This window comes from Panthera pardus, unplaced genomic scaffold, assembly GCF_024362965.1.
Source record: "Panthera pardus isolate Hobbes unplaced genomic scaffold, ASM2436296v1 HiC_scaffold_2, whole genome shotgun sequence".
Lineage (NCBI taxonomy): Eukaryota > Metazoa > Chordata > Mammalia > Carnivora > Felidae > Panthera > Panthera pardus.
This window is the reverse complement of record NW_026526765.1, coordinates 126,663,519-126,726,414: the sequence shown is the minus strand read 5'-3', so window position 1 is coordinate 126,726,414 and position 62,896 is coordinate 126,663,519. Positions and strand designations below refer to the sequence as shown.

The 62,896-nt window shown below is 50.7% G+C and overlaps 1 protein-coding gene across 1 annotated transcript; it reads right to left on the bottom strand.

Annotated features, from left to right (window-relative positions):
* Window positions 1-6,457: 6,457 nt before the first annotated feature.
* TIFAB (TIFA inhibitor) lies at window positions 6,458-10,313 on the bottom strand. Its single transcript, XM_019421943.2, has 2 exons — window positions 10,133-10,313; window positions 6,458-7,503 (listed from the first exon to the last, which is right to left on the bottom strand). The coding sequence occupies exons 1-2, from the start codon at window positions 10,171-10,173 to the stop codon at window positions 6,900-6,902; spliced, it is 645 nt and encodes a 214-aa protein (XP_019277488.1). The 5' UTR covers window positions 10,174-10,313; the 3' UTR covers window positions 6,458-6,899.
* Between the last annotated feature and the right edge of the window lie 52,583 nt (window positions 10,314-62,896).

The window sequence follows — 62,896 nt, the reverse complement described above, 5'->3', positions numbered from 1 at the left end:
GTACCTGTCCTCTTGTGCCCTCCTCTTTCCTTTCTTACAGAGGCCAAAGGATATGTGGTTGGGGTGACGTGTGGGAGAGGGGGTCTGTGCTCGCCTGTTGCCTCCAGGAGGCCCCCAGGCAGGGGAGCCCTCTAGGCCACGCCCCCTTTCCTCTCCCTTTCTGGTGGCCCAGGCCCCCTTCTCCCTTTTTGCCCTCAGACCCTCCTTCTTTCTTCTCTCCTCTGCTTACCGGGGCAGGGGAGGGGGGGGCAGTCCACCCTGCAGACTGCATTCCCCAGGTTTGCTCACCAGCTGCCTTCTGCCTGCCTTCGGCCAATAAGAACCGCAAGGGGTGGGTGAGGGGAGCAGCCAGGATATGTCACCCTTTCTTTCAGCGCCTCACGCTGGGGAGAGAGTCTGGAGCGGCAGGTGTTATCTCCTCTTTGGCTCCAGCCTACCCCCCTCCCCCAGATGGCCTCTGACCCTAAGGTCCCAGCTTCTGCAGGGACAAGGCACATTCGTTCTAGCTCTGTGCCTGGCAATGCCTGCTCTGGTTGACTCTGCAGCCCCAGAGGTGGGAGCAACTTCTGCTCTTGCTGATTTCTGAGGTGCGTGGCCTGTTATGTTTTTGCAATGCTTACAGTGGTTTTTGTTTTCTTGACTGGATCCTGCTATGCACCCTCTCCTACCTCCCCCACCCCCTCCACCCCCCGCCGCTCCCTCCCCCCAGGCAAGGTGACCTAATAGGACCCATCGTGCAGAAAACTGCATATGAATGGAGGAATGATATCATGGTGTCCTGATCCCTCAGAGAAGAAATTACGGAAAGGAAACCCGTGGCTGGCTGCCTGACTGAGCTCTCCCTGGGAACCCCCCCGCCCCCCCCTCCCCGTCTCTGCTTTATTCTGAAGAGTCCCCACCCCCTACCCCCTGCCTCTGTGTCTTTAAAGGAAAGCAAGGCAGATGTCTCAGCTGGGGCTCCTTCCAGCAGTTTGAATGCTTGGCTCAGCGCCTGGACGTCGTGATGGTTTTGCTCCGGTACCTGCTCTGTGTAATTTCTCTGTTAGGTAACACAGAGGATAGGAGAAATAACAGAGTGGGGAAGAAAGCCCCCCTTCAGAACTCCAGACCCCATGGGTCCTTTCCCTCCTTCCAGGACTGTGATTTGAATTTTATTCAAATCTGCCCCTTCTCAGACTCCTTCCTGGTTCCCAAAGGTCTGGAGCTGGGCACTATAGCTGCCAGTGCCCCTTAAAAAGGTAGGCACTGTGGGGGAAATGGAGGCTATGTTCCCCTGGAAAGAAGAGGCAGAGACAGTAACAGTTCAGGGAAGGCTGGCATTATCGGGGGAGGGCACATTTTTGCGGAGCAAGCCCCATACCAAAAGACACTTTAAAGCCTTTTCAACTCACGTCCTTAAAGAAGAAAATAATTAAACTCTTCTGCTGGGGATCACCTGGCTTCCCACATCCCTTCACTTAGGATGTTTTGTTCCCACTGGAGCGTGTGATTGGAAAACAAAGGTAAATGAGAGCAATTTATTCCCGGATCATTTCTTCCCCCGGTGGGCTTAAAGCTGCCTCAGCCATAAAGAGTTTACAAACTCTAAAGAAAGATAATAACTTCCCTTCTCACGGCCCGGTCATAGGGAGGTAATGTATGTTTCCAATCAGCTGAGAATGTAATTCAAATGGTAGGTTTTATTTCACTTTAATCCGCCAGTGAGTTCACATTCAAGGTAAGAGGGATCACAGCCCTGCAATGTGAATAGAGTTCATTAACTTGGCATCTCCACTTAGAGGCGGAGGAGCTGGGTCTGTCTACTCCTCTCCCAGAGCCTTGCACAGGCTTGGGCCTCGTGTGCCGGCCAGCGACCAGAGCGCGCCGGAATGTGGGCAGGGCGGCCACAGCGACAGGAAGCTGGAGGGTCCAGTTTGGGGACCAGCTAACCCGATGGCAGCATCAGCATCACCAGGTGCCATGGGGTAGAAGCTGAGGAGGAGGAAATGAGCTCACACAGTAGATAGAGTAGATAGTCTCCCCTCCGCAGCCCAGTTTGGGGGTGGGGGAAGGTCCTGGAGGTGATGATGAACTGTCCACACTGCCTGTGGTTTACTTGCTTCTACACACATCTTTGCTGACAGCAGCCTAGCTACTCAGTGGGCTGTTAGGCAAAGAATCCATTCTTAGCTCTGTTGGAATCCTGTCTCAGCTCTATTTAGTCACAGGGAGACCTTGAACCAGCCACTTGACTATGTCTTGCTTTATACATTTATGAAGTGACTATCCATTTGAGGGAAAAGGGACATGTTTTCTTCATTGGTCTACTGTGAAGCTTTTTTTTAAAGTTTATTTATTTGTTTTGAGAGAGAGTGAGAGAGCACAAGCAGGGTAGGGGCAGAGAGGGACAGAGACAGAATCCCAAGCAGACTCCACGCTGTCAGCACAGAACCCGTTGCGGGGCTAGAACTCACGAACCATGAGATCATGACCCAAGCAGAAATCAAGAGTCAGACACTTAACCATCTGAGCCACTCAGGCGCCCCTGGCCTACAATGAAACGTTTAATGCCGCTCATTCTACAATGAAACTCACTCCTGCAGGGTAAGCGTTACCCTCTCCAGCCCTTTCTTTGGAAATACCGATGCCTTCAGCAGTGTGATGTCTTAGCTTCCCAAGCCACAGGGAATCCCTTGAAGCAACAGTTCTGGTCTGTGCAGGTGGGGTGTCGGTTTAGGGAGGCAGCGTGTTCCTAGCGAGTGTCTGGGGGAGGAGGTTCTGTGGAGGGTAGCCTCCATCATATGGGCTTGGAGCAGAGGTATCAAACCAGATCCAAGGAGATGTGGGGGGCAGGGGGCCCACACTCCATCCTGCCGGTCCAACTCAAGACTCCTAGTGATTGGAGCCCCTCCTAGGGTCTCCTGGAGGTAGCTATGTGCCTCTAGGAAGTGCTGAGAGCTGTCTCTCAGTCACATGGGGACCTGTCATATCTGTCGACCTTCCCCAGCAGTCATCTCACAGAATCTCAAAAATGCAGCATCCTGGCTGGCTTGGGCTGCAAAGGCTCAAGCCCCAGAGAGAAGCACAAGCTGTGTTCTGCCCCAGCTGGAGGATCTGGGCTCTCCTCACTGAGGCCTAGAGCTGGAAGAGACTTACTGTCTGCCCACGGCTTCCAGGCTCTGCTGCCCCAGTTGGCCGACCCATCTCTCCTCCTGCCACTACAAGCCTTGGCCATGCCCTCACCTGCCTCGCTCACGCCTTAACAACTCACCTTGCCCGTCTGTCTGTCCATCCATTCTCTGACCAGCTCCCTAACGGCCCCCTGGAACACAACAGCAAACCACCCATGGTCCTCATCTGTGTGGAGCCTAAGTCTCACAGGGAGACAGACACAGAAACTACGGCGACAGCATTGGGGTGTCCGGTGCCCTTCCTTGCCCCCGGCCACAGCCACGGTTGTGCTGTCCTGCCATCACATCTTCACCCTGCTTGCTCACGCCTCAGAGCCCTGCACATTTATGTGGAGTTCTCAGGTCTCCCTGGAAATGGGGCTCGGGAGGTTACGGTGTCCCACTTACAGACAGGTTGGGGAGAGTCCCATTCTTGGAAGAGCAGAGGAATGTGAAGGTTAAAATGTCTTAAAGGGCACAAGGGGTGATTTCTAGATTTCCGGACATGCCTTCAGAGAATCGTAGTGCTCTGGGGGTAACTGTTGTAGCCCTTTGTAGCAGACGTACGCATGTGTGTATACGCTGAATGTATGTGTCAACCGCATTCAATTCATTCCACCGAATTGGACAGTGAAAGCTTACTCTACTGAGTACCTACTATGCGCCAAGCACCACACTAGGTGCTTTATATGCACTGCTTCATTTTACCACCACCGCTGGCTGTCACTTTTCCCATTTTCCAGGAGAAGAAACAGAGGCACAGGGACATTCATTCACTTGTCCAAGGTCACAGAGCTAGTAACGGTGGAGTAGGAATTCCAACCCAGACAGCACCCGATTGCAGAGCCCCGGCTTGGAGCCGCCCCAGCGGGTGGGCGTAGCCCGTGTCCGCGCGTGCATGTGCACCCCCTCGCCTCCGTGCACTGCCCTGTGTGTGGGAGCTGAGAGAATGCAGAGGAGGTTTCTGGGAGGGTCTTTCCAACCTGCTCAGGCTGCCTGTGCAGGCCAAGTGTGCAAATGCGGGTGGGTGCAGGGACCCGGTGATTTAAATGGTTCTCTGGTCAAGAAAGATGGAATCTAGCACGGAGCGGAGCTTTGCTGCCCTGCAACCTGGTAGGAGGCAAGCGGTGAGTTTTCCAAGGAGAGTTTGTGAATCAGCAGAGTCCGAAACAACGAGCCGGACGTGTCTGGGCTCCCTCCTGCCTGGTGTCTGGCAGGCATCCTTCAGTCTGCTGCACACTTCATCCCCGGGCCCGGAGGGACTCCCAGACACTTCCCTCTGAATCTCCCACTCCTCATGGGGGAGGTAACTCGGTTCCTCTCATAGACCCCCCGCGACTAGGGTTTACTTTCTTCCGGGGGGGAGGGGACCCCTTGAGTGGTAGAGTTTTGTGCTGGAGCAGGGGAGCTGCTCCCTGGGACTCTGGGGTAGCGTGCCACCAGCCAGCTTCCTCTTTTCTGCCTTTGAAATTCAGGTGTGGTCTCCAGGTTGTGGCTTCCCTGCTCTGTATGTTCTGTATCTGCTCCCTTATACACAGTTTGGCGAACGTTTTGGTCTCCGGAGGGATCATCGCTGCATTTTGAACCTGTGCGTGAAATACAAAGGCAGCTCCAAAACAGTGGGCTTCATCAGACGGCCCAGCACATGGCTTCTGCTTGCCAGCCCCGACCGTGTGTCTCCCATCCAACAAACTCTAAATATCGGGCCTTCTGGTGCAAGGAACAGGTTCAAGCCCCCTCCTGACTGCCCACCAGGCCTGCAGCAAAGGCAAAATCCTTTATCAGGAAATCACAGACTGCAGGTGAGCCCTTGGGTACGGACCCATCACGTTCCCTCTGTCAGGTTTCATGATGGTGTCTAACCCTTCCTGAGTGCCTACTATGTGACAGATGCTTCACTATGAGCTCCTAAGACCGTCATAACATCACCAGTGAATGGTGACTGTTATCTTACCCACTTGCCGGAGGGAGAAATGGAGACCAAGAGCAGGCTAAGTCCCTGGCCCAACATCACACAGCCAGTAAGTGGCATGATATTGGGCAAGATACCTTTTCTAAGCCTCAATTTCCCCAGGTGTACAATGTGTTAACACCACTGTCCCTCTGAGTGTTTTGAGGATTCAGCTGGGCAAGGCACATAGCTCCTAGCAGAGGGCTAAGCACACGTAAGCACTCACCAGACACGGCCACTTAATGGTAGAACTAATGTTAACACCAGCCCGAAGAGAGAGAAAACACAATGTTTACAGCACCAAGAACAGGGGTGATCAAATAATTCAGTGATTAGTTCCTCAACAGGTGTCTTTCATGAGCCCAGGTAAACTCTCTGGGGGCAGGGACTTTGTCACCCTAGTTCACTGCGGGTTCCTGGGGCTTTGCATAGCATCTGGTGAAAGTTTGTTGAATAACTGAGTGAAGGACTGTTTGGGGGGCCCCCACATGCCATTCAAGCATTGGACAGCCCCTTCTTCTTACAGCCCTTGCCCTCCTCTGCCTTTTGCTGTAATCTGAGTGTACTTGTCCTATTCTCCATTAGAAGGGAAGCTTCCCAAGCCAGGACAGGCCTGGTTCCTGCCCACTGCTGTCTTCCCCATGGAGAGGATGCTCAGGGAGTGCCTGGCAGACCAGCTGAATCTTCTTGCCAGGCTCAGTGTCTCCAATATCCTAGAGCATGGTCTAAGATGATGATGGCCATCTGAGTTTGTAGGTCCCTCCCTTCACCGCACGGGTGAACATTGTTTCTCAATGATGCTTGCAAGCCCCCCCCTGGGGAGTTGGAATGGAGATGATGTGGAGAGTAGGTACTTGTGCTCAGCCCCTCTGTTCACTGAGAAGTTGTCCCACCCTTAACCTGCATGGCTTACTAACTAGTCCCTTATATTGGAAAGACCACCCCACCCCCATTGGTATATGACCCACTTTGAGTAAAATTACCGTTGAGCTGAATTTTACCACAACCTCTTCCCCCCACCCTCACGGACTTAGTCCTGAAAGATTTCTCTGCTCTGGGAAGCCACCTTTCCCTGGAGATCTTGCCCTCCCATCAGCCAAGGCTTTGATCCAGAAATAACAGAGGGAGGGAGTGTGAGGATGACCGTGTGACAGTGAGTTTCCCGGCAGGCCCAGCCCCCAGCTCCCCGCCCCCAGGAAACCCTGAGCTCTGCCCACATCCTTTCCAGAAATGTGAGCCCCCACCTTTCCAATTTCCTCTTACACCTCTTCTGTATTTCCCGCCCCTGCCTCTGCGTGACAACGTGGCGTGCACGCACCCCGTCTGGCGATCAGGGAATCCTACTGGGCATGCCAGCTTAATGAAATACTTACAGTTTATTAAACACAGGCTTCCCTAAGCCCTGAGTGCCTGTGGGTATTAGAAAGCCCAAGGTAACCCCGAGCTACCACGAACGTAATTGGTACATGTGTCCATGCATTCCTCGTGCAACCTCAGACTCCAGCTCTTAAGCGGCTCACGAAATTAGCCACATAAAGTAACTCCTAGGCAGACAGGCCGGGGGAAATGTGGGGAAAGGCTGAGAGAGGCTCTCAGAAGCCCTCAGGGCCTCTAACGTATGCGAAGTTCCCGTTCCTTTACGTAGCTGTAACCATGGAGGGTGCTCCCCCAGCCCAGGCTGTTCGCGTTTGCAGAATCTGTTCATTATTACCAGGCCCGTCTTGCTTGTCAGCCTCACATGATGTAGCTACAACAGTTCAAGTTCTATTTCAGGTAAGCCTTGCTCTGGGCCGCTGGGGCTAGCAGAGCATACTTTCTGAGGGCTCCTTCTGGAGCTGTGTTTCTGTTCCTCCTCCAGGGCTTGGATGGGAAGGGCCGTGGAGAAGCCCCGGGTGATCTGGAGCTCGCTGCCCCGAACTTGGGGGCGGCTGCTCCTGGGGTTTGCTTTCCCATTCATCAGTCTCCTCAGCCTGGGGCCTGTGAATCAGGGGCGAGGAGCTGAGATGGAAGCAGCAGACAAAGGCCTCTAGGGAGGTGCCTCGCTCTATGCGGACCACCATCTGGATGCCGGAGAAGGCAACCCTGTTGACCACGCTCAGTGGAACCTGCTCCAGGAACCTCAGAGTCAGCCCGTTGACCCACACACAGCCTTTGCGGCTCAGGGCCTTCAGGCAGAAGGCCAGGGGAGTGCCACCCTTCTCCCGGTAGGGCTCCAGCGACAGGTGTCTGCGGGAGAGGCACGGGAGCCGCAGCTGGAGGTGGGCGTCCGGGCCCCGCCCCACCAGCAGCGGGTTGGTGTCATGCTGCAGCTTTGGTGGGACGTTGGCAAAGGTGTCTGGGTCCTGCGTGGGGTGGTACAGGCTCACATGCAGGACCGTGAGAGGCTTCTCTGTGGATGGGAGCCTGGGAAGGATGGAACACAGACAGAGAAGTGTGGTTGGAGCCTGACACCTCTGTGACTCCCTGAACCTAGACATGCTTGCCCGGCTCAGGGGCCCTGGACCCCCTCCAGCCCAACAGAGCGGAGCACGGAGTGTGGACATGGTCATCCTGCTCAAGCCAGGATAACACCGAGGCTCAAGCTGGTGTGGAAGTTCAGCCCCAATGGTTCTTTTTTTTTTTTAATTTTTTTTAACGTTTATTCATTTTTGAGAGACAGAGACAGAGTGCGAGTGGGGGAGAGGCAGAGAGAGGGGGAGACACAGAATCCCAAGCAGGCTCCAGGCTCTGAGCTGTCAGCACAGACCCCGACATGGGGCTCGAACCCGTGCATCATGAGATCGTGACCTGAGCTGAAGTCGGACGCTTAACCGACTGAGCCACCCAGGCGCCCCTCAGCCCCACTGGTTCTAATCTCAGTGTCACCTTGATCATATTCTGTGAGTGGGCCTTACCACCCATCCACTCTGAGCTTTAGTTTTCTTTTCCGTACTGTCAGTATGCCCCTCCTTGTTTTTGTAAGGTATATGGGATACCAGCTTCTGCGGTGTGGTTATAGTGGTGGCCTACTGACATCTGGAGACAATCTGGCCCTGTTTTGAGGGGAGGGAAGAACAGACAGACAGGATACACCTTCCTCCTATTCAACCGTCACACAAAAATACCCTTGCTGGGCCCTTGTTTGAGCCAGGCACTGAGCAGCTGCTGGCAATGAGCACAGGCAATAGGAGAACAAGAACTTGATTTCCAGAACACCCAGCTGGGGGAGGAGACAGGTGCCTCTAGCATCAGGAATTATGGAGAGAGACAGAACAGGGAAGCCCAGCTGGCTCCTGGGGGAACCAGAAAGGCTCCCTGGAGACCCAGAGGATGAAGAAAAACAGCTAGCATGTTTCAAGTTGCTTCTATGGGCCTGGCCCCATGCCAAGTGTATTTTGGGCATGCATGTCTCATTATATGGGCAGAGGACAGATCCTGATGGAGAAGGTGGAGAGCCATGAGAGATGTCACTCAAGAACCAACAGGGGCTCACGGCATCTGGATGGCTCAGTTGGTTGGGCACCTGACTTCGGCTCAGGTCACAACCTCACAGTTTGTGAGTTCGAGCCCCGTATCAGGCTCGCTCTGCTGCTGTCAGCACAGAGCCCTCTTCAGATGCTCTGCCTCCCCTCCCGCTCCCCAAGTCATGCTCTCTCTCTCTCTCTCTCTCTCTCTCTCTCTCTCAAAAATTAAAAAAAAAAAAAGAACTGACAGGGGCTGTGTGGAGGCCAAGTAACAAGGCGGCCACAGTGTGAATCGCACACATCCTTTGTTCCAGCAACTCCATCTCTGATCATTTGTCCTTTAGAATGTCACTGGCACATGCAGTAAGGCTACTTACAATAGTCGGCTTTGCTCCTGCATGCATTTGAGGAATATAAACTCTCTGGCACATCCCCCAACCCCATATGGCCCAGAACCTGCCAGAGCCCTCACTGGGAACCAGGGGATGAGTGGGTTTGAATAACTAATTGTACACTTTCTCGGCACCAGACTTTGCTTACAGGTTTTTCTCTGCTAAGAATGTATCCTCCATCCCAAACCCTGACCAAATACCACTCCTCTTTAAAGCCCCGGTTCCAATGTGGCGTCTTCTAATGTAGCTCTTTTCCTGTCTCTGCCCTCTGACCCTTTCCGGACACCGCCATTCAGTCCATCTTCTCATTACACGTCAGAATTATGTGGGTACTCGTCCTGTCTTCCCTGAGCCCTCCTGCTCTGTCTCTGAGACTTCCCAGGGGCAGGCTGTGGTCTGAGCCACCCTGTTGCCCAGTGTCCCATTGCCCTGTACAAACAGGGCCTGGCCACATGTGTCTGGGGGCACATTTGACAAATGGCTCAATGAAGAGACGCGCACACATGAAAATCATGTGAAACCAAGTTTAGGTACGCAGCAAATGTGAGCCTAGAGCTCAAGGGCTGTGTTGGGGGGGGGGGGGGGGGCTGGAATCCTGTCACAGGTGGTCTGAATCTGGGGCCCTCCACCCCTTCTGCATTTTGGGTGAAGTAGGTTCATGGTGAAGACCTTCCCCTCTGGCCCCTCAGGCCCCTCCCTTTTCCCTAAAGCACAGATATACACATGTCTCCATCCACAACCCCCTCTGACCCCAGCCTGCAGGAGACCTCCTGACTACAAAAGACAAGCTGGGCCCAGAATGGCCAAGCGGGATATCCAAGTCCTCAGGCCAGGCCAGAAACTCAGAGTTCACTTCTAGGACCCGATCTCACATCCCAGGGACCCTGAGAAAATCCCTCAGAAATGAGGGTTCACCGCTGCTCGTGAGACATTACTCTCTGCTCCACTGTGCACTCCAGAGCCGACAGAAATCCCCCAGCAGCGCAGAGCCCCGGAAGAGGGGCTCACATCTCCAGGACCCTCCAGTTGTTCTGGGGAAGCAGAACCCAGCCCTACCAATGCCGTCTCTGGGAGGAGACAGCAGAAAGACACTGAGATACGTGCCTGGTGAGTAGCCAGCAGGGGCTCTGCTCCCCACCTCCCCCCGCCGCCCCAGGCCATCTCCCCTGGCTGTACGTCAAGTCCCCCTCCACCTACCTTACCGCCAGGGGCACCTCTGGCTGTGACTCGGCAGCCATGAGCTCTCAGGAGCAAATGGGTTCCTGCCAGGGCAGGTCTGGCTTGGCACTTAAGGCTGCGGTTTGGGGATGTGATACGTCAGAGCATTCATCAGTTTTGCTGCTTTCTTCCTTTTTCCCGTTAGGAAGGAAAATGTACGTGTGATTTCCCATTGCAGAAGTGCAACCCTAGCGCTGAGTGGTTGAGAAACCGCAGCCTGGGATCCTTGCTAGCCCTGGCCCCTGGGGGGTGGGGTTCCCCGCTGGGCTTCAGTACACTGCCTGGGTCTGCAGCCTGTCCCCAGGCACCCCGGGAGCTGTGTCCAGGGCACCCGTCACTGGTGCTGCTACTCTTCTCTGCTGCCAACCGCGGGGGTGTGTGGGTGTGTGGGGTGAAGGCCTCCCGGGCTTGTTAGAAAGGAGAGGCTTTTTGAACAGAGAGCCAATGAGGGGAGCCCCCACTTATGTGGGAGAGTGCGAGGAGAGCGTTACAGATGGGCCGGCGGTAGCCAAGAGGGCTGTGGGTGACAGAGCAGTCCACTCAATATCTCGGGAGGGGCAGGGCCTCAGCGGATGGGGGTGAGGGCTGCTCATGGTGGGCGGCCTGTCTCACAGGACAGCAGAAAGGCCATCTTCTATGCTCACCCCTCCTGGGGTCTGCTGGCCTTCCAGAGCAGCATGGCCTTCCTCAGCAGACTGAGATAGATGCTTGCCCAGCACTGGGAGCCCCGGCCATCCTGGAAGTGACCCAGTGTCCACCAGTGTATTCATACTGCCTTCACTGTACCCACCAAGCTGGCAAGAGACAGGTGCCCATGGTATACAGGGGGTAACGGGGGCCCTAAGAGAGGCAGTGCCTGGCCCAAGGCCCCAGAATAGGTCAGCATATAATCCTTTCTCTTTTTCCCATCAAACCTGGGCTATCCTGGGGATTCTTGGGGGGTATCCAGGTGGGTGGTACAGCCCGCTGGTCTCCCGATCTGCCTCACTGTCCCCAACCCACAGCTTACTCTCCCCTCGAGAATGACCCTTGTAGCCCCTGAGAACTCAGCAGGCCACACTGTGGGGGCCAAGCCCCTCTGGGCACTATTCAGTGCTTCGTCTGCTTTATCTCTCCTGAGCATTTAGACTCTAGTTGGTTGCTTAGTAACTAAGAAGGAAAATAGGAAAATCTCGAAATGGTCATCTGTCCCCATGTGTCCCAGCCAATGTGACACAAGCACGAGGGCTCCCCCAGGAAACCAGGTCCTCCGGAGATGGGAACTGCCCCTGGGGGGGGGGGGGAACCAACCGTTAACTCCAGGCTGCCTCCCTGGAGGCATCTTCTTCACTAGCTCTCTAAGCTCCAGCATGCACAGAGCTGGGCAGGTGTGTGTGTGGGAGGCCTGTCCCCATGGGGATCCGCACAGAATATCAGCATTCCTGTCAGGAACCCAGGGCAGTGGGCAATAGGCAGAATCCGGGCAGGGGCTTTGCTAACTCTTGCTCTGTGACCTTGGGCAAGTCCTATCCCCTCTCTGGGTCTTAGTTTTCCTTCCTTGGGGATGGGACACCGCCTTCCCGTTGTACCCTGCGACCATGTCTCCGTGAGAGAAGGGCTCTGTCCACACTTCCAGCCCTGGCATGGGAGAGTAGGTGAGCAGAAGAGATGTGTTCATGGCCCCCTGTGCCCTCAGGACCTTGGTTGAGAGCATTCCCTAGCAAGAGAACTGAAACAGCCAGGAAATCCATCAGTACGAGGAAGTCTTGCCTGTGCTGTGTCTTCTGAAGGAGAATAGGAAGTCCTGTTCGTCACTGGCTGGCAGTCTCCTGAGGGGACAGCGAGAGCAGGGGGAGAGCAAGTGCTGGCTTCTCTCTACTTGGCCCCCTTGGCCAGGATGGCCTTCTCTAGTTGGTGTTGGGACCCCGAGGAGTGTACCTCAGTGAGCAAATGTCTCTGTTGTGTGCTCCTGGGAAAACTCAGGGACAGAACAACAGTTTCCAGGGCTTTCTACAGTGGCAGGCAGGCGAGAGTTCTGGGGTCACACAGGCTCTGGTGTGAGGCTTGGTTCCTTCTTATAGCAGGTGTGTGTGTGACCCCAGACAAGTTACTTGGCCTCTCTGAACCTGATTTCTGCTCTGTGAAATAAGGACAGTTTGTTGTGTGAGGGCTAAATGAGATAGGCGCCAAGTGCCCAAGACATGGTTCAAAGCTGGTACGTGAGGGCTGCTCGTGGTAGAAGCCTTAACAGCAGAAGACCGCGAAGATGCACCTTGTGAGAGACGCTGGAGGGGCAGACTAACAGCCTGCACAAACCCCAAATTCTTAGAAGGCCAGGTTTTGCTTTAAAATTTCTTTTTTGATGTTTATTTATTTTTGAGGCCGAGAGAGACAGAGCATGAACGGGGGAGGGTCAGAGAGAGGGAGACACAGAATCGGAAGCACGCTCCAGGCTCAGAGCTGCCAGCACAGAGCCCGACGCGGGGCTCGAACTCACAGACCGCGAGATCGTGGCCTGAGTCGAAGTCGGACGCTTGACCGTCTGAGCCACCCAGGCGCCCCGACCCAGGTTTTGCTTTAAAGGAACGTAATTTCGGAGTGCAATACCTAATTTGCATGCATTTAACATAAATTCCATTTTCAATGATAATGAAGTTAAAAGGGCATGCTCCAGGAAGACTCTCCAAGTTATGGCCTGGGGCATGTGGCCCTAACACAGGAGGACAAGGTTACGTATTTGACAGATGAGGCAGCTGAAGCCCACAGCAATTAGTCAACTAGCCCCAGGGTCTCATATCTGAGAAGCGGCAGAACCAGGACTTGGACCCATTCCATGGCACTCTTGGGCCTGATCGTGAAGCTGCTGGGCCTCCAAGGTGGTATTCTCTGGAGTCCAGCTGTCCTGCCTTCTGCAAACGTGCTCCTGCCGCCTGGCTGGCAGTGCGCTCGGGAGAGAGGGGCCGGCTTCCAGCAGCCGGCCAAACTGTGCAGAGGCCACTCTATTGATGTCCCGGTGGCCTGTGACCACTAGGTGGCAGCACCCACAAACCTAGTGGCCTGCTCTCTGAGGGGGAAGGAGAGAATGGGCAAAGCATGGGGAGTCATTCACCAGAGGACCTCAAAACTCATTGTGCGTGCGTGGAGATAAAGCAGGAAGCCAGCGCAGGAGGCCACGTGGAGCAGTGGTCACAAGCACGGGTGCTGGGCCAGACAGGCTCAGAAGGGTAAGTAAACTGCCCACGGACACAGACTTAGTGCACAGCAAGAATGGGTGAGAAGCCGGGTCGGCTCCGGTAAAATGGAGTACCGCGGGTGCCCTCCAGGGAGGGGGGACAGCAGGAGAGGAAATACATGCAATGCGCAGAGCCTAGGCCAGGACCTCATGCAGGGGAAGTGGACTATGGCCGCAGTTACCATGTCTGTTATGATTGTTACCATGTACCTACTGTTACTCTGATCTTGCCTGATTGCTCCCTGCCCCCACTGAGCTCTCCCGTAAGACAAAGAGCACCTGTAACTCATAGAGATAGGTGCTGTGAGGGGGGGTGGGCACAGAACCACGAACCTCCAGGAGGAGCATCTAACCTGCCAGGGGTGGGGGACACCTGGGAAGGCCTCCTGGAGGAGGGGACGCTTGTGCCCACTCTGTAGGGTGGGATGTGGGACGGTGCCTGATGGAGGAAGGTGGGAGACCATACCCAGTTTCCAGAGATGCGTCTGCCTCCCCCTGCCCCATGCTCTTGGTTAATAAGAAGGCTAACCACCAGGTGATGGTTGGTTAATGAGAGGGCTCACTGAATGAGTGACCAGGGTTTGTCCAGCGCTACCGGTCTCTTGGCCTGAGCCCCGGTGGGAAGCAGATGGTTATCGGGGTTGCCCTGATTGCTCATTCCCTCTGTGTTCACTCCCAGAGTGCCGGCTGGGCCCCTTGCAGAGGCTGGGCGGGCCGGCAGACCTGGGTGGCCTCCTCCTGCCGAGAGCCAGAGACAGTGGGAAGGCCCTCAGGAACTGCCACCATTGCCACCCAGACCCTCCCCCCCCCCCATTCCAGGGGCCACTACCAAGCCTGATTTTACTGATTTCACGATTGTGCTAAATGCTTAATATGTATCCATTTTACTTATTGTTAAATCCCATAATAAGGAGTTACCTAAGAGCTAAATCCTGGAGCCCTGACCAGTGCCCAGAACAGGCCTGGGGATGGGGTGCCTGGGATTTCTGAGGCCTTCTTGGCTCTTACCTTGGGGTGGGGTGTTCAGGACACATGGAGCTGGTGCCTGTAGGCCCACCAGTTACCTTACAGTTTGACCTATTTTTTCCCCACGGAACTAAGAGCCAGTCCTTAGGTTGCCTGGGGAGCAAGGGCTCAGGGAAGGAGGAGGCATCCTGGCTCTTAGCCAGCATGCACTCCCTCCACCTCCACCCACTGGATCCAAAGCAACAAGGGTCCAAAAGGCAGAGAGAGAGCCAGCCTTGGCTTTCCTGTGGACATAATTTGGGGCAAGTCACTTTTCCTTTCTGGGCCTCAGTGTCCTCATCTGTAGAATGGGGATCATCATGCCTGCTCTATAGCCACCGTCTTCATTTAACACTTTATGAGGGGTCAGCTTTCACTTGGTTGAAAGGACTTGCCTATGGCTGCTTTTCTGTTTCCATCAAGAACCCATATTGAAGAAATACAGCTTGGTCTTATTTAGAGGATGCATCTGGCTAGGAAAGATGGCCTCAAACACAGCATAACACACATCAAACATGGCCTTTTTGTTTTTAATTAAGTGAGGTAAAAGCCTAGCATAAATACTTTTAACTAAAGTTTAGGAATAAAGTGTATTTTGAAATTAGCGTGTCTTCAAAGGCAGACTTTTAACATACCATGGGGGAAAAAAACTGTGGGAATTTAGGTGGTTTCTGGCGCCTAGAAACACTCCATGCAGATCTGATAGCAACCCAGGAGGGAGAAGAAAAAGAAAACTCTCCCTCTGCAAACAGTTACCTGCCTTTACATTGTGGTGAAGTGTACAATATATAAAAGTTACCACCTCAACCATTTTAAATGTGCAATTCACAGTGGTACGTGTATTCACATTGCTGTGTACCTAATCTTAGAACCTTTTCATCTTGCAGAACTGCAACTCTAAACTCGTTACAAAACTCCCCCTCTTTCCAGCCCCTGGCAACTGCCATTGTGTTTCTTTCCATGACTACTCTAGAGACCTCATATAAGTGGGATTGTACAGTAATTGTCCGTTTGTCACTGGTTTATTTCGCGTAACACGATGTCTTTAAGGTTCATCTGTTGCATCCACGCGACTTCTGAAACAGAATGCTATGGGCACCAGTGACAGTTGCAACAAAGTTTATTACAATGAGAGGCAAGGCCGACCGATCGGGACCAACACTCTTGATAAGAGTGTGGCCTTGAACAGCCGGGGTACAGAGTTTTTAAAGCCGATCACATCGTTTTATCATTATCTGGGAACAGAACAGAGAAACAGTTCCCAGATGAGTTAGAAACAGTTGCCAGATGAGTCAGAAACAGTTATCGAATGAGGTGATTATTTTAGACTTTCTGCCACTAAGTTGCAACCAGTGGATCTCCTTGCCCTTGTCTCTGATGCTCTTTTTTGAGGTTTTGTTTCCTTCATTGGTAAAGCCTGATTCACAAGAGTATGAAGTATGATTTACAAGAGTAAAAGCAAGGTTGTTATCTTTTGACCTTCAGTGTCAGAACAAAGTTGTTATCTTTCAAGCTAAGCGTTAGCCCTACAGTACAATTTAACCCTTACACATCCATGTTGTAGCCTGTGTCAGAATTGCATCGCTTTTTAAGGCTGAACGATACTCCATTGTATCACTCCACCGAATACACCACATTTTGTTTATCCATCCATTTGTCAATGGATACTTGGGTTTCTCCCACCTTTTGGCTATTGTGAATAATGCAACTCTGCACATGGTGTACAAATACCTGTTTGATTCCTTGCTTTCAATTCTTTTGGAAATATACTCGGAAGTGGAACTCCTGGATCATCCGGTGATTTTATGTTTAATGTTTTGAGCAACCACCATGGCGGCCATAGTGGCTGCACCAGTGTACGTTCCCCCCAACAATGCACAAGGGTTTCGACTCCTCCGTATCGTTGCCAACATTTGTTATTTTCTGTTTTGTAAAAAATAGTAGCCATCCCAATGAATGTGAGGTGATAGCTCATTGAGGTTTTGATGTGCGTTTCCCTAATGATTACTGATATTGAGTATCTTTTCATGTGCTGTTGGTCATTTGAAGTGAACATCTTCTTTAAAGAAATGTCTACTGGGGCGCCTGGGTGGCTCAGTCGGTTAAGTGTCTGACTTCAACTCAGGTCACGATCTCGAGGTCCGTGAGTTCCAGCCCTGCATCGGGCTCTGGGCTGGTGGCTCAGAGCCTGGAGCCTGCTTCCAATTCTGTGTCTCCCTCTCTCTCTGCCCCTCCCCCGTTCATGCTCTGTCTCTGTCTCAAAAATAAATAAAACGTTAAAAAAAATTTAAAAAAAAATAAAGAAATGTCTACTTAGGTCTTTTGCCCATTTTTAAATTGAGTTATTTTTTCCTATTATTGTAGGCATTGTTTTCTTTCTTTCTTTTTTTGAGAGAGAGAGAAAGAGAGAGAGAGAGAGCGCGCAAGCAGGGGAAAGTGGCAGAGGGAGAGACAGAGGGAGAATCCTAAGCAGGCTTCACCCTCAGTGTAGAGCCTGACGTGGAGCTCGATCCCACAACCCTGGGATCATGACCTGAGCCAAATTCAAGAGTCAGACGCTCACCGGACTGCACCACCCAGACTCCCCCTGTACACTTTCTTTATATATTCTGGATATTAACCCTTATCAGATATAGGATTTACAAATACTCTCTCCCATCCCATAGGTTACCATTTCTCTCTGTTGTTTGATCCTTTGATGCAGAGTTTTAAATTTTTATATAGTCCTGTGTACCTATTTTTACTTTTTGCCTGTGGTTTTTACTATCATATCTAAGTCATCATTGCCAAATCCAGTGTCATAAAGATTTTCCTCCAAGAGCTGTGGGGTTTTAGCTCTAACGTTTAAATTTTTAATCCATTTTGAAACAATTTTTGTATACCACCTAAGGTCAAGGTCCAAATACATGTGGATGTGCAGCTTTCCTACAAAGAGTTATTTTTTTGTTGGAGGCGAGAGGGGCGGAGAGAGAGGGAGCGAGAGAATCCCAAGCGGGTTCCACACCCAGCACAGAGCCTGATGTGGGGCTCAACCGTGAGATCATGACCTGAACAGAAATCAAGAGTCGGACGCTTAACCAACTGAGCCACCCAGGCACCCCTACAAAGAGTTATTTTCAGATAAGATTTATGACTGATGGTGACAATGTACCGTATTTGACCATATGAGGCAACATAAAATATTTTACATACCTTGGTAACAATGTAAAACAAAGTGCCTCCAAATTTACCTTGTAGTTTTTGTTAATTTTATGTTCCCATCTTTATGGCTGAACAGAAATACTCTTCATTTGGAATAAATAACATGCCACACTGTCAGCAGTACAGATTATTTTCTGACGATATAAGTCTCATGGAGGTGTGAGTGGGAAAATCGGTGATGGCTGTGAGCTGCCAGGCTCCCGAGCCCACCATTTCCTGCCTGTAAACTGGGTCCCATGCCCTTGCTCTCTGCCCTTGCCTGATGCTCCTGGCGTCACAGATTTTAAGGGCAAGGGTTAGTGTTAGTGCTGTGTTTTTGTTACCACGGGCTTCTGCACAAAGCCATAGCCAGACAGCTTCCACTGTGTACCAGTTTTCATGGGTTTGGGTCCCAGACTCAGAGCCCATGAGGAGAATTCTGAGCCCCCAGTACGGTAGATTCACAAACCCCAGAGGTTCAAAGCATTTCAAAATTTTTGAGTTTGCTCATAATTTAAAACTCTTCCTAGAAAGTTGGTTGTCTAAACCGTTGGCTAATTCCCACAAGGAAAACTGGTCCCCACTGTGGGGACTGCCGCCAGGAGAGGAAGTTTGAGGGGACTGTGCTACCCACAAGTGGGGGTCCACTCACGTCTACCACCTCTGTCTACCCCCCCCTCAGGCCTCCGCCTGAACGTGGAATAGTTATCATGAGCTGGAGGAGGACCCAAGTTTCCTGGGGAAAGCCGCTAAATCATGGAAGTTTCTGATGCCAAGAAAAATAGGCTTGGCCCAGCGCTGAGGCCGTGAACCTCAGATGCTACCTCAAGAGGCTGCCATCACCGTGGGCAGCGCCATCTGGCTTCATTTTGCCAAAACAAAGGCAAGGCCCTCCAGCAATTTCTGTGGATTTGTTTTGCAAAATTAAATTGTCTGCTTTTAATTCTCCTTTACCAGTTTAATACCTATTGGAATTTCAAACCCAGTGACATTCAGAAAACCCACTTTGGAGTTAGGTGTCAGATCCCACATGACCTGCATTTCAGCCTGGGACCAAAAAAAAAAAAAAAAAAAAAAAAGAGAGAGACACTATGGAAACTTCCAGGGAGCAGGGGCCTTGGCAGAGTGGGATCTCTAGGCTTTGCAGCTCCTGGACCACCCCCACGTGTAGACATGCTCTGAGTCCATAGGGACTATTAGCTGTCTCTCCACACCCAGAAACAGAACCAGGCTTCCCTGCTTCGGGACCCTACCCCATCATGGCTCCAGAACCAAGTTCCAGCTCATGCTTTCTTTTTTTTTTTTTATTACTATTATTTTTAATGTTTATTTATTTTTGAGACAGAGAAACACAGAGCATGAGCAGGGGAGGGGTAGAGGGAGGGGGAGACACAGAATCCGAAGCAGGCTCCAGGCTCTGAGCTGTCAGCCCAGAGCCTGATGAGGGGCTTGAACTCAAGGACCGTGAGATCATGACCTGAGCCAAAGTCGGACGCTTAACCGACTGGTGCCCCCAGACACCAGCTCGTGCTTTCAAGTGGGCCTCCTGGACCTCTTCCTAAGAGGTCTGGGCCCGGGGGGAATTGGCCTCCTCTGCACCCAGACCTGCATGGGCTCTGTACTGGCCGAGCAAAGAGACAAACTCTACTTCGTGGGGATCCAGGCCAGTGCACAAGACAGACTCTTGGACACATACCAGCCGGAGGGACCAAGAAGAGCATCATGAGTCCAAGGGAGTTTCAACAAGGTCCAAGACCAGCCTGGGGGCATAAGGAGAGCTTCCTCGAGCAGGTGATGCCAAGGCTCGGTCTCGAAGAAACAGTATGTGTTGGCTAAGTTAAGAAGGAGGAGCGGGTGTCCCAAGAGGAGGTCTTGCACAAGCAAAGTCTCCCTTGGAAAGTTCGAGAGAGCCGATGTCAGGAGAACCACAGAAGGAGTGGGCTACTTCCTCTGCCTCGGAAGAAACACCTGGGGATCTGCTATCATCACTGCTCGCAGCTACTCCTGCTCTTCCCCTCCAATCTCTCCCTTGACCCTGTCAAAGCCCCCAAGGCTGGTTGATGCAGCATATTGGCCTTCATCGCTTAGCTCGTTGTCCTGTCTCTGCTGTGCTGTTGAATGTCCTGTTTATTAGGGTGCAGCCACAGCCCCTCATAAAGAACATGCAGTCACTGCCCCCCGGGACCAAGGGGGAGAGAGCCTGCAGCGTCCAGCTGGGAAGTCTGGATGGCTCCATGCCCAGGGGACGTGCTCAAGTTCATGGCTCGAGGGAGAAAGTTTCGTTTCTGAGATTATTTTCTCCAGTCTAGATATGCAACATTTCCCTGAACGTTCTAGGTCCATTCTGAGATGCAGGCTCACAGAGTGAAAGGCTTTGTGTTTGTCTTGTTTTTATGCAACGTTTTGAAAAAGTAATAGACTCACATAATTCACAACCCTTGAAAAGATTAAAAGAAGCCAAGCGAAAAGTCTGTCACCCTTCCCATCGGGTAACTGCCTGTGTCCTGTGCATCCTTTCAGATATTCTTATTTTTTTTAATGTTTATTAATTTTTTGAGAGAGAGGGAGAAACAGAGCACAAGCAGGGGAGGGGGCAGAAAGAGAGGGGGACACAGAATCTGAAGCAGGCCCCAGGCTCTGAGCTGTCAGCACAGAGCCCGACGTGGGGCTCGAGCCCGCGAACTGTGAGATCATGACCTGAGCCAAGACGGACACTCAGCTGACTGAGCCCCCCAGGCGCCCCTTTCCAGATATTCTTTATGCAGTTCCAAGCATGTATGAGTATACAGTCTGGCCATGCCCTCCTCTTTCCTAAACACTGCCTGGTGCCTTGCATTGTGAAGGTGTCCTTAAGACCAGCAGCTCACGTTCTCCCCAGCGGTTTCTCACTCTTAAAATTATTCTCCCTGTCCTATGATATTTCACACAACTAGCCCCAGCCACAACAACAAATATTTCATGCCCTTCATGCATGACATTTTTCACATATGCTTTACAAATGTGCGTCTTCATTCCGAACCGAATGTCGTGGGAAATATGTCTTTTCCACATGGCCGCTACTATAATATAAAAAGCATTTTCCCCTTTCCCTCGGCCCCAGGGGGGCACTATATCATGAAAATGGAGAAGTGAGGAGAAAATGAGAAATCCTGCCTCCAGAGCTCTCTCTCCAAGCGGTTTGCCAGAGGCTCCCTGGGACCATGTCACCTCCCGAAGCGTAAATCACCAACGAGGCCTCCGCTCAAGTTGTCACCCAGTGGCCTAGCGCGTGGCTATTTCCGTTTGGCGGCCATCGACTCAGAGCGTCCACGCTGTGTAAGTGTTGCCCTCTGCGTGTCTGCCTCCATGCCGGCTGCCAGCGGACCTGTTCCTAAGATGGGCATATGCTCCCCTCTGGGTTTCTACTTGAGGCCCAGGACCACTGTGGTTCAATCCTTCAAGGCAAACCCCGCTGCTGACGGGCTTGCTGCAAACCACGGGATGCCTCCAACACCTTTAAATAAAGCCCAGGGGCTTCTCTGCTCCACCTCTGCGGGCCTTTGAGAACCTCTAGTACAAGCCAGTATCTGGCCTGCCTGGAAACCCGGGAACCTGGCTAACAACCAGGGCCAGGGCTTGGCAAATGCCAGCCTCAGCCTGCCTTTCTTTCCCTCCCTTTCCTGTCCCTCTAACCCCCAACATGCGCGGGTTATGGATGAGTGTGGCTCAAAGAAGCAAGATTTCCCCCAGTCTCTTGCTCTGGGATACTTAATCTGGAAGCCCGATGCTAAGAACGTTTACGGTTTGTGAGTGCTAGGAGGCACTGTTGGGCAAGTTTCGTGTGCTCCAAAAAGGGTCTTGCTTGTGTGTGTGTGTGTGTGTGTGTGTGTGTGTGTGTGTGTGTATTTTTTTTTATGGACTTAAATTTTTAGAGTAGTTTTAGGTTCGTGGCAAAATTAAGCAGAAAGTACAGACAGTTCCCACATACCCCTCGCCATGCCTCGACATACAGCCCCCTCCACTGTCAACATCCTGCACCAGGATGATATGTGTGTTGTAATCTCTGAATGAACCCTGACATGTCATCATCACTCAAAGCCCGTAGCTTACATAGGGTTCACTCCTGGGTTTGGAAAAATGTATAATGACGGGTAACACCATTACAGTCTGCTACAAAACAGTTTCACGGCCCTAAAAAATCTCTGTGCTTGGGGCACCTGGGTGGCTCAGTTGGTTAAGCGTCCGACTCTTGATTTCAGCTCAGGTCATGATCTCACGATGTGTGACTTCGAGCCCTGCATTGAGTGAGCTCTGCGCTGACAGCACGGAACCTGCCGGGGATTCTCTCTGTCTCCCTCTCTCTCTCCGCCCCTCCCCTGCTCTCTCTCTCTCTCTCTCTCTCTCTCTCTCAAAAATAAATAAATAAATAAATAAATGAATAAAAAAATAAATAAGCCTTCTTAAACAATCTCTGTGCTCTGCCAACTTACACCTCCCTCCCCTGTAAACTTTGGCAACCACGGATCTTTTTACTGTCTCTGTAGTTTTGCCTTTTCCAGAATGTCATATAGTCGGCATCAGGCAGTACATAGCCTTTTCAGACCAGCTTCTTTCACTGAGTAATACGTATTTAAGATTCCTCTAGGCTTTTTCACGGCTTGATAACTCATGTCCTTTCTGTGCTGAATAACGCTCCATTGCTGGAATGTACCGCCATTTACTCATCCACTCACCCACTGAGGGGTGTCTTGGGTGCTTCCGATTTGGGGCAATTATGAGTAAAGCTGCTAGAGACCTCCCTGAGCAGGTTTTTGTGTGGACTTGAGTTTTCAACTCATCTGAGTATGCAGCAAGGAGCATGCCTGCCAGATCCCTGGCTGTATATTTGGAGGACAGGATGCTCAGTGGGGCAGGCTGTCCCATACTCAGTCAGCTCACTGGGGCCCTAGCAGAGTCTCTCCTCTGTCAGGGCCAGAGCTCCCCCTACCTCACTTCTTCAGAGTCCACTTCCTGTCCCTCTGGGTGGCATCAGCCCAGTGCCTCTTAGCGTGGGTGGAGAGGCGCCGGGGAGATGTGAGTGAGCAGGACTGCATCTTTCCCCCTCCCTCCCTGTACTCCACAAGTTCAAGGGCCCGCGGGATGTTTTGGTATGAACTGAATTCCCCCCACCCCCCAAACCAGCATTAAAAAAAAATCCAGAACACAACATTTCATTCATTTTTGGTATTTTCTGTCATTATTGGAATGACTGTCATGACTCTAGTTAGTTAGTTAGTTAGTTAGTTAGTTAGTTAAATATTTATTTTGAGAGAGACAGAGCACGAGCTGGGGAGGGGCAGAGAAAGAGGGAGACAGAGAATCCGAAGCAGGTTCCAGGTTCTGAGCTCTCAGCACAGAGCCCAACGCGGGGCTCAAACCCGTGAACCGGGAAATCATGACCTGAGCCAAAGTCAGACGCTTGACTGAGACACCCAGGCACCCGTGTCATGACTCTTATTTAAGTGTTGCAAACACAGAGCCACATCGGCATTCAAATTGGTTATGATGATTTACCTCAGGAGAATCACAGTCCCCCATGGAGCCCTAGGGAAGTCCTACCTTTCAGGTACCCCAGATGAGCCGAGCAACTAGGACTTTGCCCCTTCTGTCTCAGGGATTCTCTGTCAAAGAAAAAACTGGCGACTATCATTGGCCTGCAGAGTGTGGTATTTTAAACATTCTAGGTTGTCAACGTTTGAAAACTAGGGACCTGGAAGTATAAACCTTGCTTGTAGCTTCTCTTGAAAAGTCATAAAATGAGGCCACTGGGGCTGCTGTTCACCCTTGGGGTGAGCTGGGACTCGTCCCCGTTTGCCCAGCCACTACCCCCCCCCGCCCCCCCCCCCTCCCGCCGTGTGTCACTTACCTATTTTACGTTCTAGGCTCCTGTTGCCTTGAGTTTGCAGCTCTTAGGTGAGGTGTATTCACTAAGATGTGATTTTTCTTCAGCAGCGAATCCCCAAAGGACCAAATGACAGAAATCACTGCAAAGTAGCAAAGCCTGACAAGTGAGTGGGTGGCCTTTCTAGACTGGGGTGCTTTGGGGGTCCCTAGCTGTGCTAGTGTGTGACAGCAATGCTGTGAGCACTTTCCACACATTGACCAATTGGATTTCTTCAATAGGCCTATAAAGCCAGGACCGTTCTTGCCTTCATTCTACTAACGGGGAAAACTGAGGCAGAGGAGTTAAGTCTCTCACCCAAGATCACACAGGTGATAAACATGATGTCTTCAAAGTCTTGTGACCTTAACCACCCTACACACTGCCTCCTGATAAAGATACTGTGAGGGCTAAATGGACCCCCTCAGGAAAGCGGGACCTAGTCCTTGGGAGTGGAGGGGAGCCCTGTAGGGTCTCCCAGGTCCCATGCAGGAAGTGGGGGGGCTCCTCAGGACTCAGGTCAGCTGCCTCTCAGGGAAATGATGGGAGGGAAGCTGGCTGGTGCCTGGACAAGACCTTCAAGCCCCCACTCCCCTCTTTGCCCTCAAAGCAGGCGGACCCACCTTTCCACTTGCCTGTGTCCGTCATCCCAGTCTCAAGTGCTATGAAGGGCTGTTATGCACTGAGTGTTACCACACATTAAGTACTCTGCATTCATTGTCTTCTTTAACCCTCTTGATGACCATATAATGTCAGTCTGTTGCCCCCATTTTATGGAGGAGTAAACTGAGGTTTAGAGAGTTTCCCTCACTTGCCTGAAGTCACAGAGCTCGTCAGTGATAGAGCAGGCCGTGAACACCGTCATAGACTGAGTGCTCAGTCCTCACCACTTCTCTCTCCAAAGCTGGCCCCTTGCCCCCGCCTTCCGCTCCCCCTCCTTGGTTGTGATTTCTGGCCCAGCTTCATCTCCAGCTCTCAGGTGGCCCCACAGCCCCACCTCCCCTCTCTGAAACGTGGCCTGCCTTTACTCTTTCGTCTCCGTTCATTCACCGACAGGCTCCAGCTTCTCATTGTCATGGTCAACTCTACCATCTTACTCATTTTCCATTTGATCCATCCATTTTTTTAAATGTTTATTTATTGATTTTCGTGGGGCAGGGGGAGGAGCAGTGAGAGAGAGAGGAACGATTCCAAGCAGACTCTGCGCTGTCAGCACAGAGCCTGATGGGGGGCTTGATCCCGTAAACCATGAGATCATGACCTGAGCTGAAATCAAGAGTCAGACGCTTAACCAACTGAGATCTGCATCAATTTTGAGAGGAACAATGCAATTGCCTTCTATGATTATGTTCTCATCTCTATCACCTTTTAATCCTTTTCATTTAGTTGAATTTTGCTTTATCTGTATCGAGATCAAGCTGTTAGGCACCCACACACTCCCCATTGATGCCCCGTTGCCTTACTATCTACTCCGCTCATAATGTAGCAGCTCCGTATCTCCCTGTTTTCTACCTCTTAGAATGCATGTTCTCTTAGAACCTGCAGCCGTATTTCGTTGTTTTCTACCCCATCTATTTTTCTGATAGTTTGGTTTAGGCGTAGTTTCTTTCATTCAATAACTTAACACATACATATCGAGGACCTGCTGTGTGCCGGGCACTGGTCTGGCCCGGGGGGTTCAGCAGTGAGCTGCTGGGTTGGCACGTTCACTTCTTGTAGCTGTTGTAACAAACTAACACAGACTCTAAGCCCATGCTGTTCTGGAAGCCAGAAGTCTGGAATCACTATCATTGGGCTGAAAGGTGTCAGCAAAGCCATATTCCCTCCTTTTCCTCCTCTGTAAAGGAGAGACACAACAGTGACCGTCTTTCAGCATTGTTGTGAAGATGCAAAGAGCTAAAACAGGCAAAGGGCCTATAGCAGGGTGTTAGACTAGGAGATTAGAAATGTTAACTGTTGTTGTTTGAGCTTTAGTTTCTGTAGGAAACGACTATGAGAATAAGCCATTGCTTTGTTTTTCTGAAAAGGGGAAAAATAACTAATAGGAAATTTGGTTTTATATAGAAAAAGCCATGATGCTGTCTTGGGATGGAGAGCTTCCAGCCCACCAAATAAAAATACCTGAGAGTTTTGTTTTGTAGAATCACACGAAAGGTGGCCTTTGTTCAGGGGAGAACTGGGTCTCTGGCCAGTTTGCTTGCAGAAATATGAGGGAAGCAATTTTCCTCTCAGGGACTCAGAAAGCTGGATGCTTCTGGAACTGAGGGAGGGACTGGACTCACCCTTCTGGAGGAGATGCTAGTCTAGGACCCCAGAGAGACAGAGTCAAGAGTAACCTGGGGCCAGGCTGGCTTTAGGACTTTGAGCCTGGCCACCCCCAGGAGCTACTTACGGGTTTCCCAGCATGCTCTGTGGCTCCTGTCATTCTTTCAGGCAGGTCTGGTCCTTTTGGGTTTTGGGGTATTTGGGGGGCATCCCTGACCACGTTTGGGATGAGGAGGTCTGGGCATCATTGGAACCTGGGAAATCTTGTTATGAGGTGGCAAGAGTTCACTGGAGAAAAGGAGAGTGGGGAGCCAGGGTCAGGAGGTGTAACAAAATAGGAGCTGCAGCCAGGATGTGACAGAAGGGCAAATTTAACCTGCAGACCCCCAGAAACACTGGGGAGGGAACCTGATCAAAGCTGGCCGTACAATGAGCAGATAGGGTGAAGGCTGGATCTCTTGTGCTATTTGGGCCCGAGAGAGAAGCCTGACCCTTGGGAGCAGTGGGTTCTGGGTTACAGATATGATTTCCATCTTCACAGCAACCCTCTAATCATGGAGCTTGTGTTTCAGGTGGGGACACAGACGCACAGAGAAAGCAGCATGCCCTTAGTCACACAGCGAGCCAGCAGCAGCAGAGTTGGGTCTGTGTGACCCCAAAGCCTGCTGGTCTCCCAGGGAGGAGGCCCTTACCTCAGCTCTGCAGTACCTGCGGTCGTTGCATCCTGCCCAAAGCCTTCTACGCAGGAGAGTTTCTTGGTAGTTCCTGCCCTAGACAAGCTGGTGGAAGAGAAGCCCTTCCTGCATATTCTCAACACCATCCAGACTTCGACTCACTCCCGGGCCTTCCTCTTCTTTTCTCAATGAGGCGACCACGTTTTCTGGTGATTGCGAGGCAGCGTGCAGAGCGTGGACTCCGGAGAAGCATTGCAAATCGCGGTTGACATCACAGCGGTAGGGGCGGTAGGGAGGCGCCCTGGATCTCTCGGCTTCATCAGCCCTTTCCTGCCAGTCTGCAACGCTGCCTGTAGATGGCGCTCGGACCCCGCTCCCTGCCGCTCTCCGTGCCGGAGATCCCAGTGTCAGCCTGCCCGACCCAGAGTCCGTGGGAGGCGCCAGACGTTCAGAGGGCGAGCTGTCTCTTCACTGCTCTTCCTTTAGCAGAAACTGTGTCACACCTGCTGAGTATCAGGACCCGTGCTGTCTTCTCGGTGTTCAGTGTTCACGGTCCAATGAGGAGGACAAATAAGGCCATGGCAATTCAGCGTGACCTCGTCTAGGACACTTGGGTCCTGGGCAGGAACTCGAGAATTGGGGAAACACCAGGCTTGGTGGCCTTGCACCGTCTAGGGTGAAGGCTGGAGTTCGTGTTCTCATAGGCTGTGCCTGAGGGAATATTCGGGACCAGGCACCGCCAGGCACACTGTTGGGGCTCGAGAAATGAAGGAGAGCAGATGAGGGCATGCTGGGGGCATGGCAGTGGCACCAGCAGCACCGATAACAGCAGTGTGATCATTTCCTGGGGACTCCTGGGCTCCTTAGGACTCAGAGCTGCACCTGGCCTTGAAGAGACATCGAACCACAGGGCAGCTGGTGCAGTAGCCCGAAGAGGGAAGCAGAGCAGAAGGGAGTAAGTGGAGGCATTGGGTTGACAGAAAGAGAAAAGAGTATCCTACAGACAACACCTCTTTTGTGGCCAGCACCGTGCTAGGCACTGTATCCCGCATTTTCCTCACGACAAGCCCTTCTGGAGACCTTCTCTTTTTGCTTAGGCAGAGAGGATCACAGTGGTTCAGGAAAGGGACAGCCTCAAGTCCTGGTGTACTTGGGGTGAGTGGCAGATGAGAAGCTGTGCTGTTGTCACAGGGAGTGGGGGACCTGGCAGACACTAGGGCCAGGACCCCTTTGCTGGTGAAGGAGTGGGGGCTTGTTAGTGAGCATATATGTGAGAGCTGGGGAGTGCCTCTTCCTGAGTCAGGCCAGCTCCTGACCACACGCCCAGACCAGCTCTGCTTGTCCCCTGGGTGCTTGGCTCCAGAGTCAGACTGCCTCTGAGGGCCGCAGGGTACAGAGTACAGAGGGTAGGTAGGGGAGGGTAGGTGGGGGAGGGCATGTCCTATTAGAACCTATAGCCGCTTCTGTCCCCGTACAGAGGCTGGGTCACCTGGCCCACCTTGGGGGGTTCCGGGTTTTCACTCTCCCGGCCCTGGGTCCTGGGCAAAGTTCTGCTTATAGCCTGTTTCTGAGCCCATAGTCGACCAATAATGCCCACAACCCACGCTGTCTCTAACCCCGGCTCTCAAGTGACTTCTCAAAACCAGCCTCTTGAATACTCTCCCAGCCGTGCTTGATCCTCGCTCTCTCGCTTTTTTCTTCCTTCAAATAGTTCATTATTTTGCACGGAGATTTTGCTTTTCTTTGACTTTTTTTTCCCCCCTTCATATATAGCCCAATAAAAGAGCTCCCGTTATTTCAGAATATACTCTGGGACCTATTTTGTGCTCAATTACACACCATCTATAGTTGATTTTCATGAAATTTAAATAACAAAGGCAGATGCTTATGTCATTTCTTCCTTATAAAAATACACCCTTGAAATCCTCTCTCATTGGCAAGCTGCAGCGTGTCCACAGTTTAACAGCTTGTGTGTGTGTGTGTGTGTGTGTGTGTGTGTGCGTGCCTGTGTGCTGCCTCATTAGAAGTGCACACAGAGTGACGTATGTCCTGGTCACAGGAGGTAAATTTGCACTCACTGTCCCCAAGTGGAAACAGACTGCCCGGAACGCTAGCACTCGATGGCATCTGCTACTCTTGGCAACAGGGTCAGGCCGGGGCGACCCGACGGGGAGGTCAGACATTCTGTCCCAGGGGCTAGAGATCCAAGACGAGCATGCGTTGGTAGGGGCTTCGGGACTGCAAGTGGACCGGGCAGGATCTCTGGGGCGCAAGACATTCAATACCCACCCTGGACTTAGGGAGCCTCATGAGCCCCAGGTGGCAGTGGACAGCTCTGGAATCTGCATGCCTCATAGCCCAGGCCAAGTAAGGGTTTGTATCCTAGAAAACTTGACCGAAGTCCTGGAACTGAAGGGGGTGGCTAAGAAACAAGAGGGTTTGATGGGACCCTGGTGATGGGACTATTCTGTTCAGCCATGAGATAATGACATTTGACATGTGATTTTGCTTTTCCCCCTTCTGGATGGGATTCCCCATGTAGGGCCCAGCAGAGAGGAACGAGGGGAGTGAGTCCCTGGATGGGAGGCTGCCTAGGGCTGGTGATCGCAGAAGTATCTAGACTTGGAGGAGAGGGGCTTCTGTCCCAGATCTAAGGCCGCTGCCTGTGCCCCTCTAGGAGGGACTCTTCACAGAGAAAACAAGGTGCTTTGCTCTAGATCGTGATCCCAGGGTTTTCTGCTGGGGGCCTGCTTTCCGCAGGCTCCACGTGGTAGGAAGACTTGGTTCAATGTGCACTGAACCTGACTCAAGGTCTCCCCTTAAAGAAGCTGAGGCAGAGGCAGAACGGCACCCGCAGCAACAGGAGCCGTTCTGGGTAACGGTTGGCAATCTGGAGATGACCTCCCTTGGGCCCAGTCTGCCATTCTGACAGCTAGGAGGGCCACGCCTTCACCTGGGCCTTAAATGGCCTGATGCCTGAGAGAGCAGATAGGGGATGTCTGCATGAAGGGACAGCACAACAAAGGCCCGGAGTGGGGAATGTACAACTCAGGTTTGGAAGGAGAGAAGAGCATTCGTGGCTGCTAAGTTTGTAAAAGATAGTGGGAAAGCGTCCCAGAAATGTAAATCAGGATGAAAATAGGTATTGTTGTGGGGCTAAGAAAAACCATAGAACTAGGTCCAAAAGCCCCACACTACCCAACTTATTCAGGGCCCACGCCTGAATAAGAATTGCAACAGTAGTTAGTAGTTAAGGATCCAGGCCCCATTAAATCAACAATGATGGAGGAGGAAACCCTAAAAATAGAAACAGATGAACCTACTTGGTGTTTCCAGTGAATAACATAACCATACTGAAGGAAGAAACAGAAAAGTAACCCGAGTAACTTTTGAACACAATACTTTGACTATATACCCTCAGGTTAAGGCAAAAAGAACTGCAAATATTAAACTCTACTTGTAATGTGTTTTTCACAGTTATACGAGTATAGCAATTTTCTGTGGTATTGTGGGATTAAGCAAATGAGTAAATACATAATGTTGAGAGTCAGATTCTCACTGTTGGAGAAGGGAATACAAAACAGAGGATAGAGGAAGCCTAGAAAGAATTCTGTGAGGCACCTGGGTGACTCGGTTGAGCATCCAACTTCTGCTCAGGTCGTGATCTCATGGTTTGTGAGTGCAAGCCCCAGATGGGGCTCACTGCTGTCAGTGCAGAATGTACATCGGATCCTCTGTTCCCCTCTCTCTCTGCCTCTCCTTGCTTCTCTCTCTCAAAAATAAATAAACATTTAAAAAGAAAGAAAGAAAGAAAGAAAGAAAGAAAGAAAGAAAGAAAGAAAGAAAGAAAGAAAGAAAGAAAATCAATTCAGGGGTGCCTGGGTGGCTTAGTCAGTTAAGCGTCCAGCTTCAGCTCAGGTCATGATCTCACGGTTCGTGGGTTCGAGCCCCGCGTCAGGCTCTGTGTGACAGCTCAGAGCCTGGAGCCTGTTTTGGGTTCTGTGTCTCCCTCTCTCTCTGCCCCTCTCCTGATTGTGCTCTGCCTCTCTCTCTCTCTCTGTCTCTCTCTCTCTCTGAAAAATAAACATTAAAAAAAAAAAGAAAGAACTCTGTGAGTTGGATTCGAACTGTAAGATTGAAGGTATCAGTACATACAGTATACGTAATATATACATACATAAACAAATATGCATATATACATACGTACATTTTCTACCTTTGTACAATGAAACGTCCTGAAGCAAAAGCACCTTAGTTACAATGAGCACATTTAATATCTAAATCTTGGTTTCTAACTGCCATTCCTTACTAAAAAGGAACAAGGGTTTGTTGGAGGATGGCTGGGGCAGGGAAAGCATAAGATGAGTGTAAGACATCTGTTTATGTCAGAAAGAATGACAGGGACAAATTAAAAAGTCTCAGAAGTCAGCTGGAAGCGGCTCCCACAAGTCATATCTGGAAAATTATAAACATCAAAAAACAAATAATGACAGTGAAAGATGATAACCCATTGAATAAAAATAAAATTCCATGAATCCAAATGGTATAAATGTACACATGAATGAATGAATCGATAGGTGAATGAATAAATGGGGGGAAAGAGAAACTTTTCCTTACAGTATAATGCCAACTAATGAATGGAGAAGGAATGGCGGAGTTAGAAAATTGTCATTTTGCAAACATTAAGTAATAATTGTTATAGGCAAAAATGGACAATGGATGCTAAAACTGTGGGTGAAAACTTGATGTGAATAGGAATATTTAGAGTCCCAAGGAATCTTCCTGTAATAAGCTTACTAATGATAAGAATAGTAACTTTACAGTGGAGAGTCCTGGAACACATCACCTTAATCAAGTGCTTAAAGTTAAGATTAACAATATTGGGACAATTCAGTAAATACCAAGTGCTTCCTCGTCTGACGAACTGAGAATCACTTCTCACTTCTCACACATCACTTCTGTAGTATTCCTGCCAAAATGTAAAACTTGAATCTGATGATGAGGAAAGATCAGAAAAGTCTATATTGAGGGACATCATACAAAATAATTGGCCTAGAGACGCCTGGGTGGCTCAGTCGGTTGAGTGTCTGACTCTTGATTTCGGCTCAGGTCAGGATCTCACAGTTTGTGAACGGCTCTGCACTAACAGCATAGGGATTCTCTCTCTCTCTCTCTCTCTCTCTCTCTCTCTCTCTCTCTCTCCTTCTGCCCCTCCCTTGCTGATGCGTGCATGTACACACATATTCTCTCTCTCCCTCTCTCTCAAAAATGAACTCTTAAAAATACATACATAAAATAAAATAATTGGCCTATACTTCTCCAAAATGTCTAGGTCACAAAAAATAAAGAAAGGCTGAAAAAACCATTCTAGATTAAAAAAGATTGAGGAGACATGACAACCAAAAGCAGTATATGATTCTAGATGGGATCCTGGCCTAGGGGGGAAATACTTAAAGAGGACATTATTGGGACAACTGGAGGAATTTGAATACAGATTGCATATTAGATATTGGCATATGTCAATATTAAATTTCCTGATATTGATAATTGTCCTGAGATTACGTTTTTAAATATTCTTTTCTGGGGCGCCTGGGTGGCTCAGTCAGTTAAGCGTCCAACTTCAGCTCAGGTCACAATCTCACGGTCCGTGGGTTCGAGCCCCGCGTCGGTCTCTGTGCTGACGGCTCAGAGCCTGGAGCCTGCTTCCGATTCTGTGTCTCCCTCTCTCTCTGCCCCTCCCCGTTCATGCTCTGTCTCTCTCTGTCTCAAAAATAAATAAAAACGTTAAAAAAATTAAAAAAAGATATTCTTTTCTTAGGAAACACACTGAAGTAGGACTAGTGGGCATGCTCTAGCCCAATGGTTCTCAAATTATGTCCCAAGGACCCTGGTGGGGGGAGGGGGGATCCCTGAGACCCTCACATGGAGTCTGTAAGGTCTTTGTCTTCCAGCTACATATTTATGTGAAAAAGCATTTTCATATAGTTCAAAACCACATCAGACCAGCTTGAATGCAGAAGTAGATACGTGAATCTAGTTGTCTTCTATTAAGCCAGATATTAAAGAGATTTGCAAACATGTAAATGTCACCTTTCTCGCTAGTTACTGTTTCAAAAAACAAAGCTCTTTTTCATTAAAAATGTCATAGGTTAACATGAAATGAGATTGTTACTTCATTTAATTTCAGCTTTACTGAAGTACAACTGACAAATCAAATTGTAATATATTTAAAGTGTACAGTGTGCAGATTTGACATACGTATACATTGTGAAAGACTTCCCACCATCAAGTTTATTAACATATCTTTCACTGCCCATATTTACTTTTTTTTTTCTTTTTCTTTGTATTCTTTTGGGTAAGAACAATTAAGTTCTACTCTCTTGGTAAATTTTGATTGTACAATACAATATTATCAACTCTAACATATAATGTTATACATTAGATCCCTAGACATTATTCACCTTACAACACAAAGCTTGTACCCTTTTAGCAGCCTCTTTGTAGTTTCTTATCCCTCCGTCCCTGGCAACCACCATTCTACCATTCTACTCTGTTTCTATGAGTTCAACTTCCTTTTTTCTTTATTTTAGATTTCGCAGGTAAGTGATACGGTGCAGTATTGACCTTTCTTCCTCTGGCTTATTTCCCTTAGCATAGTGCCCTCTGGGTTCATTCATATTGTCATAAACAGCAACATTTCCTTCTTTTTTGAGGCTAAATAATATTCCAGTGTGTGTGTGTGTGTGTGTGTGTGAGTGTGTGCGTGTAACATTTTCCTTATTCATGCATTTGTTGATGGACACTTAGGTTGTTTTCTATTTCTACCTTTGCTATTGTGAATAATGTTGCAGTGAACACGGGAGTATAGATACCTCTGCGAGACAGTGATTTATCTTCCTTGGCATATATACCCAAAAGTGGGATTGCTGGATCATATGGTAGTTCTATTTTTAATTTCTTGAGGAAACTCCATATGTTTTTCATAGTGGCTGCACCAATGTACGTTCCCACCAACTGTGCACACGGGTTCCCTTTTCTCCACATTCTTGCTGGCATTTGTTATCTCTTGCCTTTTTGAGAATAGACATCCTAACAGGTATGAAGTGACATCTCATTGTGGTTTCTATTTGCATTTCCCTGATTCGTGGTATTGAGAGTCTTTGCATGTACCTCTTGGCCATGTGTATGCCTTGTTTGGAAAAATCTATTTGGGTTCTTTGCCCATTTTTAAGTTGGGTTATTTGGTTTTTTTGTTTTTGTTTTTGTTTTTGTTTTTTGCTCTTGAGTTGTATGAGTACCTTGTATGCTCTGGATATTAACCTCTTATCAGATACGTGGTTTGCAAATATTGTCTCATTCCACAGGTTGCCTTTTCATTTGTTGATGATTCCCTTTGCTGTGCAGAAGCTTTTCAGTTTGATGTAGTCCCTCTGGTTTTTGTTCGTTTTGGTTTATTATTATTTTTGTTGCTTTTGTTATCTTTGCTCTTGGTGTTAAATCCAAAAAATCATTGCCAAGACTGATGTTAAGGAGCCTACCCCATATGATGTCTTCTAGGAGTTTTATGGTTTTAGGTCTTTTGTTCAAGGTCATTTCTTCAAGACCAAAATGTTTAATCCCTTTATTTAGTTTTTTTTTATGTTTTTATTTATTTTTGAGAGAGAGGGAGAGAGAGGGAGAGAGAGAGAGAGAGAGAATGAGTCGGGGAGGGGCAGAGAGAGAGGGAGACAGAAAATCCAAAGCAGGATCCATGCTATCAGTACAGGGCCAGATATGGGGCTGGAACCCACAAGCCTGGAGATCATGACACGAGCTGAAGGTGCTCATCCAACTGAGCCACCCAGATGCCCCCATTTAATCCATTTTTAATGTTTATTTACTTATTTGAGAGAGAGAGAGAGAGAAAGGGAGGGAGGGACAGAGAGAGAGGGTGAGAGAGAACCCCAGGCAGGCTCTGTACTCGGGGACTGATACCACTAACCGTGAGATCATGATCTGAGCTGATATCAGGAATCAGACGCTTAACTAGATGAGCCACCCAGGTACCCCTCTGTTTAACCCATTTTGAATTTTTGTGTATGGTGTAGGATAGCAGTCCATTTTCATTATTTTGTATGTGGCTGTCCAGTTTTCCCAACACCACTTATTGAAGAGACTAACATTTCCCCATTGTATATTCTTGGCTCCTCTGTTGAAACTTAATTGACCACATATGCATGGGTTTGTTTCTGGGCTTTCTTTTTGGTTCTACTGATCTATGTGTTTGTTTTTATGCCCATACTATACTGTTTTGATTACTATAGATTTGTAATATAGTTTGAAATCAGAACATTGATGTCTCCAGCTTTGTTCTTCCTTTTCAAGACTCCTTTGACTATAATGGGGTCTTTGTGATTGTCCAAGCAGCTTACTCTGTTCTTAGTGGATCCCAGTAATTGAGGGTATGCCAAGACCAATCAGTGTCCCAAAGGGGAGAATCACAGCCCATGGGTGCAGGCTGATTAGAAGCTAGGCCCACAGACAGTGGCTTGTAAATATGCAAACTTCTGTCAGGGAAAGACTCACAGATGAGTGATTTTGCCCATTTCCAGGACAGGAGAGAGAGCCTGCATGATGAAACACTGGGATTTCTGGATTATGAAGGTTCAAGGAAATGACATGTGGAGCACAGTACTTGAACTCAGGGTCATCCTGAGTAGAAGGGGGTCAGGGCACCTGAAAAATCAGGGATGAGTGGTCACCAACTTTTTCAAACTAATCCTATGCCCACCACATTTCAGTTCCCGCTGCCTTGAGTAACCAGATAGCATCAGGTGATGACAATTAGGAAATCCCTGAATCTTAGAACATTTGGTTAGGGAAGCTTATAAAAATTAAGTCTAAGCATCCATTGTTTTGTCTAAGCACACATGAGAATAATTGTAAACACAACAACAAAAACCTCCTGACAGCTGGCTCACTGTCACTGACCTGGGAAGAGAAAGGGCCTGGCAGGAGCAAGCCTTGATGGAGATCAGAGCCAAATGCAACGGGAGCCCAAACCAGCTCCAGGAACCAGCTAACCCCGGGGGCTTATATCACACACAGTCTAACTCAGGGCAAACTAAAGCACCTGGTCCCTGAATTCAACGTGAATCCAAGCATCAGTTGCCTAAAGCTGTCAGAAGTAATCATCAACATGGTCTTTAAATTGCATCTTCCTGGGACTGAACTGATATTTCATTCACGTGAAGCTTCCAGACTAGGAGTAAAAAAGGAAAACACAAAAACAAAATTAAACACAGAATCGCCATTCGATGTACTGTTTCCATTCCTGGGTGGAACATGCCCAGTATAGTTGAAAGCAGGGATTCGGGAGGCTAGTTGTACACCCATGCATAGCCACATTATTCATAGGAGCCAAAGGTCAAAGCAACCTTAGGATCCACTGACAGATGAATGGAGAAACGAAATGTGGTCTATACAGATGATGGAATATTATTCAGCTTTAAAAAAGGAAGGAAGTTCTGACACATGGTACAATATGGATGAATCTTGAAGATATGTTAACTGAAGTAAGCTAATCAAAAAGGACAAATACGTATGCTTTCGTTTCTATGAGGTACCTAGAAAAGGCAAACTCATAGAGACAGAAAGTAGAAAGGTGGTTGCTAGGGGCTGGAAGGGGGAGAAATGGAGAGTTATTATTTAATGCGTATAGGACTTCATCTGGGGATGATGAAGAATTTCTGGAGATGGATAGCGGTGATGGTTGCACAACAATGTAAATATACTCAATACCACTGGACTGTACACTTAAAATGGTAAATTTCATGTTATTTGTATTTTACTACAATAAAACGAACAATAAGAACACGCCCCCTCTGCTCTCAGTCTGTACAGGTTCTTGGTGAAGGCGGAACTCAGCCTCTAAGTGCATGTCCCAGAGGGGTCCCTGTGATCCAGGTTCAGGAGCTTTCTGGGCTGTTCCAAGGCTCCGATGAGGCATGGGCAGCAGAAACACAAGAAGAGGTCTCCAGAACTTGGGCTTTCTTTCACCTCCTTGGTCAGAGCCACCACCTCCTGGATCAGATGCCAAAGAACCGAGGGGAGCAAAAGCCAGGAGGGTATCTTAAAGGTGCCCTGACCCCCTTGTACCCTCCCGGAGTCAGGGCACACCGTTGTACTGGGCTTTCCCCCTTTTTCTACCGAGTACCACTGATCAGAAATATGCATAGATAAAGAAGGCTCCAGCCCTGTTCCAGTTCTGCATTTGGGCTCCCCGACAGTGGGGAAAGGGCAGGTCGTCCTCCAAATCCAGCAGAACTCGTGTGTCCAGCTGCGCAAGACAACTGGCTGAACCTCACCGCAGCCATTGTAATCACCACGTGCAGAAGGGGTCTTATCACATAACAACTTTCTCACCCCTCAGGGGGCAGGAGGTGGGGCCCACCAGCAACCACGGGGACTGTGCCTCCGTTCATTATTTTCCAAACAAGTCAGTAGAAAATTGAGGTTTCTGAGCCATTTGCAGATTAGTGAGGACTCAAGATGTGGGTCCACATAGCCTGGCTAAGCCCAGGACTAAGACACTCCCCTCTCCCCTCCTCTTTAAGGCAAACCTACCCTACCGTAGATACATAGACAAGAAAAAAAGGGAAAAGCAGAGACGTAAGTAACCTTTCCAGCTCTCCTTGTGGCCCCACCGCGCAGCAACTCCTGGATTAATCTTTCTTTCTTTCTTTTCTTTTCTTTTTTCCTTTTTCTGCTCAATGGATTGTGGTCAAGGCCATTGTAACGTGAGCAGTGCCTCGGAGGGGATTGGCCGAGGGGGCTGCGAGGGGCCCCTTTCACAGAGGGCTAATTGCGTTTCAGACCACCAGTATTCGGGAGCTACAGATGTCTTCCTTCATTTGCCTAGGCAGCACAATTGGACCCATCTGTTGCATTTATTCCGCGGGCTCCCCTGCCCGCCCCCGCCCGCCCCCACCCCCTCACCCCCATCCCCTCCCTTCCCTTGTCTGCTGGGCCTAAATTGAAAACTCATCAAAATGTAATCCAAGAGCAGTTTGGCCGCGGAGCCGCTGAGAAGGGGCTCGGTGGGAATAAAGGCCCCCCGCCACTTTACACACGGGCCAGAGCCTGGGGAGCCGGGTCACAGGCAGCCTTAGGGGGGAAAGTGAGAAGTTAGCCGGCAGATGGGCTGCTCCACGCGGCCCTATAACCTGATGCCTCCGAAGAGGGGCCCTAGCAACGGGCTGGCCCAGGCGCGAGGAGGCCGCTGCCCTGGAGGTAGCGACCCCACCTCACAGGCCTTGCCCCTGGCCCAGGATGCTTCGATTTCAAACGGGGCTGGGGCCAGGGCTCATCACTCTCTGACCCCCATCTGCCCTCTGGAGCTCAAAGGGATTTCCAAGGCAGAGAGGGCAGGGACTGTGTGGCCTCCCAAGGGCTGGGGAATGTGGCACTCCAGAGGGCAGCCTGTTTGCCAGCCCCACCCTCCTGCACGGCCCGTGCTTCCCTTCATCCACTCCTCCCTCTGCTCTGCCTCCCTGTGATGTCTTCAGGCTCTTCCCTGCACTGCTTCTCTTCCTCCCAAGAGGCACTGGGCTCTGGAAGGTGTGGAGGTGGCTGCTAATGCCTTCGTGCTGCCCAGGGCTCACAAGCTGGCTGGGAGGCTGGCCTGGGAACTCGGGGCTTGACATAGCTACAAACCCCAGCTCTGGTCTCTTTTGGGGTCCCCTTTCCAATACCCCACCTATCCTGGGCCAGAAATAGGGCCATTACCCTGAGGAGCAGCTGGCGGCTACACCCTCCCACCTGTCTGCTGCTGACCCCTGGGGGAGGGCAGGCTGCTAGCGGGCGTGATGTTTTCCCATCAGTAGGCTTGGAGGGACAGCTATGGTAATGTTTCACTTGCTGGGCACATCTATGAGCTGTGTGCCTAGAGCCTCTCTTTGTTGCTGAAGAGTGGGTATGGGGTTTTCTAAACTTTCTTTTTACTGAGGCCCATAGTAATATATATGCATGTATATATGCATATATATACATGCATATATATACATGCACATATATATATATACACACATAGATGTATAGCTAAAGCAAATATACACATAGATGTATACACACATAGATGTATAGCTAAAGCAAAAGTTTCACAAAATAATCCTTACCTGAGTCTAGGCAACGCCCTCTGATATTTCCTATTCTAACATTCTGTTCCATTGTTTACAATGCTGATCCACCACACTGCTTTTACAACCTACCAGAGCAGTAGTTCTCAAATGTTCATGGCCATGAAACCCCTCCTGCCGCCCCTAACCTGGCATGTATAAAAATACAGGCCCCTGGGCCCATCTCTGAGAGGTGGTTCAGAAGCACTGGGATAGGGTCCGTGAATGGATGTTTTTGACAAAGCGCTCTCCCTCCCCTTTAAAGGGAATTCTGTTGCACCTCGACAAACCCTGCTGCTTCCAGTGTGCTCTGTGGTCTCAATCTCATGGTCTGAGCTGGAAACAATAGAGTGACCAAGATGGGCAGCTCAAGGTGAGGCCTTCCGAGGTCGCCACCTCCCCACCATGTCTTAATTAAATCCTCAGCCAGTGAGAGTGTGGATGTCAGGTCTGGCTTGGCTGGCTTTTAATTGAAGTGTTAATTTGTAGCTGCAAGAGCGAGGGCCCTGCAGTTCTGGAGCCTTCATTTGCCGCCATCCTAAGCTGATTAGCTGTGCTGGGGCGAGAGAGGGGCACAAGCCATCAGCAGGGGAGCTAGCTGGGCCAGAATCAGGCCTTGGAGCTGCCTTTGCGGAGAGGGGGGCAGGCCAGGGCCAAAGCCTTCTGCACCTGTCTCGTCTGCCCACCAGCCGCCAGGCAAACACCTGCCCCAACGGGCCTCCCAGGCATTGACCTGGTTTCTGCTCCCCCGATCCCCAGGTCCATCTCTATGATAAAGAGTCATCTTTATCCTGTGGGTCTTGCACTCACACACCATTGTCTACAGGATAAACAATCAGCTCTTCAGCCTGATGCCCAAGGCCTCCCAGAAACTGGCCCAAGAGCATCTCCCAATGTCCCCCTCTCCTGCCGCCCCCCCCCCCCCCCGCCTTCATCCTTGCTGAGTCGGGCTGCTCTCAATCCCCACCCGGGCTGGGAAGTTCCATTCCAGCCTCCAGCCCTTTGATCTGATGTGCCTCTGCCTGGAATGCCCTTGCTGATTCTCGTCCATCCTTCAAGGCTCAGCATCACTGATACCTCCTCTGAGAAGACTTCTGTTCTGTCAGGTTGTCAGGAATAGGACTTACTGCAGAATGAGATGGGCTTGGGGAGAGAAGAAACTGAAAGGAGACACGTGCCCAGGCACACAGGACAGCTGGATCATCAAGCCTTGGGAAGGCCAGGACAGGCAGCTCTGGGGTGGGCCCGGTCCTTGTGTCCCCTGCTCCTTTCCCTCTTGGGCTCTCTGCCTGTCCCTGGATATCTGCCCTTGTTGCTGGTGTGAATCTGGCTCAGTGGTTGTTGGCTCTGGAAGGAAATAGTCTGGGCTCACAGCCTGCCCTGGCTACTTACCAGCTAAGTGACTCTGAATAAGTGACTTCACCTTCCTGGCCTGTTTCCTTGTTTGCAAAATAGCAACAGCCCCTGTCCTACCTGCCCCTGAATTGAGGCCTGTGTGAGTTGCTTCCTTCATCGGAGGCACTCTTCCCCAACCACAGGGTCTTTGCACATGCCATTCCTACCGAGCAGAACATCTTTTGTGCTCTCTTCCCAACTGAGCTCCCATACATCCTTCCTCTTAGTAGCCGTCCCCTTGACCCGGTCAGAGTCCCCCACCCGCAGCAGTCTCTGAGCTGGTACCTTTTCTCTGTGACCCTTGTACTAGTAAGACATTCACAGAAAAATCCACATGAACAGTTTGTTAAAACTCTGTCTCCCCACCAGACTCTAAGCTCCATGGAAGTAGGGCCTGTGTTGCTCTTGCTCACTTCTCTATCACTGCTTTATCTCCAGGTCCTAGTACAGTGCCTGGCACCCAATTAATCTTTAATGAACGAATGCATGCAGAGTGATCAAGCTAGGATTTGAACCCAAACCTGGGTTCTCAGCCTGACCACACTGGGCTTCCTAGGAAGGCATGTAATGGGATCAGCAGGTTGGGGCTTCCAGGTGTTCAGGAGTCACATCAAGTTGGGGCTGCAGGTGGCCTGGGGTGGGGCAGTAAACTTTGCCACTGAGGGAGAGGGATGGAAGCATCTGGGGGCGGAGGGGGGCAGCTCAGGCTAATCCTGCACTGAAAGGGTTAATGGAGGTCTGTGGAAGACTTCCCACCCGGTGGTAACCACCCGAGCCCTCACAGGGCTGATCATCCACACCGCACACAGTAGAGCTCTGGGCTCAGAGTGAATCCCAAGACCAGCCTGGCTCACAACACCCAGCAAGGCAGCCTGGGGTCCAAATGCAACATGAACAGAGCCAGCCACTCCCTGCAAGGCCAGGTCTTCCTTCTGGAGCCACGAGGTCACTGCAGCACTGTAGTGTCCTCCAGGGAGCCTTTCATCCCTCAACAAAGAGCATAGCCTTGGGGGTGAGGCCTGGGGGTTAAGGCGCCTGTTTGGAAGATACACTGCTGGACATCTGAGGCCATGTCATTCATAGGACTGGTGGTGCTGCCTTACTCTCAGCTGAGCCTCAGATGCCCTCTAACTCCTGGGACCTGGGGACTGGAGACCTCTTGGAGGCTGGGTGATGGTCAGCAGGCTCCACCCACTTGGACAGGGGGACAGTGGGCAGCCCATGAGGTCAGGCCTAGCACAGACAGCTTCAAGGTCCAAGGGGGACCCTCAGGTTCCCGTCTGAGTCACAGAGGTTTCCCGCAGGCAAGCCACCTTGTTCTAAGTGCTCCGGCTGGTGGACCATGCAGAGGGACTCCCCAAAGTCCTTTCCAAGCTCTTCTTCCATTATTTTGCCCTGCACATATGTGACTTTTGGGACCAAACAAGCAGTGTGGAAGGGAAGAGTGTAAAAAGGTGAAGGGCCTGTTCTGACCTGTATGCCCACCGCCTAGAGGTAACCAGCACTCTGAGCCAGTTAAAGGCCACTTACTATCTCTTTAACTTTGGTCTATGTGCAAATCTCTGTGTGCCTCAGTTTCCCCAGCTATAAAATAGGACGAATCACAGTACCAATCCCACTGGAATGTTGTGAGAATAAAATGAGATAAAACACGTGGAGCTCTCAGAATAATGCATTTACTGAACACACTCCAAATGCACATACATAAAAGGTAGGTTTAGCAACAAAGTGTTGTGCGTGCGACTTCCAGAAAATTTTATGTAAATTCAAACAAATGTGCATGTAAATGTAACTGTACTTGCATATGCGTGTGCCTCCTTTAAAAAATCACAAACTTATGGGGCGCCTGGGTGGCTCAGTCAGTTAGGTGCCCAACTTCGGCTCAGGTCATGATCTCACAGTTTGTGGGTTTGAGCCCCACGTCGGGCTCTGTGCTGACAGCTCAGAGCCTGGAGCCTGCTTTGGATTCTGTGTCTCCCTCTCTCTCTCTGCCCCTCCTCCCCTGCTCCCATTCTGTCTTTCAAAAATAAGTAAATGTTGAAAAATAAAAATAAAAATCACACACTTATTGGGAAATACCATGTACTCTATTCTACACCTCATCTTTTTCACTTAATAACATAGCATGCATGTCTTTCCATGTGGGCAAAGATAAGGTCCTTTGTGATGGCTACATAGTTCCATTATGAACAAATAGTTCCATTTACTTAAGTACTGCGATGAGTATTTAGATAGTGCCACATTTTTGCTATTAAAACAACACTGCCATATCCTCATTTACTGTAGTGATGAGTGCATTTTCATCTGCAAATGTTAGAAACCTAATGTAAACTGGCTTCATTGAAGAATAATTCATTGGTTCGTGTGGCATAAGTCTGGCTACAACTTCCATGTCCGTGCAATCCTGATGCTCATATGATGGCTTTAGCACTCTCTCTCTCTCTCTCTCTCTCTCTCTCTCTCTCTCTCTCATTTATTGGCTTTGCTCCTCTCTGTCTGGCTTTGTTCTCAGTCTCTCCACATGCAAAGGCAAGATCTACTCCAGGCTCATATCCTCCCAGTTAAGCCAAAAGGAGGGTGTTAATTTCTTGTTAACTCTGGCAAAGTCCTGGAAAGGAGTCTAACTGGCCTGACTTGAGTCACTTACACTTTCAACTTTGTAGTTGAAACTTTTCAACTGTACACATGACAGTAGACCTAGAACATATTTTATTAGAAGTGCAATGGTGGGTCAAAGGGAAGGCTCATTTGCAGCATATAGAATCTTCTCTGCCAATATTTGAGCATCACGGAAGCCCTTGGGTTCATGGCAGGGGAGGAGGTAAGGGAAGCTTTTAACCAGTTTGTGGCAGGGAAAATGCAGGTATCTACCCAATGATAGCTCTCACAGTTCTCATGGTGCCCAAGTGGCTTCAAGAAGAAGACTCCTGGCCTGGCATTCAATCTTTCCTGGGCATCCCATCCACCACCAGCTGACTTCACCAGTCATGTCATATCACTCCCTGCTTTCTGACCACACCAGATCCCTCACTGTCCCCTGAACATGATACCCTTGGGTCTTCTTTAACAAAATAGAGCACAAAATTCAAGTGGTAACATTTTATTGGGAATTCAATCCCAGGGAAGCAGGAATAAGGGGAAAGGGAATGAGAGAGGCAAGGAGAGAAACAAATATAAGGGAGAGCTGGCCATTGTGTGGCTTCCAGCATAGCGGATTGCTGTCTGTGGACATCTTCAGAGGCTGTATGAGGTGACTGTAACTCCAAGCAGTCCAGAGGAGGCAGAGAGGAAACTTGATTGGCTTCTGTCTCTCGTTGGCCAAAGTTCACCTCCACAGGGTGCCGATTCCCCTGCCCTTCTAGGCTGTGCCACCTAGCCCTCCAGCAGTCACAGAGAAACCAGGTTCTGAGACAGCAGTGTTGGCCTCCAAGTGTGCCCCAGCATGTCCACCATCTGTATAGCCTTCAGCTTCACAGGCCTGGGGGAATGAGCTGGTTGGTGTGCCTGTGTGGGAAGTCCTTTGGCAAACGGGATGGTCATGCTGTAAGTGACAGGAGGGACCAGAAACAGCCATTGGAAAAATGCAAACTAGCAAGCAAGGCCAGTGTGCAGATCTGAGCTAGTACATAATTGAGTCTGGGACAATTTGTGCATGCTACCACACTTAACACTTATCCTCCCCAGGCAAGTCTTTCATTCCAAATCTTTGTGTCTACTCAGCAAGCAACCATTTGTTTCTCCATTGACTACTGAGTGCCTACAGTGCTCCCAGATGGAGGGAGCAGTGTTGAGTTAGATACACCCCTAGCCTCAGGCAGCTCACTCTCTAGGGGGCAGATCCACAAAAAGTGACTGTATCACAATAGGATGTTCTCAATACACCTGCCGTTTAGAGAGGGCACCATGGAAAGATGCTCTTTGGAGTGACCCAAAGCAAGAGTTGCTTATACAACTTAAGGGTTTATTTTTCTCTCTGGATTTTCTGTCCATGCCTAACATGACAGCTCTATTTCATGAAACCCTCATGAATCAGGTCCCTTCCATTCCTAGCCTGGGACCTACATCTCATCATCCAAGATGGTGGCAGTATTGCGGGGGGCAAGATGGAGGAAGAGATGAAGAGGCAAAGGGCACAACTTCAGCTCTGTCCTAGAAAAGGTCCCTGATGGCTGCCACATGCCACTTTTGCTTATATTCCATTGGCCAGAACTTAGCCGCATGACCACATCTAGCTGTAATGGAGGCTGGGAAGTGTAGTTTTTCTCTTGACCATTTACCATGGGAGAAGAAAAGACAATCAGCCATCTCTCTGTCACAGACACAGGTGGTGGTAGCAGTAGGAATTAGGGGAGGTTTCTTGGAGGAGGTGGCCCTTAAGTATCTTAAAAGATGAACTGGAGCAGGCTATTTGCAGAAGAGGGGAAGGACATTCCAGACAGAGGGGACCGTGTGAGCAGAGCATAGGGTTGACATATGGCAGCATGCCAATGTTATGTGTGCACAGGGGTGTGTGTGTGCATAAATACATGTACCCGTGTTGACAGGGGTCAGCGTCCAGGGCTGATGCTGGAAAGACAGGCAAGCCTTAGGTGTGTGCCCTGTGCACCTCAAAAAGGGATTTGGCTTTATCTCCAAGTGTAGTGTATAGTCTAAACTATAGAACTGAACTGTAGGTCAGTTTCTAAACTGAAATATTCCAGAAGTCAAATCTGTAAGAGAAGATGAAGCAGGAGAGGAAGTACGAGTAAAAGAGAGAGCCTCTTAGGCCTCTGAGCTGGGTAACCGGTGGATGAAGGAAGGCCAAGCTGTAGTAGGAAAGAGAAGAGGGGTTCTCTTTCTTGAGTTTGAGGAAGTTGGCCAGGAGTGAGGAGAGCAGGTGGGGTGGAGGAGCGTCCAAGGAACAGAGGGTCTAAAAGCTGGACAGAGAGAAGGCCGGAGACTGAGTTAAGGGTTGTAGTGATGTGTGTGTGTGTGTGTGTGTGTGTGTGTGTGTGTGTGTGTGTGTAGTTGCAGAAGGGGAAGGAGTAGTGGTGAAAGACAATCACATGTAGAGTGTGGCTATGAGAGGAGCAAAACTCAAGTGTCAAGAGGTGAAGGTGGCTGGTGGGCCTGGAGCTATGAGCAGCTCTTTGGGGGTGAGGGCTGATTGTCCCACCAGGTGTCAGGGTCTCCAGAGGGAAGGCCACGTGGAAAAGAGGATGGAGCCTGGAAAATCACACTGCTCAAGAACTAGCCTCTCTCTTACGGTGACTATTATCATGGTTGACATCCTTGTCGGTCAGCTGGGGTGAGGGATGTGTGTGTGGTATCCGGGGGCGTGGAGAGCTATTGCTTCTTGTGTTCATCCTCCTGGGTGGGGAAACACATCCCCGGGCCGATCGAGGAGAGGAGCCAGGCCCTCGCTAGGCCACAGTCAAGAACTGTGGGTCAAGGTGCCAGCGCCTGCGGTCCGGTGGGGTATGGGTCGCTAGGAAACCAGGCAGGCCTCTGCCCGGCGGAAAGCTCCCTGTGTGGAGGGCCCAGCACTGGGGCCTGTTCTCCCAGTGCCCCAGGGATAATAAGGACTTCAGAAAGGACAGCCCTGACTCAGGGCTGAAAGAGGCTTTAGTTCCTTGTTTGGCGGCTTAAAAAAGGCAAACAGAAGCTTTTCTCCTTTGGGGATCAATGTGAATCCCAGAAAATCCCATTATTTCCCTTTGAGATCAGTGGCCTGCTCTTGAGGGCTTTCTCTTCCCCAAGGCAACAGCCCTCTCCTCGCTCTGTGTGAGCATCCTGCCCCTGCATGGCCCCAGAATGGGTTGAGGTAAGGGATGGGGGTGGGGGACGAGGCACAGGTGAGCCCCACATTACAGCTGTTTCCTCCTGCTGACTACTTAAACCTTATTCCAGCCTGATCCCTCCCTGCCCCTAAGAGCAGGGGATGGGGGTGGGCCAACAAAGCCACTAGCAACATGTGTTTCAATATTCTCCTCTTCCAGGAAGCCATTTTTGACCCCAGGAGAGGCCTGAGAGATCTTGCTTTTCTAGACTGCTATGTCATTCAGGGTCTGCATCTGGACTGTCACCTCCTATCATGGTTGTAGGGGGCGAGCTGCATATCATCATGGAAGGATGACCATGATATCGATCGACGCCATTTATTGAGCCTTTACTCTGATGCATGGCCCTGGGCTAAGCTCCCTTAATATGTCTGACAACCCCATGAGGAAGGTATTATTATTATCCCCATTTACAGATAAGGAGACTAAGGTAGGAAGAGGCCGAATACATTAGTCAACTCAGGCTGCCGTAACGAAATACCATGGATGGGAGAAGTTAAACAATAGAAGTTTGGGAAGCTGGAGACCCAGGATCAGGGCTGTCATGGTCAGCTTCTGGCGAGAGCTCCCTTGCTGGCTTACAGATGGCCACTTTCTCAGTGTGTCACCCATCATGTCGCAGAGGGAGAGAGAGGTCCCTTTCTGTTCTTCTTTTTCTAAGGCTACCAATCCTGTCAGATTAGCTTCCCACTCTTATGACCTCCTTTAACCTTAATTACCTCCGAAAAGCCCTGTCTCCAAATACAGCCACCTTGGAAGTTAGCGCTTTAACATATGAATGGGGAGGGGCGTTCCGTCCAGAGCACCCACAGGCCCATATGGTAAGGAGCAGACCCCTGGCTGATTCTGACAGAAGTGAGGAATCTATCCTGCACCTTTACGTTTTCTGGGAAGTTACTCCTATTCAGTCTTCTGTTCAGATGAAAACCTCCAGTCAAGCTTTTCTGAAAAGGCAATCTATGAAGCATGCCTGAGCTCTTACCCAACTTGGTCACCGAGTGCCAGCCACACATCCAGGACTTACCCAGGGGCCTCCTTTCCAAAGTTTTCATCCAAACCTGCCCGTCCTGGGTTCTTACTAAGCGCTGAGCGCTGAGCCAAGGAACAGAGCAAGACTCACCACGTGGAGACGACACCCTGAGGGTTTGCCTGCTTGCTGTGTGCAGGCCCTGTGCCAAATGCTTTCCAAAGCTCCTGGCCTCGAGGAGAATCCTCACCATTTGACAGACACTGTCAGTCTCAGAAGGGGGTTCGGGAACCTGCCTTTGAGTGCAGAGCCAAGACGGGAATCAGGGACTCACCACTGTGATCCACTGAGGTCCTGGGCACAGCTAGGTGACATCTCCTGTGCAGCCTGGACATTTTTTTTCCCTGGCTGGCTGCCCAAAGCTCAGTGGTGCTCCGGGAAGGGGTAGGTCCCTTTGAAGTGATTTCTAAATAGGTGAGATGTTGGTGACATGTCCTTTCCAGTCACATCACACGCTGGCGGGGTGTACAGTGAAGCCCCAGGCCTTTTCTGGAACCTGTGTTTGACTCAGACACTTGCACACAAAGGCACACAGACACACAGTAGCTAGAAGGAGGTCTTTTGGAGATGTGCTCCAGTGAACAGGGAAGAAGGATCTTTCATTAGCATAACAAGAGTTTGCAAAGAAGTAGGTGCTCCAGAGAGCCCTTGAAAGCTATTTGTTCTTTGAAGTAGGCTAACATCCTCCTCTGGCCTCAAGCTTTCCTGCAGGAGCCTGCTCTAGATTGGGCTGTGGGGTTTTCAACCCTGGATGCTTCCCCCAAGTCCCGAGAGCATTTGCACATCCCAGGCATGGTATTCGGTCCGGGGAATGTGGACAGAGGGGCCCTTGTGGGAGCCAGGAGCTGGGCCTAGCCCAGCTCTTCCCTCCTGCAGCAATTATCCTGCCAGGCGGCAACCCTGCTCCCTCCAGGGTTCCCTTCGCTGAGGAAAGGCTGATCCGCTTAAAGGGGCTCTGTGCTTGCCAGGCCTTTTGGCCTTGCTGTCCCCCCAGGTGGCCTCTACACAGACTGATGCTGGATTTGTACTCACTCAGCCTGGGAGATGGAGTTGGGGCCAAGAGGGGACTGATGGCCAGAGATCAAAGGTTAAGAGGGGTTAAGCTTTCACCCCTGAAGGTCACCCATCAGCCATGAGACAAGTACCTCCAGGTATTTTCCTAAACCCTAGAGCAGAGGTAGGCTTGCAGGGAATGTCGATTCATTTACTAAGGAAATACACCATCTTCCTGGCTTGGACGCTCTCTTCCCCCAGTTTCTAATTACTGAACTGGTTCTGATAAGGGTAAGTCACTGTCTCTCTGGGTCTCTCTGTTTCCCCATCTTTCTTTCCAGTTAGGACCTTGGATTTGATTGGTTACCAAAGGCAGATGGCTCATTGTCTTGGTCCATTTGAGCTCTGAAATATATTTCTGCTCTTGGGCAGTGAGAGGAGGTTAGGCTAGACACGGTGGTTAACATGGAAGATGGCCAGCAAGCTGCAAGGTGTTTTTTCTGGAAACGTTGGGGATGAGGGAAGGCCCTGCTGGTCTATAATGGAGCAGTGAGGGGGGATGAACCCCAAGCTGTGCATCAGCCTCTCGCATCTGCCCATCTAGATGGCTCTGATTCACAGGGGCTGGAGTCCAGCAGGCCCCACCAGTGGGGTGAGATCAAGGCTTGAGGGGGTTGATTTGTCCTGCCAACACAGCAGGGTCCTTCCAGAAGGGGCGGTGGGATATTCTTCCACCTGCTTGCCTCTGACCAGTCAGGTACAGTGCCAAGGGGAAACTGTCAGGATGGTGGCACCCACGCCCGCTGTGCAGCCCGGGGGTTCAGAGCTCACGTGGAAGAGGCACACTGAGTGTTGTGGGTGGTATGATGGAGAAAGAAAGGGAGGGGAGACAAATTGCTCACCTGGTCCTTCCCCCTCAGGGGGCTTTCTGTTCTCATTCACAGGACTCCTCAAACCTCCCCTTCAGGGATCTGGGGCCAAGGCCACAGGCTCCTCCAGGACAGCCCTTTCCTGTCTTGGTGGGTCAGAGAGAGGCAGCTGGTCTAAGGAAAGGACAGCAGATGTGGACAGAGGAACAACCAGGGGCCCGCTGGGGTTTCATAAGCATGGCCCTGGAGCCAGGAGATATAAGGATCAATTCAGGCTCCATCACTGGCTGTGAAATCTGGCAGGTCATCAACGTTTCTGTGCTTCTGGGTGGGCTTTCCATCTACAAAGCCAGGTGTTAAGGCAGTGTCACTTATTGAGCGTCATGATGAGTGCTTGATAAATGACAAGGCAGGAACAATAACAAGGAGAAGAAAGGATTGGATACTCTGCTTGATGTTTGAAGTTCTTGGGGGAGTCTCTTTGCAGCCCAGGATGGAGAAGGGATGAAAGTCCCGTTGGTGGATGAGGATCGTTGACGTTTGTGGAGTGGCTGCTCCCACTGCAGATGCCCACTGTTTCTAGTTCTTATGGCATTTTTCCCTATCAGCAGCCCCATGGAGGGGTGCTCCTACCCTCCCCATTTTACAATGAGCCCTATACGGCTTCGGGGTGGAGCTGGTTTTAAGCCCATCTTGGATTCAGAGCCTGGGTTTTTTTTAAATTTATTTTTAAAAAATTTACATCCAAGTTAGTTAGGACATAGTACAGTCATGATTTCAGGAGAAGAATCCAGTGGTTCATCCCCTACTTATTAACACCCAGTGCTCATCCCAACAAATGTCCTCCATGATGACCCTTGTCCGTTTAACCCATTCCCCACCCACAACCCTTCCAGCCACCGTCAGTTTGTTCTTGATATTTAAGAGTCTCTTATGTTTTATCCCCTTCTTGTTTTTATATTCTTTTTGCTTCCCTTCCCTTATGTTCATCTGTTTGGTACCTTAAATTCCACAAATGAGTGAAGTCATAGGATATTTGTCTTTCTCTGACTGACTTATTTTGCTTAGCATAGTACACTATTTCCATCCACGTAGTTGCAAATGGCAAGATGTCATTCTTTTTGATTGCCAAGTAATATTCCATTGTGTATATATACCACGTTTTCTTTATCCATTCACCCATCGATGGACATTTGGGCTCTTTCCATACTTCAGCTATTGCCGATAGCGCTGCTGTAAACATTGGGGTGCATGCGTCCCTTCGAAACAGCACACCTGCATACCTTGGATAAATACCTAGTAGTGCAATTGCTGGGTCGTAGGGTAGTTCTATTTTTAATATTTTGAGGAACCTCCATACTGTTTTCCAGAGTGGCTGCACCAGTTTGCATTCCCACCAGCAGTCAGAGTCTGAGTTTTTAAACAAAAGCTCCCCCAACTACTAGATGGGCCCCTACCACCTTCAGCTATTTCAGAAAGTGGTTTGGGGTTGGGTAGAGAAGAAGAAAACAGAAGTCCCAGAATCACCCTGCACTTGTGGGGGAGGGGACAGAGAAGGGAGCCCACTCTGCCTTCACCCAGAGAAGGGGCATTGAGGCTTCTCTGGTCTTGGGCCTGGGGCAGGAGCCTAGAAGGGGTGTAGCTGCTCCATAGCTAGGCTTGCCCTGGCCTTGGCCCTGGGCATGATGCACCAAAAGAGTCAGAAGGCTGTGCCCCTACTACCTTATTATGTTCTTCTATGAAGAAGGGTAGGAGGGGGTGAGGAAAGCCTGTATCCTCAGGATAGAAAATAGGAGATGTGAAAACAGAAGAGTTTAAAGTCAAAGGAAATGTTGCTCTGATGGCCTGGTTCCTGGCTCCATCGAGCTGAGGACACAGAGAAGGTCCCTGAGACTCAGCAACTCAGCAAGGCCCAGGCACGGACCAGAGACAGTGGATCGAATGGCTGGACTGAGCAGCTTCCCCATTCTTCCCTCTCCCAGGGGGGCTCATCGCCCCCCTCCACAGCAGTGATGGATATGGCAGTGATGGAACAGATGGCCGTCCCCGGAGAGGCAAAAGGGAAGAGAAACCTCTGGCTCATTGAAGGAGGAGGCTTAGGCTGGGAGCAAAGCTCACGGAGAGAGACAGTTCCCTCTCTAGCATTTTTATCACTGGGGACCTTACCTCAGTGATCCCCCTAGAACAGGCTGGGGACCTTGCCTCAGTGATCCCCTAGAACAGGCTGGGGGCCCTAGTAAGGTGGCTGTGCCAGGACAGACAGGAAAAATGGTGCGGGTAAGAACTGGGGTGGCAAAGCTGTCTCACCCTGGGCGACCTCAGACAAGCCCTCTGTCAGTGTGTGAAATGAAGCTAATGCCACCACCAGGCACCCTCAGGCCCAGGAACATCAAAAGAGCCTCACTCAGACCAGGGCTGGGCCTTTCTTGCCCATGCCTCTGCCCTCAGAGCTTTTCAGGAATCTCTTACTACTATTATGTGGATGCTGAGGCCCAAAAAAGGGAAGAGTTTTTTTTTTTTTTTTTAAACGATATTTTTCTTACTGTTATTTTTGACCTCGGAAATATCTGAGGGCTCTAGGTGCTAAGTGCGGAGACTTAAGGAAGTGAATCAGGTTGGGTGATATACGTGTGTTGGGGTGGGGGGGGGGTAGGTGGTCTTTTCCCTTGGAGGATGTGATAACATAGGAAAGGGGACAAGATGACACTTGGTTTAGGTGAGACTGTAAACTGCGGTAGTCCTAGACTTACAGCGTAAAAAAAAAAAAAAATCTCCAAGCCGCTCTAGCGAGTTACTGAAAAGCCGTCCCTAGAGGCAGTGCTCCAAGGCCAGTGCCAGTCTCCCTCATCCCTCCAGGAGCCCACTGGTCTTCTCATACTTCAGAGTCAGTCTGTGGGAAGGCCACTTCCCCCTGGAGCCCTGGATCCTGATACCCTGCAAACTAGCCCCTCTGTGCCCCTCTCCCTCCTACTGCCCCATTCTCTTAGTGGACAGACACTCAGAACTGGGAAAGACAGAGCCCCAGACAGAAACCACAGGCCCATCTCTGCGTGGCCTTTGACAGGGTGAGTGACCAGACAGGTCCTTTCTCTGCTTCCCATCTCAGGGTGTCTGGCTCATTGGGGGGCCAGTCACTATGCCTGAGAGGATGAGGGTAAGGGTGAGGTGGGTGCAAGGCAGGGCCAGGAACCCCAATAAAGCAATCACAGAACATACACTAGGCACCTACCTGCTGGCTTTGGATTCTACCTGCCTGGCTCCCAGTTGAAGTTTACAAGGAAAATTTTAAACTTTTAAAAACTTCCTGAGCTGCACCCTACATCATATCAAGATATAAAAATACGGGTGTCTGGGTGGCTCAGTCCGTTGAGCCTCAGACTCTTGATTTTGGCTCAGGTCATGATCTCATGGATGTGGGTTTGAGCTCGGGGTTCAGCTCTCCTCTGGCAGCGTGGAGCCTGCTTGGGATTCTCACCATTATCTGTCTCTCTCAAAAAAAAAAAAAAAATAATAGTAATAAATTTTTTAAAAGTTAAAAAAAGATGTAAAAATACTCCCAGATCCCATGTTAAATTTAATTTTTCTATGAGTATACAAGTTAGGTTGATTTACAGTTGACTAATTAACGATGTTATATATACAGACATTTAAATGTTTATTAATTTCAATTTTGCTGGAGTTGGGTTGTTTTGTTTTTCAGAGATAGTAATTTTTTTCAAGTTTCAAGCATTTCCTTAGGCCTGTGATAAAGCCCGAGGCTTTGTGCTTCTGTTTTGTGGGGTTGTGGCTGCAGGGGGATTGTGGGGGGAGACGGCCTGTCCCCCTCCGCCAGCCTCCGCAGGCCCTTAGGGAGGCGCCAGATTGTGTGGGCGGCGTCGCCTGGGGATGGTGGGATGTGGCTCCCACCCGGCTGAGGGCAGGGGAGTCTTACGGGCACGCCGGGGAAACTCGGCCCAAGTGGCCCCCCCTCCCCTCCCCCAGGCCGGGGAGGAGGCCGCCGAGAGCTCTCCAATTGGAGAGCCTTTCATCTCTTTGTTTTTACAGTGATTAACCGGTCCGAGCGCGCTCCAAGCGTGGCTCCAGGCAGCGCAGGGGGAGGGGAGCGCAGGGCAGGGCCAGGAAGGGAGGGAGGGGCTCTGGGCTTTGTCGCTTTATGGGTACTGTGCTGCCATAGCAATGGGGCTTTCTATGGCCTGACTTTCATTCGATTCCATTAAAAAGCCTGTCTGCTCAGTCTCGCGAGCGGAGAGGGCGTTCCGTCTTCTCCAGTCTTGCCCTGCGCCCCTCGCCCTTGGGGACAGTAGGGCGCAGACTGGGCTAGATCGCCGGACCCGCAGGGGTGCGGGGATGGCGAGCCGAGGACTTGATTTTGGGCACACAGCACCCTTCCCCGGGTCGCCAAAGGTGGGAGGCTAGCCTCGCGCTCCGGCGCCCCCGGGAGCCCCTTCCTCTCCAGGGGCGTTGGGGCTGGAGGGAGGCACGCAGTTCAGCCCTAGTCCGGCAGGAGGGAGGCCAGGGCACCTGCCGGTCGCTCCACCTCTGCATGCATTTCACACTTTCTATCCTGTTAGGCGTCCGCACTCCTATGCCTATGCGGACTTTTTCCCCTCTGGTTTTTATGTCATGTGGATTTAATCTAGTTAGACGATTTTCTGCTTAAAATTGCATTGTTAACAGCAATTGTTTAAAAGTGGACCGAGAGCCTAGGCGCCCAATCTTTGAACCGGGCGGGTTTTGCATGCCTCTGCTCGGTGCACGAATCGGCCAGCACGGATCCGAGAGAGGAGGGGGAGGGCGACATAGAACAATCCTCGAGCTTTCTTGCTCTTGAGCCTTCAGGGCCTTTCCCCCAAGCGCAAACAGATGCAAATGTCTCTGCAAACATTTCACAAAGCTATAAAGAGAGAGGCGGCCTCTCCAAGCCTCAATAGCCTTTTAAACTCAGTCCAATTGCCCCTAAGTAGAGGTAAAGGGTCCGCACGCATTTTTTCACTTTGGCTGGAAGCGGGGGTGTAAGAAGAGACGGGCTTGTGGGAGCGGGGGCTAAATAAGGGCTCCTCTGGTGCAATGGTTTGTGCCGTCTACCCCAGCTGCCGCGCACGAAGACAGGCTAGAGGGTGCAGTGGCTCTGGGGACCCCAGCACCTCGGGCCGTCCAGGACCGCGATGCCGAGGAAGCTGGTGCCGCGAGAATGCGCTCCCGGAGGGGGCGCGGGTCCTTTCAGGCCCACAAAGGCCGCGCTAAATCGCGGCGTGCACAATAGCATGAAAGGGCGCGCTCAGGCCCTTCAGCAACAAAGTGGGATCACACCGCTCCAAGGGGACTGATAAGCTTTTAACTAGTAGGCACGACGGCGTCGCCTCGCCCTTTGTGCGTGCCGCGCCGCGATGAGAGCGGGTGTGTACCCTCCTGGCCCCTGGGGGTAACGGGAACTCTGCCTTCCGCGTCCCTCAGAAATCCAGGGGCAGCCGGGAGCGCATAGCACCAGGCTTTTCCTTCCCACCTCTCCAGCAGAAGCTCCTGAGGCCTGCGGGTGCAGTCCCTAGCTCGCCCCAAACCCATGCGTCCCGCGCGCCCATGTGGGCCTCGCGGGCTTAGAGGCTTGGGCACTTCTTCATCCCTCCGAAGACCGCATGAAGACTTCGGGATCTTAGACCTGAGGAGGGAGTAGCTCCAGCAAAAGACTCCAGCGTGGGTGCGAACTCAGCTGCTGGTCCCCAGCATGTAGCCAAGTGGCCACCGCCTCCAGTCTAAGGCCTTCCCTCTCATACACCGCTGGCAAAATGTGCCCTGGGCGCGCTGGGCGGCTGAGCCCCTGCAGGCACCCGCCCGGAATGGCCCTTCTCTCCTTCGCCTTCTTCCCGCACTGTGCGACCTAACATACCATCTATGTTTGTTGAGGCTGGGTGGTGGGTGGTGGGTGGGTGGTGGTTGCGGTGCGTTTGGGGGAATTGTGATCGCCGAACTTCCGGCCTGGTGGTCTCAGTGACAGAAATCAAATTATACATTAGGTGTAGTCCCAGAGAGTCACCAACCTTTCATACCTCAGCTGGGGTCGGTTTAATCCAATCGCTGGGGCAGGAAGAAATGATCGCCCTGTGGAAGGACAGGAACGTTCGGGCTTCAGTGGCAAGCCTGGGGGCATTTGAGTCTGTGGGTGTCTCTGAACCGGATCAGTCCCTAAAGTGTACTTTGAGGGCATGGGCCATATCTCACTCCTCACAGGCAGTGGCCCTTAGGGATGTTCCCTGGGTGTCGGGTGGAACAAATGAATGAGTTGCATGGAAGGGCTCTGGGCAGGAAGTCTCCAAATGTCCAGCAGTGAGAGATTTTGGAATTTTGAGTGCCAAGGAAGGAGAAGCCCTCTCTTGATGTCACCCCTCATCCCCCCACCCTCCACCCCGCACATTCTCACACACCAGCCTTCTCTGCTGCCAGGCCCTTTCCCTCTGCCTTGGTGTCACTTTCACTTGTCTTCATTTGCTATGTCAGCCCCGGGCTGTCACTTTCTGGAAGTAGCGGATCCAGCCCCAGACCTGATCCAAACATGCCTCTCTTAAAGCTGGTGTTTTGTGTGTGGCCAACAGCACTTTCCTTCACCTCAAAGGCCTGGGCGGCCTTTGAATGCCCCCCAAAATCGTGGTGGCAGCGGGGGTGCTTACCTAGATCATAGGCTGGCTAATGTTGGCCCCCATTATTTCCTGAGGCTTTCTTTGGGCAACCTCCTTTAACATCAGTGGTGCCAAGCCCCTGAGCTGGTACCAGTGTTTATCCCCATGGTACAGATGAGAACTTCCAGGCCTAGAGTTGCTGTCGCATGTCAAACAATGACAGAGTCAGGATTTGAACCTTGGCAATTGGTTCCAAAGCCCAGGTTCTATTGCGAGTTTGTTACAAACCGAGCGTCTTTCTCCTCTAACTCCACCCCCACCCGTGGTACTAGAGACCAATTCTCCAGGCTGGGGGACGCAGCCTCCCTCCCAAGAGGCGCGTCCCGGTCGCCCTGGGCAGGTGCAGGGCCCAGGCGGGCGCGTAGGGCGGGGCGGGGGCGTTATCTCCTGACCGATGGCGGCCTGCACATCTGTTTATCTGTGAAGCCGCGCTGGATTGGATTTCTCGATGTTTATCTCCCTCCGAGGAGCAGTGCGCTGGGGCCGCGGAGCGCGCAGCTGCGAACCCGGCCGTGATTGACAGGTCGGGAACCTGGCCTTCCGCCCCTTTCCGTGTGGGTGCGGGAGGCTCCTCGGCCCACTGCTCCCCCTGATCCTGATCAGAGAAAGCGCTGCAGGTGAGCGTGCCGGCAGCCAGGTGCCTCTGGGTTCCCCGGTCTGTCAGCGCGCCGGCTAGGTCTCTCCTTCGTTAAGGACCCCTTAGCTGAGCCAGAGGGACAGTGTTGATTTAGCGATGTAGATTGGGGACAGAGGTTGGAGTTGAGGGGCGATGGGCAGTGAATAGATGGAGGAAATCCCAATGAGTGCATTTCCTAACCTGTCAGGTAGGCAGCGTCAGGGAACTGAGGGAAGGTCCTCAGAAGTGCCCTCTGCTCCCGATTGCCTGGGGTGAAGAGGGAGGCCCCATGTGGGGAAAGGGGACTGTGAGGCCACAAGTACTTCCAAGTGAGGCCACTTCAGGAGGCTACAAAGGTCAGCGAAGCTGAAGATTTGACCATTTAGCTACCTTTCTTGGCCATACCCCCACCCATTCAGGTCACCTCCCATGGTCTTTTGTTATTGCAGTTTGTAGTTCTATGTACGGATCAACGGTGTGGTCACGTGACTGATGGGGGAGGCTGGGTCAGTGCTGAGGCACCCTGGCTTATTACATGAGTGTCAGCATGTAATTTAAATTGGTGATTTAAATTCCCCTGTCCCAGTGGCTACCTAATAGATGTGATCTGTCCCTCTAAAGTTTATTTCAATTCCCTCACTTCATCTACCACTTAGCTTCCCATTTTCACTGTCCAGCCCCCTTGAGAGGGGGATTACTGAGTACCCCTTGCGCTGCTGATGTTAGGGACAGATTAGCACATCGGTTACAGCCCATACCCATCCCTTGCAGTAGAGGTCTGGGGTCTTGAGCGACAAGAGATAGGACAGTCAGTGTGAGAAGTGCACACTCTACCTGGGTTGCTTGCTAAGGACTCAAAGTCTACAGAGAGCACCGGCTGTTCTTACTGGCTGTGTGGGTGGCCCTGTATGTTCACTGATGACATTCAGACACCTGGATTTATCATTTCACGCAGACTCTACTGAGCCAGCTAGTGGCAGTAACCCCAAAATAAATTGAAGTGTTGTCATGGGCAAACGGATACTGGGTGACTCCACACGGGACACATGTCCACCTCTCCTGGCAGAATGGGCAGTGATTCTCTGGGCTGGAGGGCCAATGCATTGTTCTAGAGTGCCAGGAAATAGAGATAGGACTGTTGTTAGCAACCTCAATTGCCCTTCTAGCCCTGCACCAGACTGGCTGTCTAATGGCATGAGGCGTGGGACTGGTCCACAAATGCCGTCTTGTTGGTTTCCTCACTGTTTATGCTGCCCTGTGGAAGCAGACGATGGTTCTCACGAACCTTTACTGAACCAGAAACCAGAACATCCATGGAAGCCCACAAGGAACAGAAAACCAGGGTTCATACAGTGAGGGATGAGATGGCCCAAGTCTATGAGTGTTTCTCTACTGAGTGTTAGCCTCTCTTTTCCAGAAGCCACCAGAGACTCAGACCCGGTTCTCTGTAGCCAGAAGCTCTGCTGGGAGATCTCAAGAGCAGAGAAGGCCTCACCTGAGCTCTCTTTCTGGTCACTGAGTCAGGTTCAGGATATTGTAAAACAAAGCCTGTTTCGAGACATGACTGGTTAGGGCTGATTCAGGCTTCGAGACATGGATTCTGTTTTCCTTTTGTGAGTTAGAACAGTCACCATTAAAGTTGTCATCCACCATGACAGAGGCCAAGACAGGCAGAGGGAGGGCCTCATCCTCCCAGTTACTTTGGACAGGTGGAAGTTAATCCATTCTTTCTGAAACAAATCATTATGTCCCTGAAGAGACACTGATGGCCTCTCACCACCACGAGGAGGCTTAAAAGGTTTTCCCTCTAAGAGCCAGGTCATGAACATCTTGAGGTGAAGTCAGGAATGGAAGGAATTTAACCATCCACAGTTGCTGGCCAGCTGCCAGGGGAGAGCCCTGGAGCCTTGTTTGGGAAACAGACTCTATGGGTGGCTTAGCTGAAGAGAAGAGAGCAACAGAGTGGCTGGGAAGAGGGCATTGGGGAAGGACTGAGGAGTGGACGTAGAGCCTTCTCTGCCCCCTGGAGCCTTGAGAATATTTGCTTTTAGAGAAAGAGGCATGGGAATTGTCCTGACCATAACTCCCAGCCCTACGGAGAGCTGAAGGCAGGGCTTAAGGCGCCATGGGCAAAGGCTCCCGAGGGGTGTCCTGGAGAATCTGGGCAGAGACTCCCTCGTTCTGGTTGCTGGTGCAGCTCTCCCACACCTCTGGGTCACCTCCATTATTTAGGCCACAGCACTGGTTGGTCAGGCTGCTGCTGCTCCCTCTTCTTCCCTTACTCTCCCCCCCCCCCCCCCCCGCCCATTGTAATAGACCCTCCATCTGACAAACTCCTAACATTTAGAATAAAGAGATAAGGGCTGGACCTTTAAGGAAGAGGCTTCTCTTTTCTAACTATTTAGCCTATCTAACTATTTCTAACTCTTTTCTAACTATTTAGCTGCCCTGATGAATCATTAAGATTCCCTTGGTGTGGGGCTGCACAGACACAAATCCTCCCCACACTGTACTGCTCTGACGTGACCAGGGGTTCAGGTCTCCCTGCCTCGCCCCTCCAGGACACAGGGCTGGAGCAGCCCCTCTGTCCCACACAGAGGCCCCTGGAGGCCTGCCTCAGATCTGGGGATGGAGGCCTGGAGAAGCAGCAGGCCAATTTCATTGGCTGACCTGAGAGGCTGGGGAGGTCTCCCTGCAGAGGGCCTGGGCGGGCTGGTGGCCTGGGGACCTTGGGAGGTCCCTGACAGTGAAGTCTAATTTCTTTTTTCCTTATGTGGTCAAGGGTAGTTGAAGATTGAGGTGAAAGTTCTCTAAGCACATGACAGGCACTTGGCCTGGTTTTTCCTTTCAGGGTCCTCAGAACTTCTGCTAAGTCTGACACACAGCAGGTGCTGAGAAACAACCAGCAGAATGATGGAGCAGCTATAGGAGTGAGGAATCAGAGAAGAGAGAGACCCCTTCACAGAGTTTTATTACCTGGGGCTCTGACATCATGTCCTAGGTAGGTTGTAGCCTTTTGTGTCTTTAGAAGACTTTTCTTTCTTTTTTTTTTAATGTTTGTTTATTTTTGAGAGAGAGACAGAGTGTGACTGGGGGAGGAGCAGAGAGAGAGGGAGACACAGAATCTGAAGGAGACTCCAGGCTCCAAGCTGTCAGCACAGAGCCCGATGCGGGGCTCAAACTCACGAACTGGGAGATTATGACCTGAGCTGAAGTCGGATGCTTACTGACTGAGCCACCCAAGTGCCCCTTTAGAAGACATTTCTAGAAAACTGCACACATCAGATAGTTGTAAATTGGAAACTTGGAGTTGTCCTAGATTTCTAGAAACTTGGTAAGGAGTGTGAAAGTCCTTACCTGAGTGGCCTCTGGGAGATAATTAGGTCATAAAGGTGGAGTGCTCATGAATGGGATTAGTGCCCTTATAAAAGAGACCCCAGAGAGCTCCCTCAATCCCTCTGCGAGATGAGGACATGGTGAGAGGTTGCAACTGAGGAAGAGGGCTCTCACCAGAACCAGACTGTGCTGGCATGCCAATCTCAGACTTTCTGCCTCCAGAGCTGTGAGGAATAAATATCTGTTGTTTATAAGCCACCCAGTCAATGGTTGTTCAAGGAGGTCATCGAAAGGACATGACCACCAGGTGACCATTGAGCTGGGCCCGGACAGTCAGAGGCTCCTTACCTCCTACTCTGGCCTTGGAATGTGCATTCTACACACCCACTGTTCCTGTGCTAGGAGCCACATCAAGGACACAGCCTTGAGAGAGTAATGTATTATTGAGACCACCTTGGACCGAACCCCATTAAAGCCTATATATAAACTCTTCAGATTCTAACAGGAGGGCATTGAGATTTACTGTTCTTGTGGCCATCTGAGATAAGCCTGATATGTAAATTCCCTTGCTTGTTAAAATTGCCATCTACCAATCTTTCCTTGGGCTCTCTTTGCTGCCCTTGTCCAGGGACCAGTTTCAAATTTCACCCGGGGAGTTCTGGAGGTTCCCAAGCGACAGTAGTAGTTGGAGCTGACAGTGACAAGGATGCAGGCAAGATGCCGCTTGAAGGGGTGACTGGGGTAAGAGGATGTGCTTTCAGGATGGCTCACTCACAAGGATGGCAGGTTAGTGCAGGCTGTTGGCAAGGGCCTCCGTTTCTCGCCTTGCGGACCTCTTCATTGGGCTGCTTGAGTGTCCTCAAGACAGAGTAGCTGGCTTCCCCCAAAGCAAGCGTTTCAAGAGAGACCAAGGAAAACCTGCACTGTCTTTTCCGCCCTCCCCTCGGAAGTCGTATGCCATCACGTCCACAGACATCTGGGGGCACTACACCGGGCATGAGTAATGGGAGCTGAGGATGGTCGGGGGCCTCTGGGAGGCTGGCTGTCACACCTTATAATGTAGTCTATACCTTCTTAGGTATCGCCCGCGGTGTTCATGGTTACTCTTTCTCCATTAGCTCTCTGAGACCAGGGATCTTTGTCCTTTTGACTTCGCACGTGTCCACGTGTCCACGTGTCTGCCACATAGAGGCACTCAACAGATAGTTATTAAATTGTAGTTAGCGTGAATGGAATTCTTTTCCCAGGGCCTGAAGGGGGTGAGGGAGGTGGTAGTCGGTGCCTCTGACTTATGTTTGTAAAACAAAAATCTCCTGCCTCTCACTGTCACGTGTTGGGTCTGTGGGCTTTTTGTTGTCGTTGTTGTTAAAGTAAGGCCCACCTGTATTTCAAGGTAGCTAGCGAGAAAGGGTTATGGGCACATGACTCTTCTGCTTCGAGGGAAACAAAATGAAAGGAAGCCTCTTCATCTCTTTATGCTGTAGTTTTCCTCATGGGAGACATGGAATATTGCTGGGTATTTTTAAGGATTAAATGACACAATGAATGCAAAGTACATCTTAAGCAGTAAGCTCTCAAAAATCGTGTTAATATCACTTGAACCTCGGAGGTGGTTGACTCTTAAGACAGGCTGCAGGAGAAGTGGAGAAACTCTCTCAGGTGCTTCAGCGCTGCCTGGATAACGCCTCAGGTGTGTGTCCTGGCCAGAAGCACCTGTGCACACCCATGCTGAGATTCCCGGAACCACCCAGGAACGTTCCTGGGTGAGTTGAGGGGGTAATGGGGTCCTTCAGTCACATCCTTCAGTCAGATCCTACTAGTTGCTGGCCCTGGGCTTACACGCAGCACAACCCTTGGCCTCAGGGGACTCACCATCTAGGGGAGGGGCACATAGGTGGGCCAGTAGTCCTGGGACAGTGTGGTCAGTGCAGTGTAGAGACAAGTCCTAGAGGCTGGGGGTACAAAGGGATTCAGAGTCAGCCTTATAGAGGTGGTGAGCTTTGGGGCTGCGTGGGAGTTGGAGGGTCTGAAAGACATGAGGTGGGGGAAGAGAATGTCCCAGCATAGGAAATGGATAAAAGCCGGAAGTCCCAGAAAACAGGGTATGGGGGGGGCCCATGTGGAGGCATAAAGAGAGATGACACTGGGGAGGTGAAGAGGTGAACGGTCTGGAATTTTATCGTGTAGGGTTTTTATTTTGTGGCCCTAGCGAGACTTAAAGAATGAGGTTGTCAGACCTGTTTGAAAGCCCATGGGTGGGCTTCTGGAGGACAGAATGGGTGAGACCCGAGGCAGGGAGATGGGAGAGGATGCTCGTGCAGGGACCCTGAGGCAAAAGGTAGGAATCCCAGCTTGCAGGACTGCACGGGGCCTGGCCCAGAGACCCTCCAGTCTGATCTGCAGGTCCCTTCCCTGGGGTCTGCCCAGTGACTGCTCATGGAGGAGGCCTTGGGTGACCACGTCACTACGTGACAGCAGAGAACAAGGGGTGGGGGGCTTTGATCTGCTGCCCTTTCAACTCTGTACTGCTTCCACTGGAAAAGAGGGGACTTGTTTCAAAAGAGCTCCACCAACTCTCTTTCCCCTTTTCTCCCATTGGAAATGTAACGAAAGCCTTGTCAGTAAGTCTTTATGTTCTCCCAGCACTTCTGCTATGCCTGGCTCAGTGTACCCTCGGGGTAAAGACAGTGGTTGCATTTATTTCCCCTGAAGACTAGAGCCTGCCCACCCATCTTTGCTTCCTCAACAACTTGTAGCACAGGGTCTAGCCCTTTTGGTGGAGGCCCAGTAAGCCGATGATGTTGGCAAATGGATTCAAGCATTGTTTTCTTTTTTAATGTGTATTTATTTATTTTTGAGAGAGAGAGAGAGAGAGAAAGAGAGAGGGAGAGAGAGCGCACAAGCTGGGGAGGGGCAGAGAAAGAGGGAGACACAGAATCTGAAGCAGGCTCCAGACTCCAGCGCAGGACCTGACGCGGGGCCCGAACCCATGAACTGCGAGATCATGACCTGGGCCGAAGTCGATGCTTAACGGACTAAGCCACCCAGGCGCCCCTCAAGCATTGTTTTAAAGCCCTTTCTGCAGAGTCCTTTTTGTGCATGCCCCCACCTCACAGAGCCATCTTCCAGAATGGGATTTATCAGATCTGTTTCCACCCCATTCCCTCCCCAACCCAGGTTCACAGCCAGGGAAGCGAAAGATGAGCTGTGTGCTTGCTTGCTTGCTTCCTTGTTTGCTTTTTTTTTTTTTTTTTTGCTAAATGACTGGGATCTCAAAGGGAGCTACATCTGTCATGCCCAGCCTGGGGACTTTGAGGCAGGCTCTGGGGGGCAGCCTGCAAGTGTCTTGAACCAGCCCTCTCCATTTGAGGGTGGTAGGGAACCCTCAAACTGACCCTGGAGGGTCCTCGTGGTCTCTTGTACCTCTTCCCTTCACCCCTGACCCCCACCTGGCCCCATGCCAGGTTCTGGGCTCTCACCTTTGGGGTCGTCAGCTCCCACCCTGTGTGTGAGATGGTGGGGGAGGAGAAGTGTCAGGTTTTTGTAGTGGAGAAAATCTGGCAGTCCTGAATTTATTCCTGAATCAACCATCTGCTGAGTGTGTTTTCCAGGATTATGATACATTTTT

Bases quoted from the DNA above. Each gene is read 5' to 3' on its own strand.
- TIFAB (XM_019421943.2), bottom strand. From the start codon at position 10,173: ATGGCTGCCGAGTCACAGCCAGAGGTGCCCCTGGCGGTAAG. The intron at 7,504-10,132 runs GTAGGTGGAGGG...CATCCTTCCCAG, and splicing joins GAGGTGCCCCTGGCGGTAAG to GCTCCCATCCACAGAGAAGC.